Genomic DNA, 72089 nt, shown 5'->3' with positions numbered 1-72089 from the left:
CTATACGACAACTCCATGTTCAGAATGCAGTTCTAAGTAATAAAGACATTCATTCGTGGGGCTGCAATAGATCTGGTACTTAAAAATCATACTCCTCCTTATTTTGGGAGCATTTGCTTAGGTTGACAGTGGCATGGAGATGATGAAGTGAAAAAAGGCAGCATGTTGATACAGAATTGTGTGTCAGCACCACTTATTAATTACCTAAATGGTATGAGAGTTGGCAAGGTAAATGTAGTAAATCTCTGTGTGAAAGTAGCATTTAGAAGGATGCCCTCCACACCAAGTGGGGCATGATGTAACTGGAATCTTTCTCTAAGCCCCCTTTTTTTCCCCTCTAGCATTAGTCATGTCATGCAGATTGTATCTTTTTTGCTGTCACATGACTGTTTTTGTTGCTTCTTTAATTTGTGCTGATCCCCCTTATTAAGGATTTTATTGTCTGCTCTTTCAGGGATCATAATGAGTAAAGGATGGAATGGCAATGATTAGCAACGTGTTTCTGTGTGTGGGCTTACAGATGCCTTAAAAAGCAGCATCGCCGAAGAACTTCCACTTTATAATTAATTTTACCCTTAAATTCCTGCATGATTTATCCTCTGAAAGGCAACATTTAATTATAGTCTTGTGCAGGTACCCAGATACCAAGTAACGCTGACACATTTGGAGCAATTCATTGGAATTTCCTCTTTCAGATCTGAATATGTGGAAAACAAGTATCATGGACACATCTTTGTTTCATCTTACTGTAATGTGCTTTGTTTCACGGTACCTGATTTCTCATCCGGCATCCCTGCATGCGGCTCTCACCATCCCCTCCTCCACATGGAGTTTGCCTCTTGGGATAAGGCTGGCACACACCTTAAGAGCCAGTTTTCCAAGAGGCCTTGCTGCATCAATGGGGTCATTGTAAGGCAGGCTCATTGCATCCCACAGGGCCCGGTGAGAGCGACAAGTCTGTGCAATGCGAGAGGCAGCACTGGTTGGGCAACAGAGCATCATGGGTACATCTCTGCTGCTGGCCTCGATTTCAGCCGGGGTGAACCGGCACGCCCAGGGCAAGGCACCCATGGATTTGTGCCCCTTGGCACCCGACCAGTGAGTAGCCCCCTGAATGCTTTGACGTGTCAGGATTTTTTTCTTTACGAAGTGTAACAAGAACATGAGGAAATGCCTTAAGAACTTGCGCAAAACGCTTGCTTTATTACCTTGCAACGCCTTAATAACCACCTTTAAAGAAATCCTCTCTTTACAAAGTACAGAGGTTCAGCTCAACTCCTTGCTTTAGCCCCTTCCAATGTCTCAAGCATTCATGTCTCCTTTTGGGAGAGCCTTGTCTGTCAGCGTATCCATCACTGATGACACACAGCACTTTCTATGAACAACATGCCCCTTTTGAGTTAAAGAGGAAAAAACACAGCTTAAATGTATATTTTTCTGTGGTGTCTATTTTCCTCATCGAGAAAATGAGGAGATTTGCTGTAGAAGAATACACGTGTTCACAGCAACAAACTGCCACTTTATCTATATGTTTTTACAAAACTAAAACCATACATGGCAAGTGTCTGTAGCACTTACTTTAGCTGCCTTCTGTAGGACTTGCACCTGGTTTTATGCATTGCTGCTGTGGGGATGGATCTGCATTGCTTTCATCTGTTGAAAACAACACCAATTCACAAAATCAACATCTTTTCTTGTTAGAAAGTACTTTTGAAATGGAAGGAAAATCATTCCTAGTCTTGCACTGATGCACTCACCACTGTTACGTGCACGTGCAAAGTAACAAAAAGCAGCAATTTCATAAATTCTTGGGAAAATCATCCAGCACTTTTTAAACAGCATGAGTGCACGTCAGTATGTGTGTAAGCAGACTTACATACAGCAAGCTTTTATGGCACAGCATGAGAGATGGTCAAGAAATAGTCTCAGAAGGTCAGATGTCAGTTGGAATGCACCTCACTCTTGATGGCATTTTCATTTGAACTACACAAGATTAATATTAAGTTCCTGAAGGGATATAAAAGGGACGTAGGTGTGGTGTTGGGGTCACAGTTCAGAGGTGGGCTTTGCAGTGCTGGGGGAATGGTTGGACTAAATGATCTTAGAGGGCCTTTCCAACCTAAATGATTCCATGATTTTATGAAAATCATAAATGGTAAATCATAAATTAGTCTTGGGACTGATGGGAACACAAATGCCCTAAGAAGGGAATGTATTTTTAACTGGAATACGTAGACACGACCGTCTGGAGGAAATGGAGCACAGAAAAAACCTTGAGCCAAATTACTCCATTTAAAGGTCAAATTTGCCATGAATGTGAGGGATGAATTAGGTCAAGTGTTCTTAAACAACCAGTCTCTCCTATAAACTATGAGAGTTCAAATTCTGCACCCAGGGCTGAAAGTGGCCGATGCCTCTTCCTGTAAACACAGCATGAGGTCAAAGTTACTGGACAACACAGATGTTTTGCTATTAAAATAAAGAACAATTACCCAAATTCACTGATTTCTTTGCCAACTTCTTGGGTCAGCATTAACCAGCAATTTAAAAAAGAAAGAAAAAACCCCCAAGCAGCTACTTCTCATCCATCTCAGAAGATAGCACTGAAAAGGGAGACAGGTCTCCCAGTTTGCGCTGCACCCCTCCCTAAAGGGCAGTTTTAAAACTTCGTTCTCCTGGCTTGTATGACTTTTCCATTACTCTCCCCTGGGCAAATCCTGAATGGCTCAACACATCTCACGGGCAGCAAGAACTTCTTAATGCTCAGCTGGGTGATTTCCCTTTCCTAATTACAGCCTGGTGCTCCATGCTGAGTGATTTCTTAGCCTCCGAGGGGTTGAAGCTTCTCTCATTTGTGGAGTCTTTCCATGGCTTCTCCCTTTACTTGGTGCTAGACAAACCTGTGCCCTTGCTGAGAGTGCTATCAAGCCAAGTCCTCCCCATATCACTGCCCCTGTATCTATTAATTATTTCTTCTTGCTTTGGGTGAACTGTTTAGAGTAATTACATAGAACAGAATAATAGAAGGATAAAGCTTGAAGCAAAGGGGATTTCCCCACAGCATGTAGTAGGTTGCAAGCAAGCTGGGAGAACACCAGCCCCATATCCATCAGTCCTGTGTGCTGTTCTGTCCATCAGCACTTCTTTTGAGTTTATAAATTAATCTCTTCCAGAGAATTTCTCATTCTTCAGGGACAAGGATGAACCACTGAGAGACAGAACATATGCAAAGACGAAAATTGCCTTCTCTGACAAGTCACCATGTGCACGCATGGGTGCATCATTTAGGCCCCAGATCAGGAGCCAATAGAACTGAAATATCTACATGGCAGCACGTTCCTGGTGGACAACCCTACAGCCCACCCGCTCGATGGCTCTGCCCAGAGAGTGACATCCACCTCAGGACAATGAAATGACAGCAAACCCACTGCGGTGGGGACCGGCGTGACTCACCAGCTGCTCTCAGGTTTTCTGCACAGCAGTCCCTCCTGGCTGTGGGCTCTCCACCACGACCTTCCATCCCTCTCCTGTACCTCCCCCTCCCATCAGGACAGCTGGTGCCAGCATGGGGAAGACAAGAGGAAGACACTGTCAGTGAGAAGCACAGACCTGCTGAAGCACGGGGCCAGCCTTTAAGGCCTGAGCAATATGTGCTGCACACACACCATCAGCAGAGCCCCTGACTCTTCACTGCTCCATCTGGGAATCTTGGCCATCACAGGCCTTGGCTACATTGGCTTCAATCCCTTTGGCAAGTGTATTTTGGCCCTTGATAAATATTTTGCTCTTATATCTCAAGCATGTAGGAGCAGAGGAAAGGCTGACTAGAGGGCTGTTTCCCTGCCTGTGCTTGGCCTGCTGAATCCAAAGCAGCACTGAGCTGTGACTCACCCTGTGCTCCAGGCCCTGCTCCACCACCGGGACTTCAGCCATCCGCAGACTCCACGTTTTGGCTACGACACAGCAGTGACTGTCACCTGCACACCAGCCATGCACACAGGGAGCTGGGGCACCCTGGGCAGGAGGAATGTGTCATTAGGGATGATGGAGTAAACAGCAATTCACCTGAAACCAGCTTAGCCAGAACATGTTCCAGAAACCAAATCTAGGAAAGAGCCACGGGTCCCCAGTATATTTGTTTGGCCTGGTAACCAGCACTAAGCGTTGGAGCAGATGTGCTTAGTGGAATTCCCCCATCCACTAGCATTATGGGACACTCCCACTACTGTTCTGATAATTACTGTTAATCATTACTATTACTGAAGTGACCAAAAAAAAAAAAAAAAAAAAGGCTGCGAGGATCAGGCCTTTATTGTGCTGGCTGTTGTCATGCAGAGGTGATGAGACAGGCTGCCCTAGGGAGTCTATAAACACAGGTGTCCAATTCTTCGCTGCAGTCTTATTTCAAACTAGGACACTGTGGTCCCCAATGAAGCTCTCCTACAACTCCTGCAAAAATAATCCATGGCACTCCCTCCAGCTCACATCAGCTGGGAGCCAGGCTGGATACCATGCTCTCTGTCTACAGGTAGAAGGGAAAGAAGCTGGTCAAGAATATTTTGGGGTTGCAACACCCAACAACACATTTCCATTCGGTGTTTTCCCTGACTGGGCCCAGCCTGCTATAAAACTCCATATTCTTTGATCTCCCGTGAATTCAGTACCACCAACTCTTGAGAGCCCATGAGTCACATGGTATGTGGAAACCTCTGGGGTTTGGTTTGGGAATGACCAAGACTATGTGAAATCATCTTCTAGTCACCTTCTCCTCCCACCAGTGGTCTGAATATCACCTCAGGTATCCAAGTCTCCCTGGACACCGTTCCCAGGTCACACATGGAAGAAATGGATTAGCCAGCTAAGCCACAGACTGGGTACTGGCTGGAAGCCACAGAGAAGGACTGTAGGCCTCTGTGGGGCTAAGAAGGGCAGGGAGAGCTCCTGCATGGGTGGAAACTGCCTGCCTGCAATGCTGATTTTTCCTCCCATTTATGCAGGTCAGGCTGCTGTCAGCTACCAGGAAAGGAGACAGGCTCCAGTTCTCTGGTCAGAGCTGGCTGTACCCCAACCCATCTCAAGAGTGCAGCCTGGATTCCTCCCACACTAAAAAGCAAAATAAAACGTGTTTAGTGCCTGCATATTTCTCTGCTCTCTCGGTAAGGAGCCGTGGGTACGCCCAAGGGCCAAGGGGAGGCGAAGGCCCAGGCCCCAGGGAACTTGTCCCATCTCTCCATCCGTGGGTACCACCGTGCTGGTGGTTTGAGGTGCAAATAGGAGATGGGACAGGACAGGAATCTGCAACTGGATGTCCTGGAGGGGAGGTGGCAGCAGCCAGTCGGCTGACTGTAACACTTCCACGGAAAACTCCTCTGTTTGGTATCTACATATCCACCCTCTCGTCCTCGTTCCTGCAGCTTAGTGTTATTTAAGAGAGGCAGGAGATTTCCTTTATGACACTGGGAACACATGCGTGTAAATCAAGTGGGACAGGACAAAGGCCAGGGCTGGGTTCAATTAGATCAGCGATGCTATTAAATTAACAACAGCACTAAGCTATGGCTGGCAGTTCTTGATCGATCCTCCTGCAGCCAGGGTCTTTGTCCTTCGTACAGGAAATTAAGGGCTAGGGAACAAGGATGAATTAGCCAAGGCTGCCAAACACAAGTTCGGTCTCTGAACCTCGCTAAACTTCTGAACAACAACAGTTCCTCTATAGGATTTTCAACGGATATCCTTGAGAACTCCTTTTTTGTGAAGCTGCACATCAGATGCTCAGGATGAGACACTTTTGGCCCTTGACTTGCAGCGTGCCTACAGCCGAGGTCACCCCCTCAAGCATCACACACTCACGTTCCAGCTCCACACCCAGATTAAGCTACCCTGCCCAAACCCAGCACACAAGCAGCCTGACATCAGCCAGAAGCCCATTAAGCCAGCACAGGAGACGGCCTGTCTCAGGTGAAACATGCCAGACCTGAGAGCCTGTGCAGAACACAGCTCTGCTCTTCTGTCTCCATCCTGCCTCCTCAACCCTTCCCCCTGGTTTGTTCCAGTAACATTCCCCTTTGAGAACCAGGAGAGAGATTTCCAGGAAGAGCTACAGTATACAAAGCTAATTACCCATCTTTCCAAACCAGCCACTTTAAAGGGCGCACAGGTTAACTAAACTAAACCAGAGGTCTCTCTGCAAGCGTTTTCCCAGTGTCTCACGCACCTTATGCAATGCGCTGTGCATCGCTGTGCGCGTTTAAGTACAGCGGAGCAGCTTTGATTGCCATGTCACACCATCAGAGCTGCCAACTGCACTGCACGTGTTGGAACTGTCTTTTACGCAGATCTGAGTAACACTGGAGCCTTTGGGCAACGGCCTTCGATTGTTTACACGGTTCCCATAAACAGGATATCAGTAATTTGTAAATATCCTGTCAGAAGCCCCTCAGCTGCACTTCACCGGTTTGATACATGCCCATCTGCAGCAAGTCTGTCTCTCTCTCCTACTTCACTGGTAATGTTGCACAACCCGTACTGACCATGCACTGCCTCTCATGGTACATACCAAGACTTCTACTTCATGGCTTGTACAAATTGTTTGTAGAGTTGGCGCATTTGGAGAGCATTTGCCAGGGAACTATAAATGAAAGGAATGATACATTATTGTTGGCATTATTTCCCAGAGGCTTACGCTGTGTAGTTCTCACTCAGGCAGAGAAGGTAAGGGATTTACACTGATATGAATGCTTGTTGCTACATGTTACTGAGAGGCTGGGTCTTTTTTCTCTTTCATATAAACGATCCATTCCAGCCGAATGAAGACAGTGACACACAGAGAAAAATCTAAATTTTCTTGTGAATCTCTTGAGTGTTGCAAAATAGGGTGTTTTGATGGTCAATAATTAGATACCTGTCCATAATCCACAAGTTTTCCACGGTAAATCTAAAGATAGCTTTCAAAAAGAAGTCATAAAGCCAAGCTCTTATGTTTTGGCAGTGCATCTCAGGACAAAACCTCCCAGCAGAGCTAGAGAGATGCTCAAAGTTCCCTCTCAGCTAAAAACTGTATTAAAAGCAAGGCACACCTATCCTGGTTGGCTTGTATTTGACTAACTGGGTAGCCAGCTCTGGGGAATGGAGGAGTTGCCTTCATGCAGAGGGAAGCTCCATCTTGGAAGCAAGCAGAAGAGCAACACTAAGAACTCTTGATGTAGAAGTAGAAGCACCAAGTTGTGTCACTGCTCATTCACATGTGAATAACCCACTACTGGGAGCGTGCTGATGCCAGGTAGTCTGACAGGACATCATTAGCTCCAAACACAAGTGCCTTGAAGAACTGTAACACCAGGCTACAATCATGGTAGCATCAGGTCAGATGTCAGCAAAGCATTCAGCTACTTCCCCCAGACTTTGGTTAAAAGGACAAGACTCATATGCTATGTCACAAGCAAGAAAAAACTGGAACAAGTGTCATTTCAGTCTGATTCCCAGCATAACCTCAGTGGTGTTCCCAAAACCTTCCGAGACAGGACACCATTTTTTTCTCCTCTGCTCCTGTGAGGGGCACAGACTGCTCTGGTGTCATCCCTAGGAAATGTCAGGCCTGTGTTACAGCCCTCTAACCTATCATTAGCACCACCCGAACAGCGACAGCCGCACCTGAAACAGGTGTTCGCTGTAAAGGAAATCATCAGGAACTTGTTTAATTTAAAACAAGGGCAAAAAGGCAGCAGTGTGAAATCCCAACCCTACTTGTTCTAAGGTAGATCACTGCATACTGCGCTATGAACTCAGCTGGGCTCCAGATTGCTTTGCAGATACATTAGGAGGAAGCTGTAACTTACACCCACTACAACTGTACCTACAGCCAAGGAATGAGATAACTAAATGCCCTTGGGGAGATATGAGAGACATTTGAAGCATAAAAATTGCTTACCTTTCCCTTACCAGGTAGGCAGATAAACACAAATGTCTCTGTTCAACAGTGCCTAAAAATCTGATGCAAGCCCTCAAAAGCAAAGAAAATTAAGGCTTAGAGTAAACCATGGTGCAAGGATGTGCATCCCCAGTGACAGAACATTCCTCATCATCTCCAAAATAAGCAGCTCCAGAGAACTCCACGAGTTGGCAGAGATCATGGGCCCAGTGAGTGTGGGGGAGCAGAGGCTGGTGTTTCTGTGCTGGACATGGAGCCTGCGTATTTCACACGGGCATTCCCAGCTTCCCAGGTGCTGCGCTGTGTTCAGACTTTCAGTCACGTGGCTGCTGGGGAACACACAGCTTACCGCATGCTAAGGGAGGGTGGGAGCAATTTGCTTTACTGGTCCTGCCAAAAGCCTCTATTACTATATGTTATGAAAGCTCTGTGAGAGGCAAAACATTCTTAAAACCACTTTATTAAAATTAGTAACACCCGAAACTCCCCCCAGTTGTTTATGGATGGCAGGGCTGAAGGAGGCAAGGAGCAAAAGCAAAAGCAGAGGCAGAGAAGGCTCCACTTTCTCGGCAGCATGACAGGCCAGGGGAATCTCCGGATAATTTCATCTGGCTGCTGAAACATTGCCTGCTTTCCCCAGGGTTCACGCTGGGAGCAAGACTGGTTTTCTATCTACAGATGCTACTTATGCTACAAACTGTTACTTAGGGACTAGGCATTGGTTTACCATACCCCAGCAACTCTGACCTACCTTCAAAGTCTGTAACACTTTCATCCCTGTGGCATCCTCGTAGCTATTTGGGTATTTGTCTGATGGCAGCAGGGAGGCAAGTACAGGGTCTGCAACTTACCGAATGTGTGCAGAGGCAGGGACTCATACCTTTGTCCCTGTGCTCCACTCCTGCCCTTCTCATGGATCACTTCCTCTGTGGATGCTGAGCCAGAGCAGCACTGCTGCCTCCTGATGCCACAGCCCTGATCCATACTGCGGGAGAAGGGAAATTTAAAGGTGACCACGGAGAGAGATTTAAGAGTGGAAAACCATCAGGTCATTATATTCCCAAGCCATGACCAATCCGTCCCTTGGGCCTGGTTCCCTTGGGACATGTCAGACCCTGTGCATGGTGGTCTCTGCCCAACAATCTGTGCTATTTCCCTCTGCTGCTTGCTCACCCTTAGCACAGGCTAAATAAGCTTTTAGCTCCTGCCTGGCACCCAGGTAGCTTGTTGCTTTACAAAGAGACAAGAACCATGTTCAAGCTCAAGCCTCTGAACTAACAGGACACCTGAAGCAGATGAAGCTGCTTTTGTACCATCTCACTCCACGTGATATGTGGAAACCTTTTACTTCGTCTTCTTTGGCAGTGACTTGTATTAAATCATATGGAACTGTAATTTTGTCTTATTTATATTAATTGTAATTACTATCAATTATCATTTTTGCATTCTGCACAAGACCATAGACCCTGGGGTAATTTGCTTGTGGAAAGGACTGTACTAAATCTCTGGTGCAGAATAAGAAGATTGTGCAGGGCCTGATCTGCACCTTTTGCATACAGACCTGCCCCTATGCCAGGGCATAGCGCCCCACTCCAAACCCTGCATGGGCCTCAGGAGAGACACAGTGAGGGGCACAGGGGGTCCAACTCTCCCCACATTGCTGGGGTTTGGGTTTCCCCGAATTCTGCAAAGAATAATGGAATATTTTCTGCAGGGCTTTCTGCACATGTACTGATCTGCGTGAACCCAAGCTCTCAGTCAACAAAGATTATTTTTATGAGAAATAAAGACAAACTTGCTGTTCAACATTACCAAACCACCTGATATCTAGGGCAGAGTCTTGGCTCCTCATCAGCACAAGGTATGGTATGCACATTAAAGTCAGAGATTTTCTATCAGACACATACAGGGCACCTCTGTCAATATTTGACCATGTTTTTCCATGTCACCTGGACACTGATCACAGAAAATGTCATTTGGCATAATAGGAATTTAGCACACAGCTTAAGTGCTGAAGGAAGGATGTGAAAATAATGAAGCAATGCACAGTCTTAAATGTATTCCAATGTTTGAAAGACAAAGGGAATTTGTCTCCCGTCTGTGCCATGTTTTCTTTCAATGCACATACACAGACCTATTTGTATTGAGGGAGAGAAGCAGTGTCACTTCAATTCACTGAAATTATGGACAATGCACAGTCCCCAGGAACCATGTGGCAGCCCAGGATTTCAACAGGCTTTACCCAAATTGTGCCCACACACACACACACACACACACACACTGGGCCAAGTGCCCCTGAGTTTCCTCCTCCCCTGAGGGTTTTTAACCTTCGAGTAGCATTCAAAGCACACTTAAATCTCTGAGTTGCTGTTATCGAGCGACATGTTGGCTTGTATCTCTCACCTTGCTCTTCTTATGTATCATGGTACTTCTCATTCAAGAAACCACCACAAAAAATAGGAATTTTTAAGAATCCCACTGCACTCAAAAGCCATAAATGCCTATATATCCATGGACTGAAGGCAGTGCAAGTAGCCTGAGTCTGTATCCACTGAAGACAACAAATGTTTTACTACAGCCTGCAGTAGGGCTTGGAGTTAGGCCAGAGCTGGTTGGGAAAATCAGAGCCCTACTTTATGATTAATTGTCTTGAAAAGCCTTTAGTGGAGTTATTCCACCAGTACATTTCACAAATCCTTCATGGTTTAAAAAGCAATCAAACTAACCTTTACTTGACATCATCTTAAACACCCCTTTAAAGTCCTTTCAGGCTGCAGTTTGAATGTGGCACCCAAATTACACGAGGGCACCTGCTCCTGGTGGGAAGGGGAGACAGCTGTCTTGGGTAGGCCAGGAAGGATGAGGTTGAAAGGAACCCCTCTGGGCCAGAAGGAAAAGGTCAGGGAGGAATGTGAGGGGACACCCAACTGGGCCAGACCACCCCCAAATCCCTCATTGTCATGCTGAGGTCACGGACATTGCTGTGCAGGCCTTGGAGTGTGTGTGTTGGTGTAAGGTCATGCCCTTTGCCTGCGTCACTCCCCATTCTTCTTGGGAACAATCAGGAAGAAACTCCTAGTGTTTCTTGGCTCCTGAACATGCTTTTCACGCACAGGGGAGCACCTAGCCCATAGAGAACATTTTTTTCCTGCTGTAATCTTGATGGAAAACATCGTTAGTGATGGAGAAAGGAATTCAGGAGATGGCTGAGAAATGCCTGAGGGAGAACTTTCATATCTATTTGCACAAGAGACATCGTGAACATGCCACCAAAGAAGTCAAGAGAAGCATTAACAAGGCAAGGGGAAAGGGCAAGAGAATTTCCTCTCTTTCAGCTCCTTGGGAGTCCTGCCTGTGTTTCAGTGCATCGGTTTGCTCCAGAAAACCTGGATGGCCTGAAAGGGCACTGCTACAGCAGTAGCAGGCACTGCAGGACTCATCCATCCTGAGACACAAGGCAGATTAAGCTACCAAAGTACCACGTCAGAACCACAAAGACTTGTACCCAAAAACTCAGCACCTGAGATGCTGCGTTTCCAAAAATCCCGAACACAGACAAGGCCACTTGGGGGCTCTTCTTGAGTTTCCCTTCCTGAAGAGCATCCCTCCAAGAAACGCCCATGAACATGCAATGCCATAGCCTTGAAAAGGGGAAAAGCACAAAACTCTCAGACAAATCTTGCATGTTCTGGCACGGCCTGTAACTCAAGGTCCCCCTCCCACTCCATGTCACTGACTCATCCCGCCCTGCTTCCCCCGCCCAGAGGTGGCTGCTGGCCTGCCTGGCTGGCAGATCAGGGATGCACTCAAGGGAAGCACTCGGGTCCTCCCCGTGGTGAAGCTGCCACAGTTCCCTGCGAGGCCCAGCTGTTGCCCCACAGCCTTTGATTTCGGCATTGGCATCTATTAAAGCAGCTTCCTGGAACAGTGCTCATGGCCAAATCCGCTGCTGTGCTCTGTTGAACGGCCGGCAGAAGTCAATAAAATGCCGTCCATCGTGGGATTTGCCAGAACAATGGGACACAGACAGACTTAGCCTTACGTAAAGAAATGATGTCAAACAAATTAGTTTTGCCCGAGTTACTCAGACGTTCTTGCAAAGCTGGGCCCTGTCCTCTCGTGTCTCAAGCCTGGCTGTGCTACTTGCCAGAGGGAGCTGTGGACAGGCCTCTCTGCACAACAGCCTTGGACCAGGAGGAGAAAGGAAGGGTTCTTGCATTCCCCGTGCCCCCCAAACAAAAAAAACCCTGAACAATTAAAAAAAAAAAGGCAAAGAACATAGCAGATTTGGAGTGATGGGGCCCATGCTCTCACACTCCGGTAACCAGATTGTAATGCTCCCCTTGGCCTGGGAAGCTGAAGGTGATAGCAGATGAACTGGCACACAACAATAGTGTTTCAAAAACTGGGCTTCCAAGAGCAATTCAGGCCTGCGGTAGTAGATGGGGACACTCAGCTCTGGGCTCACAGACATACCCCACCTAGGAAGCTGCCTCCATCAACCTGGCTCCCATCAGGTAAGGACAATGCTGTCATGCTGCATTTTGGTCAGTCCTGGCCAGGAAACACATCTGGCATTTGAATATCAGGTATTCAAAGTGCAGCAAACTGTGTTTTTGCTTATTAAAGGACAAAATCCCGTTAAAAAGAAATGCCACTAGAGAATCTATACTAGGAGACTTCCTTGCCAATATTCACCAGATAAATTCAACAAGAAGTTTTGATTAAAAATTAGCATTTAAGTGACTCAGACATGGAATCGAAACCTCACCTTTGGATACCTCTGACCTTTTTATGAATTAAAAAACTGAGCCCAGAGCTAAGGCAGGTGACCATTCACAGGCGGCCCCAATTCCACAACAGGGCAAAATCCCCAAACCATCAAATGGAAATTCCCCCAGAATGGCTATGCAGGACATGCCTCAACTACCAAGTTCAGCTCATCCCAAACTGCTCCAGAGAATAAGCGTTTACAGCAGTTTTAACCCTAATTTGTCTGTGAAACTGTGTCTCAGAGACTATTTTTACGTTTATACTTATGAAAAATGAAATTAGAATTTTAATTTGACTCGAGCAATCTCTCATTTAGAGGTTTGCTTGCCCACAGGCCATGGGCTTCATACCAAGTCAAACCTTGCTCTGAAACAAAACCAGCCTGTGCCCCAGCTCCCAACCCCAGCAGCCACACAGAGTGAGCTCTTCCCACCAGTGCAGCCAAAAGGGCCTGGAGTACCAGTGCTCCCAAACCAGCCCAGTGAACAGTTCCCTCTCGTGCACACCTCCTTCAGCTCACCAAGATCTGCTGCTCACAGAACCTGCTCTCGCTCCCACTCAGCTCAGCGAGAGTAGGAGCAGCCCCAAGTCTAGTCACAGTACAAGATTTTATTGCTGTCATGATAATTAATGACTACTTACACTGAGCTTTTAATGAGTACCTGCACTTTTTGTTTGTTTGTTTGTTAACTGGGTCGTAAAGGAGGAGTCCCAAGTGGTTTCCTGGATTTGCAGTACAATAGGGACCTCTACAGGCGTTTCCCTGTTCCGAGCAAGGCTCAGGACGGGTAAGAGTAAGCAACGCTGGAACTCTGTGACACACAGACTGCAGAGCAGCCAGCGCTGGGTTCTGTGCCAGCATTCACTGAAATGAGCAGGGCTGTGAAGACCCTGCCTATGACAAGGCCAGAGCTGACTGAATCCAGCCTTCAGATTATTTATCTGCATCGTGCAAATGGTCTGGTTTCAAACACTGACACTTTGACATGATACTTTTCTGAATAGCTGTAAAAGTTAAAACACAAACAGAAAATCTGCACTTACATCACACGAGAGAACTGAAATGAATATTCAAAAAGAAACTTGCTATTTGTCATCAAACTTGCATTTTTAAAAGTCTGATCCGTCTTTTCCCTCTCTCAACACTTATTGTGCTATTGATCTACCCAAGCACCATGTCTTAAAAGAACTCACAGAAGAATGATCTACTTTTTAAAAAGATTTGAAGTTTGATGCCTGACCTTCATGTGACTTTAATCCTTCCTTGTTTCAGTTCTCCACAGCACATTATTCTCAAAGCCTTGTTTCCTAGGGATGGTCTAAAGGCAATCCATTAAGAACTGTGAGCTTCAGAGGTGACAGGAGATATTCTGAACTTAATTATTAAATCAATTATTTTGCCAAATTAGCCTTTTACTTGTGGGATGCTTTGCCACCTACAGTGTATTTCATAGACCAGAAATGAAAAAAAACATATAAAGGGTGTAAAGAATTACAAATCTATAAAATTTTGCCGAGAGGAATATGATTTTTCGGGTTTGATTTTTTGCTTTGGTTTTTTTTGGGGCACGGGTTGTGGTGGGTTTTTTGGGGGGTTTTGGGTTGGTTTTTTTTTGCATGAAGTTGAGAGTCACTAGCAAATAATCAGTTTCACAGCTAGTTCTTAGTACACAAGGCTGTATTTAGGAAGTCATGTGCTGGCTGCAGCAGCACGAATCAGATTTGTACTTTTACTGTAAGTGGGATGGAGAAGAAACCCTGATGTGTCATTAACCAAATATACTCTGGGTTACTAGGCATAAGAGAAAATCTCCAAGGAAAAATTGTGTCCTACCTGCCTGCCAGCCACCAGTGTGCCTGGGCGGGCAGGCAGGACAGGGACACTGCGCACTTAGAGCATCAATCCAGCTCCTTACACTTCCCTCCCAAACCAAAGGCAGTGCATTTAAAGCCATCTTTTTCCCAGGCTTGCATCTCACTGTTTGAAACAGACCTTGCTGGGGTCAGGGAAACTGCAGGCCACCCACACACCTGAGCAGAAAATGGGAGTTGAATTCAGGGAAGGTGTTCCAGTGGATCCCAGCACAGCTGCACAGTGGCTGCAGATGCCAGTGAAGGAGGTTCAGGGCTGGGTGTCTTAAGGGCAACTCAGTTTGAGAGATGTGCTGGCAGGAAAAGCCACTGTGGTTCCACCAGCCAGGATCACGCACAGGGCAAGTGCTCTGTCCTTCATAAAGGCAGATCCTGGTCTTTGATGTCTCTGCCTTGGCCCTGCTGAGCTGCTGCCACTAACAGCTGAGGCAGGCCTGCCTAGAAGTCACACAAACACAGGGGCTCCTCTTGAAATGACAGGTTTTGGCACATGCAGCTGAAATGGGAAGGAGAAGCTTAATTATGCCACTACAGAAAGAGTCTGAGCCTGATAAATGAGCCAGGAAAGATGATCCTGATCCTCTGACAGGCCAGTTCTGCAGGAAATTCAGCACTGTAAGCAGCAACACACCATTCCAGGCTGGCAGCATCTGTCACTTATCAAGGCAGGGCTCAGCAGGGCTGACTCCACGAAGCGATTAGACTCCCTCAGCCAAACTGCACCGTGAGTCAGTCATACAGCGATGCCTCGCACACAGCTGGGGCCGCCTCTGAGGCTGTGCTTCTGCAGGATGGGCACACAGCACCCAGGTGGCGAGGAACCCGATGCTGGAAGCCTTGACACCACTTGGAAAATGGAAACTACAATAAAGCAAACATCTTCTTTTCCTTCCTTTCCTTCCTTCCTGCCTTCCTTCCCATCTTCATCTTTCCATTTTATTCTCATTCTGCCCTGACACACTGTCTCATTTTGCATGGCACAGGCTCATCTGGTGTTTCACTCTCCAGCTTTTCTTCTACTAGCAGAAAAATATTAGCAAACTCTCACTTCCAAAGCCGCCTTGGGCCAGAAAGCCAACTAGAAAACCATATTTCACCATGTAGTCTCCTGCTAAACTGTGGCCTGTAAGTAAACCTTCCTTTTCGCTTCTGTTTAACCAAACATTGAAAAAATGAAGTCAGTGTATGTTGCTGTAGGTACAAAATGGCTCACTGCAATGAGTAAATACCCCTGAGGAGGCACTTGCATATCCTGGCCACTGGTACACAAAGGGTATAACAAACATCAGTATGAATGCATCTCTCTCCAACAGTTTTCTTTGGGCAGGGTGAAGTCCAGTTGTTCTAACTCCTGCCCTCAGAACTTCTGTGACAAGTGCACATACCCCCTGAGCCAGTTGTGTAGGGTGTGTGCCTGCTCCAAGACATAGCCTCTGCAATGGAGAAGGGCTGGTCCTTGGGAAGTGAACCCAACACTGGCAGTGTGCATGCAGGAAGAGACAACTCATTGGTGAGAGGGAGATTCACTCATGTGATAAAAACTCTAAGGCTTTCCATCCTTTGGATATTCAGCTCTAAAATTTTCTCTGAGACCAATGAGAAAGATCTCTCACCTTGTTTTCCTGATAACATGCACGTTTTCAATTTCCATGTGAGAGGGGTGAACGGTGTTTTTTGTTTGTGAGGATGTGCAGACTGTAATTCACATCTAATTGCCTTCTCACCACATACGTGTGACACACAAGATGTTAGGGCCACTACTGAAAGCTGACCTGAAGACTGTGAAGAGCACAAGTTATCTGTGGCACCTAAGAAAAGGTCAGAAGAATGAAAAGGAGCAAACAGTGCAAAGATTTTAAGATTTGACTGGAGATGAAGAAGACAAGAAGGCTGAGAGCTGGAAAACGCTGGTGTCAATGTGCAGAGGAGAGGACTGGTGTCCATCCATCTCCTCACCAGCAATCCTTTTTGTGTATGCACATGCTGCTTCTCCCTCTGTTACATGGGATTCCAAGCAGTGTGTGACGTGCTGTTTTATTTATTGGTATCACAGAGCCAAGATGGCTCAGCTACTGACCAGGACCCCAACATGAGAAGCCCCCTGAACTTCAGACCATTCAAGTGCCACACGTACCTTTACCCTTTCGAACCCCACCTTTCACACACATTTCAGCATTGTCACCGCAGTCTCACAAATACACAGTTTTTTCAACAAACAACATGCGTCCTTGTTGTGAAAATCAACTCACAACAAAGAAACTGAGCTTTCAGCAGGGCACCTCAATTTAGGAGCCGATATTACCCCACAAGATCTCAAAGTACCAACTGCCTTTCTCTGGTAGGTGGCTGAGCACAGCAGATGAGTCTACAATGTGCAACAGCTGAAATGAAAATCTCTGAGAGCCATCTCCAGTCACATCAGCACTGGCGAACACTCCAGCTGTCAGTGAGAAGTCCCAGTTAGTGCCACCATCTTCAGAACCAATTTTCTTCCTTTTTCCTTGAATCAAGTCTTTGTACCTTCCCAATTCTTTGTAGATAAGATGAAGAGAACCGAGCATCCTATATGGAATCTGTTAGTCCAGGGTGGAACCGAATCCCTAAGATAATTTCTTTCTTATTTGAGTGGTCACACTGTGCCCATAATACGAGAATGGAATAGAGGAAGTCTGTTTCCTGAGAAAAGCTGTACTGAAGTTTCATAACAAAATTCCAACTTCTCTAGCAATTCAAGTCTTGTGCAGAAATCAGAGTGCAGCAAGGCAATACTCTGCCTGGAATTCCATGGAACTGAGGAGCTGCTATAGGATGTTTGGGAACAGAAGAGTTCTTTGTCACGAGCACACTCCATAATCCATTTTGAGAAAGGCGTCTGGTTGCTTTGCTCATGAAAACAATAAGAACATGCCATGCCCAGAGGTGTCATGGTCTAATTTTCCAGGAATTGCCTACTCTCTATATTCCTAAGTTTAAGGAAAGTTTTGAGAACCAGACATTTTCCTTAGTCCAAAGCATTTTTTTGTCCTTTATGGCACCAGAAGCCCATACTTGGCCCAGCACACTGAAGGTAACTGCTGGGTTGGGAGAGGGCTGTTTATCCACACACACAGCCAGCATACACCAAAATCAGAACCCAAATGGTTTCTGGGCAGTGCATGATGTCCAGAATACAGCTCCACTGTGAGGGAGGTGGTGCTTTTCCTCCAGAGGAGGAAAAAGAAGAAAACAAAACCAAACAAAACACACAAAAGACCAAAGCAGAACACTGTACGAGTGCTTGAAATGACTGAAAACAGCTAAAACCAACCAGTCCTCCCCATGGCAAACACCGGGCACAAGAGAGCGCCGAGAGGCCTGCCAGTGGCCTCAGCTGCTTGGACCTGAGCATGAGCCACCCTCACCCAAGAGAGGAAGTCTTTCTTCAACAACACACAGAGCCTGTCAGTCCTGCGGGAGTTCCCTTTGAGCACTCCTTTGCTGTTCCCTCGAGTTCGTCTCCTCAGCGAGGCCGGGGTACCTGTCCGATGGTGCAGGGGGCCTTCCCAGCAGAACATCCCCTCCTTTGCAGGCAAACTGGTGAGTGTCCCAGCGCCAGGGCTTCACAACGCTGTCTCGCCCACGCACACTTTGTAGGGTGATTTCAGTTTCCTGCATCTAAAATGGACATCATCACGTGATTGTTATCAGCCAAATCTGAAAGCGCAGCAGCCTGCACAGAACCAAAATCGAATCCCCTAACTCACTTAGGCAGCCCAAAGGAACCCCATGCTTCAGACGGTTGCACCACAGGCCCCACTGGTAGATCAGAAATCACAGGTATAGAGTGTTAGTTCCTTTAAGATCACACCACAGATGAGTAGCAGGCAAAAACGCAATCCCAGTGCCCTCAAAACTCTGCCCACTGAAATTCAGACCAATGTAATCAGAAGGTTCCAGATTTCCCGTACCTCTTTCTTACATAGCAGTAGATGATGGCAAGTATTCCACTGGTCAGTATTCCTACACCAATTCCCACAGCAATGTAGCGCTCGTAAGAATTATGGGCATATGAATTTAGTGTTAAATGTTCACACCTCTCTCCATTATAACCTGCAAGGCACCTACAAAATAAACACACATCATGCAAAAATTATTCAGAACTTGTTTTGCTTTCTATTTCAAACACGCATTAGTTTTCATCAGTTTTAAACAAATCACAAGAAGTCTAAAGAAGGAGGGGCTAAACCTGGTGCTCACTCAGAACCTCTTCCCTCCACCAAGACTACCAGTTGCCCCAGTTTATCTAGTTTAAAGCTAGCTCAAGTACTACAGTCACAGCAGCAACGCAGTCTAAACATCCCCTCATCGTACAGGGTGTGGACCCAGAGCACCGTGCTCTGCTGATCTTTAGCTGCTGTCATGTCTCCAAAGGCCAAGGCTGCCCAGTATGCATCCTAGAGAATTGTAAGGACACCATGGTCCTGATTGGTGTGTAGCTGTGGAATAAGGGAGTTGTAGCGATATGTTGGAAGATCCTGTCTCCTTCTTAGCACCCACTGTGAACATCTATTGATTCCTCTACTACTTACTCCAGCATCAGCTGTGATTTGAGACAGCACCATGACAGTGACCTGCAAAGCTGTTAATTTCCCCTCTCCCTTCCGTAGTTTTATACTAGCACAGTACTACAGCCTTGTTAGCAGTCCAGAGGCACCACAGCACTAAGGTCTGTGCCAAACTTTAACCCTGCAAGTACCTGACTGGCACTGTGAAGCTGCACATGCAGCACATAAAGAATCAATGCCAGTATTATTTTTGAAGAATTCCTTACTTGCATATGGGCTTCCTCAGTTCACTGTGGAAGGCGCAGAGCCCGTTGATACAATAGCTGTGGTGTTCCTCAAGGCAGCTCTGCATCAGCTTCAAGAGCTTTGGCTGCTCTGTGTAGTCTACTGTGAAACAGAATAAAGTCATGTTATGTTTAGGACAAAACATCGTTTGAACATATTTTCACACCTGGAGCAGAACAGACACTGTGTGCAGCACTCAGTATGTGGATTTACTGTGCGGTGTCTTGTGAGCTGATTCAGTCAGCGCTATACAGAGCAAGCTTCTGACACAGTCCAGCACAGCTCTGAGGAAGCACAAACTGTAAATAAATCACTTGCCCTTGAGGAATGTGTACAAAAATGACTATGGGAGATTCACACAGGGTAACATCAGCACTATCTAATCTGCAATCCAATCAGCAAAACTGTCCCAGGAACAGCAGGGGTTTAGGACACAAGGAGAGCACTGCATCATTCTCAGTATCCTTCCCAGTCGGAATTCAATTTAATCGTTAATTATTGTTTTCTTTTCCTGATCCCAAGACAAACTACTGCATTTCTAGTGCTCCTGCCTGCCAGCTCTGCAGCCATGACTGAGGATGAATGGTGGGACTGCTCCCTCCCCTCCTTTTTCCACTGTTTAATGTTAGCTGAGTGTCCCATGACAGTTGTAAGCTGCCAAGACTGCCTGGATGATCTTGCTGTGTAAAAGCAATGGTCCATGGCTACCAAGCTTCTGAACTTGTGCAAAATTCTATGCATCTGGGTCAGCAAGCACACCTCTTGTGCAGAAAATGCTACCTTATTCCCAGCCATGGCGGCTCAAATGAGAATAAAGAAGTCATGGGAACAGGGGTGCAGCAGGTGAAGAGAAAGCTCCAAAGCTTCACCATCACTGCAAACATCTGTTCCAACTGGTCTCTCTACCCAGTTACAGGAATCACTGGTGGGGTGGGGTGTCCAAGCAATGACTTACTATTTCAGGGGACTGCCTCAGTGACAGCTGAAGGTGATTTCCTAAACGAGTGAATGTCAACACAGCTTTCAGTTATGACCACAAGAAAAATAACATCTTGCAGCAAGGTGACAAGGTCTGCTCAGCAAAGGTGACTCAACAAAGGTACACCAAGCAGAACCCTTCCTTTCTGACTAAGTGCTGAATCAAGGTCCGGAGATAGCAGACTGATGGAACCATTGTCACGGACAGAAGGCTCAAGGCCCCTTGATCCCACCACACACTTTTCAGGAGTAACAGCACACACCCCCTAAATTCCCAATCAAATTCCAGTCTGAGCCATTTAATGGCAGGAATCTCCTCTGTGTGCTCTTCAAAGTGTTTTTGGATTTTTTCTTCCTCCTCTATGCAGGTTTATCAGAGATGACAAGCAATGGCAAACAGCTGCTCCAGCTAGAGCAACTCTCAACTTCAGCTGTGAATGATGTGGTTTGGACACCCAAAAGGCATGATGCTGTAACTGACACTCAGATCAAGCATGACTACTTGGAGAATGGTACCCTCTCAAACCTGACAGAGTAATCTGTAACCTGACAGACTTCCACCTTAACAAGAGACTTAGGGAGAACAAGTGACAATTCAGGTCTGCTTGAAAAATGACATGTTGGCTTACTGCACTTCCTCGGGAAAAGCTACAGAGGTGGGAGAAGCATTTCCTGCTTTATAATGAACTTCTAATGGCTGAGAAAAGGGCATCTTATCCACCCTTCCAAGGAAAAAAAGTTTGCCACAAGTTTTTCTTCACACTGTGGAGCCTAGAAAGGAGAAAGCTGGTGCTGGCTAAACACGAGCTCTAGTATCCAGCTCTGGCTCTTTTCGGGCTGGCTCTGGGAATTCTGCTGACAACCTCTGGAGACATGCTTGTTGTCTAAGAGCACAGCCAGCAAAGGACCAGGCCTTAGAGGGACAGACTTCTGGAAGAAGTTAAGAAAGGGCAGTTTTCATGAAGGCAAGGCACATTTTGGGACAAGAGATGGATGACCCTACTGTCTGCACAGGAGCACTGTACGCTTCTCTCTGATGAGGAAAGCAAGAAGAAAAGCATGTGGTCAGCGCAGCTGCAGGGCTGAGCGTGCCAAGGAGATCCAGGATGCAGGGAACCTGCAAAAGCCCATTCTGGTTAGGTCTAAAGTACCTGCAGAACAGCTACCTAAGCTCTGCAGAGAAGAGTTTCAGAAAATAGACAATGGCACATCCACACTTTTCACAGGACTCTCCTCAAACACTTGGGCACCAACTGTTTTTAATAACCATTTCAGCACAAAGTGCACTAGAAAATCACCAAAAATAACCTTCAATGGGAGCCTTTAGCCAGCATTTTCCACTGCCTAGAGCACCCCTCTTCTGCTAGGCCCTGAGAAGGTGTCTATAGCACAGGTGAAGTTTTTCATTTCTATCTCTTCCACGGGGGGAATAAAGAAAATAAACATGAGGAAGGTACAAATTCACATCCAAGAGGCACAAAATCCCACCTCTACCCCAACTTCTACCAGATGGATTTCTACATCCCGAAATCTCTCCTCACTCACACCAGCACTGCCGAGAGGTGGCAGACTTCCACCTACCCACATCTGCAGGAACCTGGCTTTGTGCAGGTACAGGAACCTCTTCCCTGAGTGCTGCTGTCATTAGAAACCCAGATCAGCCTGGAGCAGCAGCCTGCCTAGAAAGCACTTGAGACAAACCAACACATTCCTTCGTCGCTGTCAGGAGGAACAGCTTGGTCCATTGTGGGTAAGATCAGATATTAAGTCTACACACAAAAATTCCATGTGCTAATTATTTTGACATTGCAAAAATACAAATTATCCCTGAAAGAATGAGTCTTGAAAACAAAAACGGTGATTTCCTAGCCTGCCCCAGAGGATTATGTTAATTCCTATCATACTGTCCGCCTAGATACTAAACAAGCTGTTGAATAAACAGGTCCATGTGCCCTTTCATGTCACGTGAGGAGAGAGAAACATGCCATGTAAGCACTCGACAGCTGCCTGCAACTGAGTCATTCAAACAGATACATCTGGCAAGATCTGACATGAAATCAAGGGTGCAGGTACTTGGAAGCCTGGGCTTGCCAAAACTGACAGACTGGCAACAAAAGGAGTCAGTCAGTAAGACCATGACAGCTCAGTCCTCAAGTATGGTGCGTTAGGGAGGAAAGGCAGTCGGCAGTCGGAAAGGGGAGGCAGGGAAGGGCTCAGTCCCAGGTTCAGGGCCTCCTTTACAGGCTGCACAGAACCAGCTGATGGCAATGAAGAGATCCCATTTTTTCCCCAGTGCAACCAAGACCTCCCCTACTCCTGGCTGCCCATTTTGCTACCAAGGCTCTCCATCAGCCCAAACACCACCAAAAGTTATTTGTCCATGCTGTGCCAGCTCCTAGCTCATCTCCATGACCCTTCATCCTCTCAGCTAATCACTGAGCCTAAAATTCCCTGGCCTCAGCACTGGTGACAAGTAAAGCCTATGTGACGTAGCAGAAGGAAATAGGACCAGATCTTGTAAATAGCAGGCAAAGGGACTGAGCAGAAATTAATGGTTTTGCACAAACTGCACCTCAGTCCCCAAAGGACTTGAATCCCACAAGAAACTGCCAGTTCCTCCAGTGATACTGAACCAGGAATTCACGTTCTTAGAATCCACTATTACTGAACCCTGGCAGTAACACAATCTTACTATGAACTTACAGTGCACAGGAATAGGAGCTACCAGGAAGCTGGAGAGATTTAGTCAGTTTCTCTGGTGTCTTTTTAAGCCTTTCTTTCTCTCTGGAAACACTGTTTTTTAACGTTTCAGTGGCTTTTTAAGAGGTCCACCAAAATATACTTTTAACTCCCTGTGTAAATGTGTGCTTGAATGTTTGTGAATTTGATTCTACCTTTGAGTGGAATTCTCTCAAAGGAAAAGGCTGGTGTCCAGTTGACTACCACAGCTCCAGCTGCCATAAAGGTACACAGACTACTGTAGACACGGCTATGACCCTGTAAATAAGCCTCTTCTTTGTTGAAACATGACCCATCGCTCCTGCTTTCTAGAAACAACACAAACAGGGCACTTAAGGAGCCACAACATATTTCCACTTCATTATCCTCCTGTTTGCTGTACGCGGCTCTGCAAGAATCGTGTCACAGACAGAGTAAACCAGACCACAGTGCTGCGCTGATAAGCCAAAGTACTGCGGTCAAAAATCAACACCTCACTGACTTCACATGCATACGAGTGTGTATACATATTTTATGTGTATATATACATGGAACCCACACATATAGTAGGTGTATGGATGAACGCATATATAACACTGTACCACTATGAGAGATCAGAAATGAAAATAAAACAGCTGGACTTGTTGTGAGAAAAAAATAAAAAGCTTATGGATCTACTAAAAAAAGCTTGGAAGACATCCTGTGATGACTTAGAACTAACAGATGATTTGTATGCATGTTTATATGCCTTTTAAAGTACAGAGACATTAATAAGTATCGCAGTTAGATTCCTCTCCTCCTTTACTGACTTGCCAAAACCTCATTCCCAGATCGCACAGCTCTCCCAAAGCAATGACATCACCAGCACCTCAAGTAACATCAAGAACGCAGCTGGCAGGATAAACACAGCTCTGCTCTCAGATGTTGGCAGGTAAAAGAGCCTGAGTTCACATTTCAATCAGAAAAGACAAAGGAAGAAGGGAGAGAGCCAGCACCCTGAGGAGGGCTGTGAAAGCTCAGACAGCCAAAAGCAAAACTGCAACAAAGAAAAGAACTACTGAGTAACAAGTCACGAGAGGCATCGCTCAAAGTTGTGCCTGTTCATTCTCACTTCTGCACGTTAAGGTGCACACTGAGGACAGACAGAAACCAAACACCAGATAAAAGCAACAGAAATTGCCATCAGAAACCCAGATCATCAGCCTTAAAATGTCTTCTTCAAACTATTACCGAACTTGGGTTAAATGATCCTTCAGCTGGTCATTGCTGAGCCTGCCCCAGCTGGGTGGCAGCTCTTACTCAGAGGCTCCATGAAGAAATCAGCTCATCTCACAAATAAAACTCACAAATCCAACAGTGTCCAAGGGATAGAGCACCACAACAGGTAACATCACAGATTTTTGGTGGAATTTTTGGTTTGTTGGTTGGGTTTTTTTTCCTAATTGACAGATTAACAGAGACAAACAGAACAAAAAAGCAATTACCTTCAGTGTTGTTTTTTGTCCAATTATTCCATAAGTCAGTGCTGAGGGATGGAGCAGTAATAGCTGACTCTTCACTCAGTGCCCCCATTGCTGTGTAATGCAAATAGATGCTTACTGGAACAGAAAAGCTCAGTATATCTATTCAAGGTTCATTTCACCCAGAAAGCACTTCATACAAGATGCACTTCAAACAACCCCCAGAGAAGGCAGCAATATAATAACAATTCATTTAAAACACTCTTGCCTCAAACTTCCTTTTGACACAGCATAATTATGATTGTGGGACCACAAAGGATGGCTTGCAAATTTCCAAAATACAAATCCATCCTGTTTTCTATTCTATTATCTTGCACAATTTATGACACAGATGCATGTAATGTACTACAACCTTACACCTATTTACCAGTTTAAGCACCTTATTTTCAAAGAGTCTAAATTATACCCTATCAGTTAAAATTTCATCCAGGTTTCAAACTGCTGAAGTAGTTCTGCTTCGCAATGTCTCTGCAAGCTTCCCACCCCACCACCTATTTTGGAAGGAGGAAAATACTGTTTAACAAAGCCTTGGACCTCACAACATGGAAAAGCCTCTTCCAAACCTACCTTTCAGCAAAATATAGATTAGCATTCCAAATGCCATGGCAGGCAGCTGCCTTAACACCTTCTCCAGTCTTCTTTCCAGGTGGCTTGCTTGCTCTGCTTATCTGTGCTCCTGTGTTTTCTCTTGCACTTATACGCCAGGAAGCGTCATCTCCTGTTCTCACCAATCAAGAAAAGGTACATCTGGTAACAACCTAACCCCCGGGGCAACCACACATTTATTTAGGAAACTGCTATTATCTCGCAATGGCATCAGGTTTTCTTTTGAAACTCTGGTTTCCTATTACCTGTGGGCATAAAAGTGCAGGCAAAGGTACAGTTTTAGAGCGAGACCCAGAATCTGACAGAGTAGAAGAACAAAAAACCAGCAAAACAAAGGCGAGCAAAACAAAAAATGGTGTGAAATTCACCCTCAGGATGCTACGCTGGAGTTCAGAGAGCAGAGACCTGCTCTGCTAATGCTCCTCCCCCTGGTCCTCCTTGTCCCTCAGTCCCTGCCATCCAGAAGAGGAACTTCGAGAACAACTAGTGCTGAGATTAGGAAGCGATCAGACACAAAGATATTGGATGATGTTCTCCATCAGTGACTCCCAGAGGGAGGCCTTTGATCCTAGGCCCTGCAAGCCTGAGGGTTGTGCTAATCACTCTCCATTCAGCCTGGCTGTGCACAGCCCTGGAAGCAAGTCAGCCCACCAGCCTGCTTAAGGCCTGAGATTCCTGTCTGGAGCTGCGGGGCACAAGTCCAGAGCTGGCCAGGCACAAGCACTGAAGAAACACAGACTGAAAGAGCAGGTAAACTGTTGCCTCCTAGAGCAGTAGATCCCTTCATTTCTACCAGAAAAGCCCATCTCTGCCTCTCCAAGGAGTGACTATGCAAAATGAGAACAGTGATACTTTTCACATCAAGTGTTTACAGGTCTCTAGAACCGACCTGTCAAACACACGTCTTGTACTAAACCACTCTCCACAGCCCCAATTGCCGTCCAGCTTCCTTGGTCATACGCAGCTTGGAACAAGTAGGACTGGTCTCTCTGAAGGGTACTGATGTGCCCAGACTAGAGCAGGTAATTGGAAAAGCCCGGTTCAATAACACACAAAGACAGCAACAACCTGACTGACCAAAGGAGAGCTCCACGCTTCACCTCAGCAACAACTCTCACTTCTTCAACTGTGAGCTCTAAGCAACAAAAACATTTCACAATTTTTATATTTTAAAACCAAAAGTCCTCTAATAAATACCCTAGTAATTCTGGTTGGCTCAAGTTCTCCCTCTCCACTGCGCTTTCCTCAGTGATCTGCTGGATTACACCTAACCACTTCACATGTTAAGGGAAAAACACAAGCTAGTTATGCATTATTTTAATTATGCGTTTTCCTGCTCATGGACTGCATTCCAGGAGGCTTTTCCCTTCCTTTGCTATCCTGAATTACTGCATGCCTGCACACTGATTGAGTGCAGCTTGCACACTCCCCGGACAGACAGGAGTGTTTATGCCTACCTGGATAACCTCTGCTATCAGTCCCAAGCAGGGATGAGGTTCACGAGCCTTGCTTTCAACACCCAGCTGCACAATGAGAATTTAATCTGGCCTGAATCCGAGAAGAGGCTTTGGCATGAGGCAACACAGTAGGTGCGGTAGGCCTGGGACAAGGCTGCAGTGGGCAAGGCTGTGCTCTGTCTGCCACAGGGTATTTGTCCTTGGACAAACCTTGACCAGGTCGGGCACACCGGCGTGCTTTTTGGGTTGGCTAATGGGCCCTTCCCTCTGGATGCTCCTTCTGGATGTTCTTCTGGCAGAGAGCACTCTCACAGATGGCTGTAGTAGCTCCACAGACAGCATGCTGAGGAGCCAAGTCCAGGCCTCACTGGCTGTGCTGTAATGCTAACCCAGCTACCACAGGATAAAGGGAAAAGGCTTGCGATGCACAGTGACCTGCTTGTAGGGCAAGACACATGCAGGCTCGCTCAAGGGACACAAGCACAGTGCCATGAATGGTTATTCTGCCAAAAAACACAGAGATGATCAGAGTTAAATCAAAGAAAACAAACAGCAATGCAAGCAGATGGTCACAGCAATGACTGAACCTGCAGGGTCTCCCATTCACTGCGCTCTGAACACACAATAAACTAAGGGAGAACACAGCCATCCCCCAAACCACACCAACACTCTCCAGCAAGACCAAGGTAACAGTGAACAAGTTTTATTCCATCTTTCAGTCACAGGTTGATCAGTCCAAGTACAGTCTCCATAGGTGCCTTGATCCTCCTACCACTTACATTACCACTTAAATTTGTATTACCACTTACATTTAAAAAGACAAGCGTCTGCACCATTGGTGTTATATATTTAGTAATAGTCTTGTCAAACTTCTGCAAACACTGCACTAAAGCAAACTCTCAGAAAGTCCATCACAAGAACAGTCAGCACGGAAATGATGCTCCACCTTGACTCCTTTATCACAGTAAGTGCATTTTCCCCTTTAAAGGCAATAGAACGTAGCCACAATCCTTTTCCTTCCCCTTTCAAGTTATCTATAGCCCACTAGCAAACACCTAAGGCTCCTAATGAAAATAAATCAGTAATCCCAGCCGAGACAAAAACATGAAGATAGAAGTCCAAACTGTCTCGGGCTGCCTTTAGTGGGAATATCAACACTGCACACACTCAGCTGAACTGGCATCTCAGCAGTAACTCCACTACAACTTTTACATTGCATAGGATTGTTCCAGATCCATCCAGGAACCAGACTTTTGGGAATAGAAACACACTGATCTTATCCTATATGCTCTTCTCTAACCAGCAAAATACAGTGGCCATTGAAGCCAAGGCTTACAACATGAACTAAAAAAAGCCTTCTTCATGCAATTTCAAAAAATAAGAGAACCATTAAATGGGTTAAAGTTCCAACACAAATATTTCATCAGGGATAAAGTTTTGGTTTTCTCCTCCTCTTCACCTCCTGCCCCACTATACATATTGTATGTACATAGTAATTTTAACTACTTTCCACTCAATTCCATTCAATTTAATTCCATTCCATTCAATTTAAGTCAAATTCAGCCTGATGAACTGCTCAGGTTTGAGGAGTTTTTGCAAGATGGGGGTATTATGCATCAAAACAATTTGTCCAGACATGGAAAAAAAAAAAATAATCCCAGCCTCAATTCTAGCTATGTATTCATGCTTACCTCTTGCAGATGTGTAAGGTCAGAATTTCACCAGTGTTCAAGCTTATTTGACTATTTTAAAACATTTACTGAACATTTGCATTCATGCCAACATTATTGCCTGGCCACTGCTGGCTCTAAGTGTTAAAAAAATACCTAAGGACTCTGAACTACATCCAGAGTGCTTAGTGACCTCCGAACCCAAACCACGTATTTAAAAGATATCTAGCATGTCTTAGTTTTTATATTGCTTGAACAGGTCCCAAGTGTTTACAAGATCTTGATAATTGCCCCAATACATAGATACAGTTGTAATTTATGCTTCATTCTTTATTCTCAAACATGTAATTGACCGCCACCACCAACCTGTGGAGGCTGCATCCTCCAAGTCGATTTTGTTCACAGTAAGTCAGTAGGAGGTAACACAAAGTATTTGAACATTTTATAAACCATCAGATTTAACGTACTTGACATGAAAAAATAAATACAATGTAGAAATAAATATATTTGTAGTAAAAAATAAATGTTTTGTGTATCAATAGATAGAATAACTCAGATTCTTCTTCCAAGGTAACCCGTTTGCTCTAGTAAATGAGCTTTTTAGTGACCAGGAGCGTGTTCTTCAGAAGCATTGCAACAGTCATAGGTCCTACCCCTCCCGGCACTGGAGTGATAAAGCCAGCCTTCTTCTTCACTTCTAAGAGAAAAGAGAAAAAGGCATTGACTAAGAATGTTTCCAAATCTTTTTGCCCCTCCACTGCCCACATATACACAAAGGGCTGTGACTGGGCAGGAACGGACAAGCCAAGGCAGAAGCGTTCCTGCAGCCACAGCAGGGATGGAACATGGCCAGGACCAGGGCTGCGAGGTACTTCTCCTAATCTGAATGTATTACCCAGGGCTAGTTCTGGGCCAGGGTTTCACAATCTGCTCCAGCTGATCGACCTGCAGCACACTGCCTTTTCCCCATGGCAGCGCAGGCACTCACACAGCCTGTGCTTGGACAGATGGAAGGTTAATCCCAACAAATTCTTTTGGTAAGGGGCAATTTTTGCCCATGTGACCTGGCTGACCAACTGTCCCAGGAACATCTGGGTGACATGAGGTCAGGATGAACCCAGGAGAGCAGCATGGATGTGCATCACCCCCACCTGCCAGCTGGGACACTGCACCCGCAATATCCAGGAGAGCTATGGAAGCTGGGGATGCCATTCTGTAGGTAAGGAGGCGACCCCCTAACTCTGTGTTCCTGAGGAGCAGCATGCAGAGCAGGAGGCTGCTGGAATTACTGCCATCCATGGCAGCACACCAGCAGCAGCAACATCACCTAGTCAGCCTCTGTCCCCTACATCCTAAAAAGACATCCTGGGATCACAGAAAGAAAATTATAACTGGAGAGGGAGAGAGTACATTTTTCTGTTTGACTTGTTTTTCTGTTTCACAATATAGACAACAAAGACGAGAGTTGTCTTCAAGGAAAAATACAGTTCTAGTGGTAAAATTCCCATTGCAATTTCAGCCATAAAAACTCAGTTCCTCCAGAAAAGATTTCTTACTTTTTAAATCAGTGTTTCTAGAGCACCTAGATTAAACCAGGATGCAAAGGTGCAGGTCTTTCCAAAGTATAACAAAGGAAAATCCTACTGATGAATTAGCTCCAACCATGAGCCTTGTCAGATGATTCAAATTCAGTGTACACCTTGAGTGCATTTAAGTTAACCTGTTTGTATGAGGAATTATTATAATGTAGCAATAAAGCCAGACTTGATATTCTTATCTACTGTGCAAAATGCCATCAACTGGAATTGCAGGTCGTTTGCAAAGGAATTCTGTTCAACTTTGTAGGAACTCACCACAGGACAAACTGCAGCAAGTTATTTGCTAATAATGGTCTGACCAATTGGCATTTTACTAACCTTGTTAATACTGAGAGTTGGGGTTTTTTCAGGTGCCACTGTGAGACATTTGTTAGTTTGGGGTTTTTTTTGGCTTGCTTAGTAATAACTTCTTGGTAAATCACACCCCACTTTCAAAAGCATTGTTTTTTCAAAGGCGCACACACAGGAGACAACTGAGCAAGCATAACTGACACAAACACATTCAATTCCACTGAAGTCACTACAGAGCAGGCTCTGCCTGGCTATGAGAAGAGATTAAGGGATGGAAAACTAGGCACCTGGCTTTGGAACAAACAGGATCACTTGCTACTGCTTTGAGTGTATTCATCTTGAATCTCTTGAACCTATGTGGTGCTTAACTGTCAAGAATAAGGTCTAAAAAATAGGAATATTACAAAAGAATTTGAAAAATTGGATATTGGGGTTTTTGGGAAATAATATTTATTAGATTTGAAGAGTGTGGGGGGGGGGGGGTAAGTGAAATTAATGAAATGCTGTCTGAACCCCACCATGGCAGGGACCTGACGATAGCATTCGCAAAGCTAGTGGTGAATATCTCACTGAACTGAAGAACAGAAGATCAACCCTCATTGAGGAAAGATGGTAATTACTACCAGGAGAGTTTTAATTACTCTGCTGACTGGCACCACCAGATATACTGTTAAAATACATGGAAAGGAAATCAAGCTACAATGCGGTTTTTCTTCACATGTAAAATATAACAAATTAATTAAGATGTCATATGACAGTTACTCTTAATGTTCTCAAACACAAATAATTAGCCTATTTAACAGTCATACTATTTTGAAGTACCTACCATTTTAGATTGGTGCTTACACTTAATACAGTTACTATGAATTCTCAGATTAATGTCATAATGATTGAAACATATCCACATCTGAAGAAAACACAGCCATTAACACAGAAAATACTGTAGTCACTTCAAATTGAAATATGTTTGTTTCCATGGCAATGTTATGTACCTCTTTTTGTGGTGTTACTCAAACTACTCCTACCTTACCTACAAAGAGGACAACCCACAACCAGACCATGCCTTTCCTCAAGAAAGCCTTCCAATGAGTATCAGGTACAACATGCATTGCCTGTGGTGTTAGCAACCCTACTCAGCAGGAAGCACACAGTGCACTATTTTCCCAAGTTACTGGGGAATTCCTCTACCCATATTCAACCATTATGGAAATCCCTGTGGATAGGTGTGGCAGAAGCAAAGTTTTGTGTCAGGTAGCACCTAGATAGCTTATGCACAAAAGCTGATCCAGATTTTTGAACACACAACAGGTGTCTGTGCTGGGGAAACTACCATCTGATAAGTTTCCATTGGTAAGAGTAAATACGGATATGGTGAGTGCAATTTTCCAAGATGAATGCCAGTGACCAAAGTGGGAAGATAGCTTGGCCTCAAAAACACCAATAGATTTTCCTTTCTTCGTCAAGGGAAATAGGCCAAAGCACAGTTCCCAGACAGCACACAAATGTGTGACTGATCTCATGTAGGCAGGTGAGGTGTTGTGCTGTCAGTTCCGTCAGGTCCTGCTTCTGCTTCTCAGGAATAAAGTAACTTTGACCACAGCTTTACTCCTGCTTTCTCCAGATGGGTGCTGGTCTCCCAGGCCTTCTCCTGACAATCTGGAAAATGCAAATCAGATGCCTGTGGGGGAGGAGCTGCTATTTTGCAGCTTCTGTAGAACCTTGAAATCTTCCTTTGATTCTTCAGAAGAAATGAAATGTAGATTGTTTCCTTGAAAAACAGGATCCACTGCTTTGGAAACAGCCCTTCATTCCTAGGTTCCTTTAAAGCTGAGGACATCAGACACCTAATAGGGTTAATCACACAAACCAATGGCAAGTCTCAACCTGAAGGCAGTTCTGGGTCTTGTGCATCTGCATTAAGTGATGCAGAGTAATTCCTGCCTAAGCACTGTTTCCACACGGCTTTACGAGTCCCTGTAAAGCTACACCAGATCCCTGCATCCCTGCAGCACTGCCCAAGTGTGAAATCATGTGCTCAGCAGTCACACTAGATACTCCATGTTCTGCTCCACACATTCTGGGATTCTTCTTGCTATGCACAGTGAGATACCAACCGGCAAGCATCTACCCCATTTCTCAGAGTTCCTTCTTTTTGCTATCCCTGTTTCTCTTACTGCAGCTATTTTTAACTGCAATATAAAGGAAAACCAAGGAATTATGGCCTAGTGCTGTAATTCTAACAGTGCGTATTTCCTCTAAAAGCCGAGCAACAAAGCCATCCTGAGCAGAGAAACCCAACACAAAATGACACACGACAGCTTCTCTGCACTCAGCTAATTAGCACAGACGGGTGAGCGGGATGCTGCCGTAGCCCTGGGATAATCTGCATGGAGGCAGCAGAAAGGCAAGATATCAAAGATTACTTACTGAGGCCCCTGAACAACACCCTCTGCTGTGCAGGAGAACCTCACCTGGGCCATGCAGCAGCTCACTGACACCAGTTAGCCAGCAGCCAGCCTGGCCTTCTGGCTTCTGTCACAGCCTAATGCCAGCCTTCTGATTCATTCCTTGCACTCCTGGAGCACAACAACAGGCAATGGCTCCCCTAATGTCTGCAGGGCAGCAATATGGTGGCATGATTACACAGACTGGGCTCCTCTTCATGGCAAAATGAATGCCACATCTTCAAAATCAACTGAGAAACGAACTCACTAAAGCTATAGCAAAAGAACCTGGAACATCCACTTTCTGTTTTCATGACCACTGTTTGGGAAAGCTGCATAGGGAGCTAATTTGGAAAGGATTCAATTAGTGAGGAGCAGCCTATAGACAGGCAGGTATTGCAATGAACGCGGAGTGGCAGCAAACACCATCAGAAGCAGCTGCTGTCACAGAGCTCAGGTTTCCTGCACACTGCTGCTAAGGTACAAATGAAGGGCCACCACTTCCATTAATTGATTGGATTTGAAGATTATAGTGGTCAATCTCATTCAGAGAAAATGCATCATATAGGCCCATCACCTTGGACCACATCAGGAATCCCTCCCTGCTCATGGTGGCACCCATTTTCCAGAATCTCTTTCACACTGCCAAGTCCAAAAGAACAGTTCTCATGTGTAAAGCCCTCCACTGATACCACAACCACATCACCTAACAAAGATCTTACACAAAGGATTTCTTTTCTACATAGGCATCTAATGAAGACTCAACAGTCCGCACTGCTGTTTGTCAAAAATATGGAAGGAATTGTAAAGAAATACAAGCAACTTCGGGTTCATAGGCATTTCCAGTTCCACTTGCACAGGTGAGCTACTACATTGACGTGTTACTACCCTGCTCTACCAGTCACTCCTGGAAACAATGCTCCACCCAAAACAGCTGTTTCAGCTAAATGTTCTGGGTAAGTTGTTGTTTTATTTTATGTTCCTGGTCCTTGTAGCCCTCCTCCTCCCTTGGCATTATAGCTGTGGCAACAAAAGCCTATAAAACAGTGCCAAGTACACCCACACATGCACTACACTGTTCATGGAAACAGATCTCCCTTTCTGTCACTGAAACTTGCTGCCCAAAAGCAGCTAAAATGGTGCTGGGGATCACATAGGGATGCCACTGCTTCTTCTCCTCCTCCCCGGCACTTTACTCTTCCTCCTGAGTCTCCCAGAAGCCAGAACAGCCCCTCCCTGGACCACAGATTTTGGAAAATTCTTAACATAAACAGGTACCCTCCGTGTGCTGGGGTGGTTTTACATGGAGAGCTGCACATGCAGTTTAAAATACCCCTGCAGTATCAGACTGGGTATGTCAGTGCTTTGCACCTGACCTTCACAGGCACAGTGTTCTCCTGTCTTGTTTTTTTCAGATATCTTGGAATTGCACAGTAAACTGTTCTCGACCGAAAAACTACTGTTTTTTGATGTGGACACAGTTTGGAGCACCAAAATAAAGAGGATATGTGGGGATGTGGGAAATCACAAATACTGTTTAAAGGCATTCCATTATTTTCGCAAATGTGTACACTGAATTTAACAATGGAAGACATGAAAAAGAAGAATTAAAATGCATCCTTTTGTTGTTAAAGAGATAAAAATAACCTTTACTGTCTCACCTACCCTGCAGAGATTAGAAGATGGGATCCAAGTACTGCCAAGATAAGCAACTGAATCAAAACAGCTTCCACCCATCTAATAAACTTGATTTCCACTACAGGAACTTTTCAGCCAGATACCTGGTGAAGGAAGCCATTTCCATCTATTTTTGTAAATGAAATTGAGATTCTGATAGCCCAGTTATACCTCTGCTCTCCCCACAGCCACATTTTTCTCCTAAAGAGATAGATGAAGAGACAATAGACACTGGTGGGCTACGTGATGTTACACAGGTGCCACCTGTCATGCCAGAAATTTATGTGCCTGGCCTCCACCTGCAAAAACCATTTTCACTTAGGCTTAAATATAGATTCAGCCAAGTGAAACAGGGGAAAAGGATAAAATTATTTGCTACACAAACATGCTGGCTTGTTCCATTTCCAAACTGCCAAATCAAATACTTGCCAAGGGTGGTTTACTTGTTAGTGTTCAGAACTGTACACACTGGGATGTTTTTTGTTGTTAAAGAGTTAGTGAAACTTTCACCGATACCAATGAACCAACAACAATTTCCCTTTGGCAATGCACAGTAAAATGCTACTTGCAACTGTAGTGGCATAATCCAAGCTGAAGTTCCTCCCTCTTTTTTGGATCTTCCCTCCCCCCAGGTAAAATCTCTAGAACAACCCACAGCAGACATGACGAGACAGATACAGCGCATTGCTGAAACTCTGAATCACGGCCTTGCCACTGAATCTACACCTTTATTGCAGGCACAAGGTCCCGTGTCTGAAGAGAAACAAACAAGAAGGATGCAGGTTCACGTTTCTCAAAGTTACAGCTTTTGTGCTCCCATACCTGCTAAAGCAAACCAAACATCTGAAAATTCTCTGTACTTTAGTTCAGCTCTGAAAACATAAAATAGAACCTTTTATTTGTGACACCACAGGCAGAATAAGAAAAGAAAAATTTTTCAAGTTGTCTTCCAGAAGATTTTTTTTCCTGGACCTCTGTTGCACACATTCAGTTGCACATTTCCAAATGCATTCCAAGACAGTCGCTCAGCTACACTCATGCAGGTAATTTCACAGGCTTTAACAGACAGGTAACAGGCACGATGAGTAAAAGCAGCAGGGAAATAAGGGAGTGATGTAATTACAAATACAGCTGGCTAAAAACATTCTGAATATAATTAAGCTTTGAGACATTATGCCAGCCAAGATGTTAATAACTGTGAAAAAAACCTGTGGGTGATTTTCATACTTATCAAAATAAGGAACTGTTGAGAACCATTAATAATGTGGGTAAATGCTGTCTAAGCTTCCCACACTCAACTCTGCCAATAAATGCAACAATCCTGCTATTCCAGTCTGGAGCTCCTCCAGAGTAGAGATATTTAATCAGGTTACATTGTGAACTTGCTCTGCAACACATTAAACATAAAAAGATCAATATGTAACAACAATTTTTATCTGCTAGGCTTGCCCGGACCAAGATGTTAAGCAGTTTCAGACGAACCCACATTAAACCTTAGCATAAAGGATATTTCTAAAGCCAAGTTAACATTTTCACAGACAAGTGTAAAGGAAGAGTGCAAAAGGAGGCTTTGAGAAGTTGTGGCTTAATAATAATTGCTACGAACAGCGGGAGAACATATACTTGAGAAAGAGCAGAAATTGTTTTCACGGATTACTTTTGAAACATTTCACAAACTCAAAGGATTAAAGAAACTGGACACAAGCACCTTCTGCACCATACTGCCATAAGAGCTCATCTTTATCTCTTACAGGTTGCTGGTAGCTGTAATTAAAAGTAACACTTCCTCTCCTCTAGCATACCATTTCTTAAGAGCAGATAGGTTTTGTGTTCTTATGTAAGTAAATAAATTATAAAAAATTCCTGAAAATACTGTCTTATTTGAGACACCGCCTAGTCCAAAAATTTACCAGGAGTGAATCCTACAAGCTTCAACATATTTATCCAACAGGTTTGTATAAAGAGTGTTTCACTGACCTTCAAAGTCCACATCCCCAACTAATTTGGTTTTTCCTGTAAGAGGATCATGGATATGGTTGATGCCTACGTCAATCACAGCTGCACCTTCTTTGACCATATCAGTTGTAATCAACTTTGGGATACCTGGAATCATCAACACATATTTAATTACCCTGGCCAGGTAGTCTTAGGTTATAAGTTTTGAATGATATCAAGGGCTGCGCATGCACAGCTATGCATGCACAAAATAGAACAGAATTCTTTCACTTGAATATTTCTTGATACACCCCACACTGGAAACAACTATTCCTCAATTGCATCCAGTTTGTAACTACTACTACTACTACTACAGAAAAGAGAAAAAAACCCAACAAAACCACAAAGAACATCCCACCAAAAGTTGTGCCACGGTTTTGGCACAAGAAAGACACTCAACCAATAAGCAATTTTAACTGTCATGATAATCCCAGCACACAACACTGACCTTCCACAGAGGAAAAAAACACCATTTCTTGCTATTTAGAACAATTTGGGGGACCTCTGCACTTGACCAGAGAGGCCCAGGCCAGGCACTGCACACCTTGTGTGGCCATCTCTGTAGTGTCCTGGGACAGGAGTTTTCTGCTATTATGAAACTCCAGCTAAAACAGCCACAACAAGCCACCTCAGCTTCTTCATATGCACTGTTATTTCTTCAGCACATTTAAATATGAAGCATCTTGATATTCGTCATGAATATGTGCTTCAGTCAGGACCCAGAGAATCGAAAAGGTCACTATAAAGTCTAGATAATGAAATGTATCCATGGCTGCATGACTCCTGTCAGGAATTTCTTCCCTATCGTGCAACTTCCAACTTTCAGTAACAGGAATTTCCAACCTAAAAATTACAATTCACCTTGCTTCTTGAGCAATTCCATCAGTTCTTTGTTCTGAGAAGAATGTTAGAGTATCTCCAAAAAGAGAGTCTGAACTCCCCTCTCCCCATCAAAGCAGTTTTCTCTCAGGTGAGGAGAAGGCAAAAAGGAAAAGAAACCAAATCCATATGGTTTGCAACTGCAGTTTTATTGGAGGGAAGCGCTGGCATAAAAGGCTCTGGCCCCATGTGCAGTGCTGGAGCACAGCCACTTAGTCATTGGGATACAGGCAATACAAGAACACTCTCTGCTCTCCATTTCTCACTCCCCCATAAGACACCCGCTTGAAACTCTACTTCTCATGTTGAGCAAGCCAAGATCTCAAACTCTTTCCTAGCTCATTTGATAACATCTGACTGCATCTCTTTCATCCCCCTCTGATGTAATCCATGGCAACCTGGCTGGTAATTGGATAATGCCTCAGCCTTATGGGGGTAAATGATCTGTGTGTGATAGGGCTGGAAGCGTATTAACGGAAGCTGCACAGTTACACCCTTTGTAAAATGGTTTGATAATAAGCCAAATACTTAACAGCAACAAATGAACTAACCTCCAAACCAAACGAGCATATCTATTTACTTAAGCCTACTTTGCATACCCAGTAGGAAGGGATAAACATTAGAGCAGCTTTTCCTAAAACACACTGACTGAAGAATATGGGAAAACCTTTCACTGGTAATTTTTGTAGAAAATGATGAATCACATTTTAAACAAAGGAAAAACAAGGCCCTACCAAATCCGATTTTAGGTGCAAGGAAACAGCCAATTTCTAAGAAAGCTAACCAGACACCACCTGAATAAAGGGTCTGATTAACCAGCACTTCCTAGACAAGACGACCACAGATCATGTCCCGAGGGACAACGCAAGTAGTCCAAGCAGAAGTTCATCTGGTATTTGGCACAGTCATTATTTTTTGTCTTTACCCCCTCTCCAAACCTTGCAGGCAGATGAGTCTTTCTCTTGGCAGACTGGAAAGTCCAGAGAGCAGGAGCTGCAGGCTGACTGGCTCAAGAGTCCTGCTGCTTCCATCTCTGCCTTGCCTGTCCTGTAGTGGCTCTAGAAGCATCACTGGTAAAGCTGCACTTACACTTCTGCCATGGGGCTGGGCCAATGGCAAAAAGAACAGACTCCATGGGAAGTCTGTATAGGCAGGGATAGCAGGCCAGGATGGGAAATGCTGTGGTGGGATACAAAGTGCCAGGTGTGTGTAACAGGAAACACAACACTTCAGCTAGAAATCCAACAGCTGTGTGGTATTGAAAGGGATTTTAGGGAGGGGTAGGCTGGACAAGAGCAGCATAGTTGGAACTTAAGATGCAAGGAGTTGGGAACGAATGAGAAGGAAGGAATAAACTGCATGGATAGTTACAGTCCAAGTAAGCAGGAAAACTAGTGCCCCAAACCTGGGGGCAAATGAGAGACAGCACACAGAGATGGATCTTCTCACACGCAGGAGTAACAGAGAAGAGAAGCACCTGATTTGAAGTATTACCAAAACCATGAATGGAAGTGAACAGAAAAGCACTCAGAGGTGGTGCTTTTCCACATCAGAACAGACTCACTGCAACAAGTCACCAGTCAGGAGCCAGGATGCAGATGGCTCTTGTAAAGTACTACACAGCAAAAGGAATATTGGTCTTCCATGCAGTGACACACAAAACAGCTCTTTTCCATTTGCACATCTTCTGCAGTGGCCTGTAACAGCAGCTGTTCCAACCTGGCAAGGGTACAAGTTACCTTTTTTGCAACACCCACTGAACAAGTCACCCATTTCCGGGGAGTGTGCACAGTTCTCATGTAACAAAAGGAAGCTTGGAGTGATTCCACCTATCTAAAGCACGACCTTCCCCAGAGCACCCACTGGGGCAGGACTGTGTGCTGTTTGCACAATCCAGCCCTAGGTTTTCTCATCATTCCAAGTATATCTCAAGTTGTGTAATGAGTGTTGTATCACACTCCTGTTACAAATGACACAAGCAAAAAAATGTGAAAGGTAAATATGGCTGAATTGCTACTGGACCGTTTAACTCCAAGCATAAAAAACTTACAAACCATGCTCAGCACAAAAATCAGAAGCGATGATTAAATTGGAAGCAGTGAACTTGGATGAAAAGTTACTGGTTCATTTCCAGTTAGCACACCATTGTTATCTTTTATTCACAGTGGTGAATTCTGCTCAGGTCCACAGTTGAACAATTAGATGTGGGACAAATAAGTTGTTTCTTGGTCCTGGCCTGCCATAGGAAAGAGGCAGTGAAGTTAAACCCTGAAGGAAAGGGCATTTCAACTCAACAGGAAGTGACAAGCTTTAGACTGGTACCTATCTGTCTTCATCTGGAAAATACGTAAGGAATTGGGTCTTGAGGATGAGGAAGAGTGGGAAAGGGAGCAGAAAAGAGGACAGACACAATCCTCTTGTAGTCCTCCAAAATGGTACAAGAGAATGATATCCCTGAGCTGCAGTGGGACCCAGGATTTTACGAAGGTTATAGTAAGTTGGGTTGTTCGATTTTTTAAAATTAATTTGTATTTCTACTTGTAATACCTGTAAACAAATAACAGAGGTTGCCTAGAAGCAGAGTTCTGCTTCTTTCTTTGGGACCGATTAGTCGAACAAAGTATTTCACTTTACATTGCTTTAAGAGTACAGACACTGATCTTTCAGTCCCCTTCCTCTAGGCAATTACCATTCTCTCTCTCTTGACATGATAATTGTAAAAGAAAAAAAAATGCCAGCCATTAGTAACATGGGTTACCAAAACCTCCAGTTAATTTGGCAAGGTTGGCCTTAATTCTAACAGCAGGGGAATGATACCATGGTTTTATGAATGCAGCCTCCAGCTGATTTAAAGTAACCCTCCTGTCAAAATTTAAATGACTCACAATTTTTGCATGGCACAGAGAATGTTTTAATTTACATAATTATACCTGTATAAACTATGCACTGACTGGTTCCCAATCTTGAGTTCACTCTGAAGTCTCCCTAAGGGAAAGGTGTCGCATGTGACGAGAAACAGTTTATGAGTCTGCAAATGTGAAGGGCAAGAACAAAGAGCCAAATCACTTGCCCTTCCTACAATGAGAAATCCTACCCACTGCAACACCCTCAGCAAGCACAAGCACGGGTTATTCAGTGAAACGTGAAACAGCCAGTGCCATGGACACAGACTGCAAAGTCCTCTTTTTAGGTTTGAAATGCTGCAATTGGAGTATCAACAACAACAGGCATTACCTGCAGCAACTATTACTATATCAGCAAGCTGCGTATGGATCTTGAGCTGCTCTTTTGGGGTGTATCTGTGAGTAATCGTCACTGTAGCATCACCTGAAACGGAAGAGAATATCAATTAATTGTCAGATGTACAATGCTATAAAAAGTACAGCATTTACTTTCAGGTGCAAATTACTTACTTTGGTACATTAACAACAGTACGTATGATCAGATTTGTCTTGGGATGTGACGTTTAAATCAGCATAGGCAGAACACTCACAACTCTTGCTGCTCACACATATGACAAAACCATTTGTTCTTACAAATTCTCCCTGGATGAATTCATTTATATACTGTGGACTGAATTAGCCCTTCCACGGCTTTGTTACATTCAGTGGAACTCCAGAAAGCAAACCCAGCATGGAATTCAGTGTCTGCTTTATCACGCCCAGTTTGTAGAGGGTGCCACAAGACTCAGCTGTTTGCCACAGACCAAAGCTTCAATACAAGATCACCAGCAGAAGCACAAGAAACACACATCCTTCTGGGCAAACTCAAAACACCTGGGGCTGCTCCTGCAGACACCCACATTTCTTGGCAAGAGCTACGAATAAACCCTCCCAGCAAGACATGAATAACCCTTGTGCTGTTTGATGGAGATACTGAGGAGAGACCATGACATGAATGGTCATGGGGAGAGGATCTGAAGTCTCCTACTGCATCCAACAGCAGGCCTGGTGCTCCCTGAAGGACTGCCCAAGCAAGCAGCAAAGATAACAGCTCTCAAAGAAGACCCTTCCCAACCCTCTCTGCAATTATTTGTACTGCACAGTGTTCAGGTGTTATATACCCCCATCTCTGCCTTCCACTCATCACAGACACCTAGGCCACGTTATTTGCCATTAAACTAAAACCTTTTGCCTTCTCAGACATCACCATCACATCTGCTTCCTTTGGAATGTGTCTGACTGATCTAATCTGTGCCTCTCATCTCACTAACTCTCTCAGTCATCTCATCTTCAATTTTCCTGTGCTCTGACTTCTCTGCTTTTTCCCCTCACCTTTTACCCCTCTTCCTCTACAGTGCACATGATCTCCCCAAAGACAAGCAGATCAAGACATTTGCAGATAATGAAAACAGAAAAAGTACAGGCTTAAAAAAAATAGAGGAGTTTTCTGACACCTGCTTTAAGTAAAAGAAGTATGTCTTGCCCAAAATCACAACCATTACTCAGCAGAAAGGTTGAGAAAAACCAGTGGATAAAATCCAAAGTTATAAAGTTATCTCCGAGTAATAAAAGAGGTGCTAATTTGCCACTCAGATTTTAGTGAGGAATGTGTCTGTAGTCAGCTCCTGAAACCAAGTAATTGCTTTCACTATCAAAAAGGAAAGGAGAAAAAAAGGGGAAAAGAAAAAAAAAAAAGCCCCTACCTTGAGAATAGCAGTCCAGAAGCTTACAGACACCTCAGAAAGGGGAGGTTTTCCATTTATTTGTGATCATGCCCAAACAGAAAATAAACAACTATTTTTACACTGCTACTTCTGCTGAAAGAAGAGGAATATATTTAACAATTAAGATTCCACATCGTACTCCCAAATCAATTCCCTAGCTTATAAAACAGAGATAGTCTCTTGACCTGCACAGAACATTATTTATTATGGAAGGGGTTCACACAGATTTTCCATCTGATCAGATATTGCCACCTGCAGGACATGAGTGTATCTACATTAAAAAATCACAAATTAAGACAGTCCCCAACTTTTAATTTCTGTTCATAATCTATTTAAAAAACCAACCAAAACCTTCAACAAAAAAAGAAATAAAAAACAGTACCACAGACACACACCCCTTGCATAATTTCTCAATATTTAATCAAGTATTTAATCAAATCAGCCCAATTGCTGAAAAAACTCTTTCTTAACTGATAACCTGAGAAAGTTCATTGTCAGCATTTCATTGTAGGTCTTCTCTGGTCCCTATCCTCCTAAGTTAAAAAAAAAAAAAGCTGAAACCATGGCCTGGCCTGCCTTCCTTTCCACATGCCATCCAGGCCGGTCTCTTGCTGTTCACAGCACAAGCAGAAATTAAACCCAAGTGCAGAAGATGAACCAGATCTTCAAGGAGAGCCCCATCTGTGAGCCAGGGAGGAAAACTCCACCAGATCATCCCAAATACATTAGTATTTATCATCATGTACACAGCGTATGCATATACAGTTAATGCCAGCTCATTATCAGAGAAGTACCCATGTTCCTTTGTTTTCTCATTGCCAGTTGCTTTATACTGGGTACCAACACTTAGCAGACTGGAAAACTAGAAAACTACCTAAGAAATAAATCCATTTCTTCAGATTAGGCAAAGATAACTTTGATGAGTTAACTCCTTCTGTACCTAGACTCCAGTGTCAGTAAGGGACTATCTGAACGTTCTTCTGACCCTACATCAAATATGTGACATACTTAGAACCACTGGCAATGCCAGCAAACAGGGAAGTCATCTGCCATGTCAGGAACCAGAACACTGGCAGACCATGAAGCACCACAAAAAACTCATGGACTGGGCCCCCAAAACAAGCTGCACTACCAGACAGTCAAAGAAAATCCAGGACACAAGACAACAAAACTGAGCCGTGGATCCAATCAACTCAAAAGCTGGAAGCTGCAAACAGTATTCAGTTACTGCTAAAAACCGTTCAAGCAGCTGCTGTGGGTTTTGCAACAATCTGCTGAAAGCATCACAGGTCACTAGGTCTCCTCATTTCCAGCTGGGAAATGTGTAAGTAGTTTGTAACATGACTTTGTGTTGTACCAAGCCTACTTCAAACATCAGCTGCACTGCCAGTAATAAATGTCACCCAGTATTTGCAGCAAATGGCAAAAATGCTACTAATTTTTGTGGGAATGAGGATGAGACCAGAACTATGCATCAATGGTAATTACAATTCAAACACTGAGAGAAGTTCCAAATAGCAACTTTCCCACAGAGGCTGAATGGAAAAACCAACTCTATGATTAGTATAAAGCTTTTAGTGTTTTATTATATTAATAACAGATTTCACTGGCTCCAATTAAATAGGCCTGGGATTAAATGTCCATGTTTACCTCATCTGTGCACACCACCATGGCAGTTTCTAACATCAAAATGAAGTTGCAAAAGGGTAGCATTCTATCTACATTATATTTGCTTTCATTTCTGCAGCGCAATTATATCAGCACATGTAGGCTTCTGTAATTAGAATTACTTAAAAATATTTCCATCACACCACCCCATTTCCAGGGGGATATAAACTGCGCTGCAGAAATATCCCCCAGGCTAACATGTAATGACAGAGCTCACACTGAAAAGTTCCTTGGTTGGTCATTTGGGTGTTTTCATAAGCAACACCTCACTGACATAGCAGAACTCAAGGGTCATGTCATACCTTTTTTTTTTTATTCATACATAAATGTATACATGTGTATTTGTATATATATGTGGATGTGTGTGCTCATGTGTGTATGACAAATTAAATCAATATGGAACAAGCATGAGGATAAGGCATATAGACAGCTACACTGTATAAACATCACGGGAGCCTCTGCAGCTCTTCAAGGCCTCACTGTCAGTATTACCTTCAAAGATCAGTGCTGACTGTGTTGAAATAGTAGCTGTTTCAAATGGAGGAGGAAATGATGGCTTAATACCAGGAAAAGTCAAGTCCAGAAACTGCTCTCCTGAGAATAAGTCAGGGAATAGCAAATTTATTTTCTTGCTCTGGTGGCAAGTATTGACAAGAGTGGAAAGCTTTCTCTTTAATCTGAGTCCTCTAGTCAGCTTTATTTTCAGGACTTCACAAATGGAAACACTGGGACAACATTCCTGGACTTACCTCCAGGCCTTTCATGCTCTCCATCAGTATGTAAAAGCATTGAAATAGGCATTCCAACATTCTTAGATCTTCCAGCTACAAGAACATTTTTCCCAAATGTTTGTATTCCTTGTGGGGAAAAAAAAGAATAAAAAATTATATTCTACTATTTTGATGCATCTAAACCCTTCTTCCCAGTCCCCAAGACAGAATCATTTGTTGTTGTGGACTGCTGACATCAATATGACGTGAAAACCCACAAGGCTGAATTTGAGGGATGAACCCACAAAACAACTTTCAGCTTTCACCTTGGAGAAAGAAAATTGACAACTCATTTGGGTTATCTGAATCACCCTTAGCAAGGACTTAATTTCCCTATTCCAGCCACAAAGGTAAGCACTTAGGTCTACCTAAGAGCATGTACATTCTAAATAAAAAATGACAACTATACAACCCATATGCATTTTTCCCCTTCTAATACTGAATTAAGTGCCCCCATTTTTTGTTCTTGTTTCCTCCCCCTTCTCCACAAGAACTTACGCATTCAAATCTTCTATTTGACAAATAATCAACAACAGCACAGAAAATTCCCTGCAAAACTATAAAATTCACAAAGTTACTCAAGTGTTCCACCAAGTACTATTGTCTACACTTAATTAATGGCACAAGATCCCCATCTATGTGGCAACTCCTTATAATTCAGATTAATACTCTAAATGTTTGTTCGTCAGTCAGCCCAATGCATTTCGATAACCTAGACCTTTTAGCTCACACCTGAGTTAATCCTTTTTTCGTCTCCCAGGATAAAAAGAGTTTCGGAACAGCTGGAGTCTCTTACCTGTCCGTTTTATGATTTCCCAGACAGCAGCAGCGGTGGCAGGGATTATGGAAGGCTGATCAAGACACAGACGTCCAATATTCATGATATGGAATCCATCCACATCCTTCTCAGGGGCGATGGCGTTACAGACTGTCCGTTCATCTATGTGATCTAGGAGACACACAGCTCTCAACTACAGCCACTTCATGTGTCAGGTGCCATCAACACCACCAGAGTCATTACAAAGACAAACACACGGCCCGGATCTAGCCAGGGTAATTAATTACTGTTCTTGATTGAACAAACTACACTCCCCCTAAAGGGAGCAGTTACAATTTCACGTTTTCCAGCAGTTTACTGAAAATTAGGTTACGGCATTTGTCACAGTGTTAATACAACAGATTCTGTCAAAATATGAGAGCCCAGTACTCAGCTGAGAATGAGGACAGTAACTGTAAGAAGAATGTTTAAGCAAGTCACTTCAGAGTCTCTTCTGCATTCTGGAAGTCTTAAATATGAAGTGGCTCAAGAACCCCAACAAACCACAGGAGAACAGTTTATATGTATTATTCTGATTTCTAAGCCCGCAAAGGATACATGACCTAAGTTTTAAACAAATACATGGAAATCTCAAGCTGAAATAACTTTGCAGGTCTAGCTTTCCTTTTCCAATAATACCGTTGGTTTTAGTCAACTGTTAATCAGTAGGACCAAAACACATCCTACTTCATTAGAAAACTGAGAATACACAAAACTGTTTGATATCGGTGATCTCAAAACACTAAATATGCCTTAAATGGCATTGGCCTGCACATAATTTAGTATTCATAGTGAATATTTTTCATATGCACTAATGATATGGGATTAAGCTTACACTGCTTAAACATTAGCAGTGATTAAGAAAAAATGTGTATTTGCCAGACCTCTCTCTGCACAGTTACAAATCCAGGCATAAACCCGGAACACATAACAACACTCCACAGGAACAGCTCCACATCCCATACTGACCCACGGCCTGCTGAGACACCCAAAATGGCTGGGACCAACCCACAGCCTGCCCCAAAATGGCTGTGACTGACCCACAGACTGCTGAGAGCCCCGAAATGCCATCAACTGACCCCATGGCCTGCTGAGAGCCACAAACTGGCCATCACTGACCCACGGCCTGCTGAGAGCCACGAAATGGTGGCAAATGACCCACAGCCTGCCTCAAAATGGCGGTGACTGACCCATGTCCTTACCCAAAATGACAGTGACTGACCCACGGCCTGTGGTACCCCAGACCTGTTGAAAGTTTTTCTCCGGGAGAAAGTCAAGCTGACCCCCAGAGAGGCTGAACGGGGAGAAAGCCACTGACTGTCTGTGGGTTAATGACCAGTTTCTTATTGAACCTCCTGAGAATTTGGTTGTCTCTGGCATGCACCAATAAGAGTGAATCAAACTTCCTTCCCCTAAACCTGACAAGTGGGCTGGGGCTTTACAATTTTCATCTCAGAGTGACTGCTTTTTGCATCTTTTGCATCATCCATTCTAGCCACAACCTGAACAGAATCCTGCAACTGTGTGGCAAGATATCCCAGCGTCCAAGTCAGAGAGCACTACAGGAGGTGTCAAAAAAAACAAATAAAGGAAGATGAGTGTCAATAAGGAAATTCAGATGTTGGCAGTAAAAATATTTTAGAGACATAAACAGGATGCTTTAATTTAGTAGGTTTTTGTGCTATTGCATAAAAAGGAGCTGGATAATTAAAAGATATGCACGTTATAGAACTTAAACCATGGTAATCTCCTGTTAAAAGATTTCTGATTAAAAATCCCCTAGAGTTAAACCAGGCTGCTATGATTTACAATTTAATTCTCCATTCTTTTACGAGAGGAAATTTCCTTCTGAATCCTAATGAGAAAAGACTGTGGAAATTAAGGTATTAAGTACATTGATGAAAGAGTCTCTTAGAACTGAAACTTGCCTCACAGAGACTGAAAGCAACCTTGTTTTTATGTCAACTTGGGGATTAAAAAAAAAACAAGAAAGAAATTTGGAGTAACCTATTAAATGGCTTTTGCAAAAGAGAACTTGTTACCCTTAGGCAAGTCAGTTGTTCATCGAACACAAACTTGGCAGCCATGCTTTTCCTTGCACCTGGGATGAGCAGAACTGCTCTGAAAAATATCTCCTCCTCACTGTCTGTCTTTAGCTTCCCAGAAACACACAGATAAGAGAAACAATTATGTAAAAGGAAAAAAAAATCATGCTTTACATGGATATTTTCCACACTCAAAAGTGATTTGCAGAATTTCAGAACAGAGTTTACAGTACTCGGAAGAAATGCAGCTGCACAGCTGGGGACAAGTGAGCTGTGGGCCTGAGAAGAGGATGTGGACACCTTCCTTCTCCTTCAGAGACGCTTTCAAAACACTGTCCTGGACAAGCCACCCCCAGACCAACAAACCAATCAACCCAACTCAAACTGTGGAGACAGTCACTGTTAACGAGCAGAGTCTGTTTGCCTCAAGAAATGCATTTTCCTGGTTTGCTTCCACATGCCTTCTTTATTTTCAGAGGAACAAAACAATTCCTTAATTATCTTATTGTCAGTCTCATAAAACACCAACTGATTCCCGTACAAATTTCCTTGCTGTCATTCCAAGCCACTCTCCAGGCCAAGTTCCTCTCTGCACTCCCCCTCTCCCGTGTTAGCTAAACTTGCAGGACTACACTGGGCATCACTTGCCAAGCAGCACCAGCTTGCACACACAGAAACTCCTATTTACACAACAAACAACATCTGCCTCTGGTGCTGGCACATGAAAAATAAAGGCTGGTTTTCAAAAGGGAAGACTGACGAAAATAAAAACATAGCACAAAAGGGATTTGAAAAAATACTGTATGGATTTTCATCTTCTGTCTCAAATAAATTAACATTACATGGCCATCTCCCAGGCAATTCAAACTAAGATACAGGAAAGTCTCCAGAAAACCATCACAAGTAATGCACTCAAAAAGTGCACAGAAAAGAAGTTCCCCTCAGACAAAGATGACAATCCTCAAAGTTAAGTTGCCCTGGCTTACAAAAGTGCAACACAACAAAGCTATTTCTGATTCCATTTTTAACCCCGTGTTGATCAAAAGCCACACCTTGTGTGGTTTACTGCAAAAAAACCCAAACCCCACATGACAACCTCAATTCTGGAATAAGCAGCCTCCACTGATAAAGTTTTCATAACTTCTTGGCTTTGTCTCTTTCCATTACAGGGCAAACAAAAAACAAATTTGGAAAATGAGCTAACTTAGCCTTCGGTCCTTTAGTTTATTAAGTTCCTTTGAGGAAAAAAAAAAAAAATCAGTTATCTGAGTTATATTTGACATCTGTTATGGAAAGAATTTCCTGAACATCTCCAGCTCATGACAAATTGCACATTTAACTTTACTATACAGACACTGCAATATTGACAAACTTCTGCCACGGATTAAATTATTCTAAGGCTTTTCCTAAGGCAAGCAACAGCCAAGCCTGATAGGCTGGATGGAGGCTAATAAGTCTTCACGTAGTTATCGTGACAGATGTGTCACAGCTCTTGACAGGAATCTTCAACCAATTATTTTAGGGCTTCAGCATTTCAGTGTAGAAGCATCAGATGTTTCAATTGACACAGCTAGAGCTATCTTCAGGCTTTTTTGCCTTTCTCATGCTGACCAGGTTTAAATTCACTACATTTCAAGACTAAAGGAAGTTCTGAACTGTGCACTGATGAAAGCAGACAGCTCAAGAGCAGACTGTGCTGACCTGATATCGTCCTCAAAAACAACAAACGCATTTCTGCAAGTGGTACCCAACCATTTCCCTGAGCACCCACACCAGTAAGACAAGTGACACAGGAGACCTCCCGTTTCTGGGGAACGCAGCACTGGACTGCGAGTCCACTGTACAAGCCTGCTTCCTTTGCTCCAGGCTTCAGACAGGATGATTTCCATCCCTAGGCTGTCAGTGCTCCATCTTTTGCAGTTCTCATTGCTGCAATGAAACTTTTGTTAATTACAGTACCTGCTGCTGCTAATCTCTGTTATTGGTAGAGCTGTTTGTTCAAAGGAAACAGACCACATTCCATCAGCTCCTGCCTTGATGGCCAAGATGTGGCTCCTTACTTGCGTTATACTTCCACCTTGTGACAAACTTATTTCAGTGCATGGCCCATTTCAGGCAGCTTTCATTTTAGCACCAAGGGCAAACCCTCCTCATCACGAACACTGCTGTTCATTACAAATACAACCAAAACATTTTTTCCTCCATAACTCTCAGCACCTGCCCCAGTTTTGCTGTTTTATAGATACAAAAGAGTTTCAGTTTCATTTTTTTTCTTTGCAAGTTTTATCACTGCAAAAATACCACTTTGCCAGCTACTCCCCAGTGATACCTCAGTGAGATTTTATAACAAATTACGAGAAGGGAAATAAAAAACCCAAGAACTTAGTCAAGGCTTTTAGGACCTTCACACAAAACTCACCTGGAACATTAGGGCCAGAACAGAAAACATAAATAAAAGTTTAAGGCAAAACCTGGAATCTCTATGAGAAAGTCTATAGCATCATCTCCTACATAGCATAATTTTGCATGATACAGGGGATGAAAGTATGTAACTCAAGGCAAACCAGTGCAACATGCTAAAAAAATACAGGTAATTCAACTGGATAAATTATGTGAAATGCCCTGAAACACCATTCTGACGGATCATTAAAACAGGCAAGATTAACATACAAAATTATTCTCGGGGTTTCTTTTTAAAATGAACTGCAGGTTCAACAAAACAATTGACATCTCAAGTAAACCTTCATTATGCATGTCCTCTTTCAAGAGCTTATGTCCCTAAGGTACATGTGCAGTCCAGAACTATTAAACTCTTTCCTCTTACATGGACTGTATATGAGGAGTGGGACAAAGCTGTCACCTACCTGGGAGAGGTAGCTGAACTAATAAACCACTAACTCTTGAATCCTTGTTGAGTTTTGCCGTCATATCCAAGAGCTCTTCCTGTGAAATGTCTTTAGGCCTCAGTATGATCTCACTAGAGATGCCTGATAAAAACAAGCAACAGAAGACATGTCAGAATAAGGAAATTGAGCGATGTGCAGCTTAGTCATTTAGTCCAAAAAATCTGTCTGATGCTTAACAAGTGTTTCCTAGCAACATTTTAAGACACAAAATGAAACTTATGGCTCCCATTCAAATCACATTAAAACTACCTTCTTCATATATCCATGCAACTTCTTTTCTTTAGGTCCATCAGAAAATACATGGAAGAAATTAGTGCAAAATTTATTTAAGACAGTAAGGGGATTCCTCCTGCTTTATTTTTCTCTTTTTAAACAAGAGCATCATGCACGTCCCAAAGGATGACTTATATGACATACCCACAGCTGCAGCTGCTTTTATCTTGTTCCTGACATAGATGTGACTGGCTGAATTGTCTCCTACTAATATGACAGTGAGGTGAGGCCTCTGGTTCCCAGCGGATATCCACGATTCTACATCCCTTCGAACTTCTTTCAAAACCTGGTGAGCAAGCTTTGTCCCTGAGATAACGGTTGCTTCGTCACTATAAAGACAAAAAGATACACATTATTTAGGTCTAAAATTTCGCCAAGAAGACACATTTAAGTGTGTGATCTACCATTTTAAACACTGCCAAATGTTTTGATTCATTTGCTAGCATTTAAAATGTTATTTGAAAAACATTAACACACTACAAATCTACATGGGAAGTGTTTCCCCACTCTCTTACTGAAGAGCAGGGATGTGCCATCAGTGCACACGGAAAAGGAGCTCACCAGCCACAACTCACCTTCCCAACACACATAGCCAGCCACGTAAGCTTACATGAACTCCTGCATTTTGGAATAAAACATGAGAACATTCTTATGCCCTTAGGTTTTACTGGCTTAAGGAACATTTACCCACTTCCTTCCCCAAACTTCCTTAAAAATGGATTTGACATGGGATTATTTACACTACTCTTTTGTCCAAGCCTCAGTGGTATGAATAGTTCTCATATTTCATAGCTGCTGGGAAGGAAGATGGTAAATACCATTTCTCACATCTGTAAAATACAAAAATAGTAAATACTGAAATATGTTGATGCTTCTTAGGTTTAGAATCTAAATAGTTTAAGTCCTTTGATGGAAATATCATACAAGAACTGCATGAACAAATACAGCATCGCCCGTACAGAAAGCTTATGCTGCAGCAGGCTATTCAAGACACTGAAACTAAGATGTGAATTATTATTATTTTAAATTTTATATACATTAAAATCTTGACCAGGTGTTGGTCAATGACAGGTTTGATGACAGATTTGTGACAGATTTCATGATCAAGTTAAATGACAGACTTAATATGTGTTACTACACCACCCTGTCCCACTGTTATCCCACCCACCCATGGATGCTCTTACTCGGAACACAGAGTGGATTTACAACAAAAAATTCACGTCCTGAATTCTTCTTGTTTATGAATTCAGTGACTCGCAGGACATGACAGAAACAAAGATCTGAGCTGCTACTTTAGATCAATTTGTGCACTAAAAGCCTGAGATCATATCGAGCATCACAACAGGACCTTACATGTCCCATATATACCACATGAACACCTCTGGAAATTTTTAGTGCAGGAACATGTATGTTTTGCAGAACTGGAAAGAACAGTTACTAGCAGCACAGAACAGAAGTAGGATATGCACTGATCAAGAAATACCGCTATTTCTCCCAAAACTGGCAGAATAAATTCTTGATACACAGAACAACCAAGGTGTCAGATGCTTATTTCATCCTGTTCAGCTCACTTATCTTTTCTTTCTTGAAATCACAAAGACAGTGCTGTCAGCATAGGCACTGCTGATCCACTGAATCTGTTCAGTCAACTTTCAGCCAGGAATTAAGGCAATTACGTATAAATGAAAAGGTTGACAAGCAGGAGCTCAGAGAGACCCTCCCATGCACACCCAGGCAAGAACTCAGAGCTGCAGTGCTGCAAAACCAACACCAGAATCTCTGTGCAGGCAGTGCAATAAATTAAACACAGGGGATGACTGCTGTCGGCACACTGATCCCCACTGCACCAAAGCATGCCCTCTTTGCCACCAAATGATGAATATATACAGTAATTCTGTATAAATCCACTGACAAGCTCTTTAAGTTACCAAGAGCAAGCAAATGTGTACTCACAGACTCCCCTCTGGGAGTGGACAGGAAGGTCACATCGCAAGGGCTACTTCAGTTTCAGGGGCACTGCTTAAATCCCCGATGGATCACCAAGGCCAGGGCCGCCGCCCACTCGCCGCCCGCCCTCCCGCTGCTTCTTCCCCATTTTCCCGGGAAGAACCGCGGAACGCAGCGGGGATCCGAGGGCATCCACACCGAAGGGAGATCGCGGGGGACCCGAGCCCGCTGATCCCTCAGGCGTTTCGCGCCCTTTGGACCCGCCGCGCCATGAGGGGTACGAGGATGAGGAGGAGGATGAGAAGGAGGAAGGAGGAGAATGAAGAGGAAAAAGACCCGATCGGCTCCGCGTACCTGGCCGCGCTACGAGGGGAGCTGCTGGTGCTGCGAGTGAGGGCTCGCCACCGCCTCAGGGGGGCCCAGCCCGGGCGCAGCAGCGCGGCAGGGGAGAAGGAGGCAGAAGAGAACAAGGCTGTAGCGGCCGCCGCCATTTCGGTCGGTCCCCACGGACGCAAGCGCCGCCGCAACCAAGCGACGAAGGGAGGAGGCGGGGCCACTGCCGGCAGCGGGATCGTGGCGGGGCGGGCGGAGCTCAGGGACGAGCGGAGATGATGGAAGGGCCGTGCTGGGGGCAGGAGATGCTGAGCGACGCGCGGCGCTCTGGGCAGGGCGGTGCTAAGGGCCGGAGATGGTGAGGACGGGCGGACCTGAGGGACGGGAGATGCTGAGGCACGGGCGGAGCCGCCGGTCGACGTGACAGGGACGTCGAGCCTCACAGAGCAGCTGGAGCCACGCAGACGATACCCCCAAACCCGGGCTTCGGCTGCAGCCTTTGGCTCCCGTGAGCTGCTGTTGCCCTCGCAATTGGGAGTGGGCAGACGCAGAGCTCCACAGACAAGAATCGATGTCCCTCATAGTTTTTCCCTGCACCCTCGTGTGTTCTGAGGAGAAAGTCTAATGGAATTACTTGCAACTTGCATAATGGTGCCTTCTGTCACGTTCAATGGTAGATTTTATAGTAAAAAATTCGTCTGTGCAGAGTGGAAGAAGAAAACAAGCCGAGATCTGAAATAGCATATAAAAAACATGCCAAAACAATAACAGCACCCTCACAGCCTCCTGACAGTGGGCAAATTCCCTTATAAAGTTGGGAAAAGCTTTGGAAAGATGTGTCAGCTTAGTGAGGCTCCATGTTCTGCTATGGTCCTGGCAAAGTTTTTGTTGAGTTAGGTGTTTCCAAAAGGAATGTGGCTCAGGTGCTTCCACAGACAGTGTGCGTGCCGGGTTTTAATGGCTTGTCCTTTCTAAAATAATATTCTTATCAAATTATACCGTAACATAAAAACACCCCATTGTCCGCCCGTCCCTCAGCACCGCCCTTCCCTCAGCATCTCCCGTCCTCAGCATCTCCCGTCCCCCGCGCACCCGGTCCTGCTACTTGTCCCGGCTCTTCCCCTCGTCGCTTGGTTGCGCCGCCGCTTCCACCTGTGGACACCGACCGATATGGCTGCGGCCACCACAGGGGTCTCCTCCCTCCTTCTGCTCCCTGCTCTGCTGTTCCCGGGCTGGGCGCCCAGGACCGGCTGCAGGCGAACCCTCACTCTCCCGACGCCCCGCGCCGGCTGCAGCGCCAGCAGCGCCCCTCGCAGAGCCGCCAGGTACGCGGCGCCGAGCGGGGAGTTTTCCTCCTCGCTCCTTCCTCATCATCCTTCTCATCCTCCTCGTTCTCCTCACGCTGTGGCGGGAAGCGCGCGGCGGGCAAAAAGGGCGCGAAACGCCTGAGGGGACGGTGGGCTCGGCTCCCCCGCCATCGCCCTTCGGGGAGGACCCACACCCCCGGGATGGCGGGCATGGCTTTCCCCAGGTTGTTCAGCCCTTTACAGCCACTCGCTTCCACCCTAAATGCCATTCCACTGTTCGCTCTCAACGAAATCCCCGCGCAGCCCACAGAATGCAAACCTGGGCAGCAGCCATCGGTCCCTGCCTGACAGAAAAAACATGCAAGTCAGCAAGGGAAAGGCAGAGCATTTCAAACCTCTGCTGGGCACAAACTTTCTGCTGTTTAAAAGAACGAACCCAAACAGATCTGAAGAGTCGGGAACTCTGCAGCAGTGGGGCATTACTGCTGCAGTGTGTCTAATTCCCCACAAAGAATGTGGTGACATTGTGAAGATATAGAGGGGAATACCAACTGTAATACATACATGACTCTTTTGGGGTCTATATAATTTTCAAGATGCTTTGGGAAAATACACACACTTTCAATAAAGAAAATGCCATGATCTTAGAGAGGCTTCTATAGACAACATCAGCAATAGAACATCTTTGCTGATCTTTTAACATGAAAAGTACTTTGAAAATTGTGACCTGACATTTTATAATTTCTGGGGTTTCTTTACTCATATGACTGACCCGGAGTGAAGTTACTTTCTGGGATTGTCTAAAAATGAGTGTTATCCCAAATATTCAAGTCAACTAGTCAGTAGATCTATCAAAACCAAAGCCAGCTGAAGAACGGTTTGGAAAGTGACAAGAGGATGGACATAACAGGTATGGGGATTGCTGGGAAATTCAGTGTGGATTTGCTTTGTTTTAAATTCGTAAAAACATCTTTTGTTGAATTCAGTAGCAGTGCTAATTGTATCTGCATACCCAAGTGAAATTAACACCAAATGCTGGGTTTGTTTTGATGATTTGTTATCATAAAAAAAGGAATTTTAATTTGTGATGGTCTTTTTTTCTTTTTTTCTTTTTTTTTTTCCTCCTGTAATAGAATAAGATTTAATGTAAGATCCACAGGAAGATTCCCTTATCAGACAGAATTTGTAATGTGTGGTTAGACTACACGCTAGAATTCTTGGCAACATTTGTAATTCTTAATGATTCTTTTAGAATAACCCAAAAGACAAGGTAAACCCAATTAAGATACGTCAATCAAGCTTAAGAGAAGCTTCCTGAGGCTGAAAATCCATTTTCTCTGCTGTTGTGCTCCTGGCAGGGAGCTCAAGCACCAACTAGACACCTCATTGTCACTCCTGCAGAGTCGTGGCAAAGCAAATACTCCTCACTATTACAAATTGAGCTGATCTGAGCTGCACTGGGAAATGGCAAAGTCTCAGCAGAATCTGCTTAAATTTAGAGCACATTTTATATTCCTTGCAATTCACATGGACTGCCTGGTTCGTTTGACTAACGATGAAAACCAGTGAAAAAGTCAGAATAGCACACACTTACGCAAATATATTACAGAATTTGGAGACTGTCACTATATAGAAAGAGTTGTTACTATTTCTAGTAGGAATAGTTATTGTCTACCGCTTGTTTTGTAGTACATAAACTGCTATTTCAGCGAAATCAGATCTAAATTATTTCCTTGTTTCTCCGTGAAAACATGCATTTAAATGATCCAGTAATATTTGTGAAAGGCATTATAAATGTTTATCACTATTTTTACGGATATTTATTTTATTTCATTTCTAAAATTAATACCAGAACCTTTGTTTCACATTCGATCCTCCACCAAATACTGACAAAATGTTTCTCGCCGTCCCCTCAGGCGTTTCGCGCCCTTTTTGCCCGCCGCGCGCTTCCCGCCACAGCGTGAGGAGAACGAGGAGGATGAGAAGGATGATGAGGAAGGAGCGAGGAGGAAAACTCCCCGCTCGGCGCCGCGTACCTGGCGGCTCTGCGAGGGGCGCTGCTGGCGCTGCAGCCGGCGCGGGGCGTCGGGAGAGTGAGGGTTCGCCTGCAGCCGGTCCGGGGCGCCCAGCCCGGGAACAGCAGAGCAGGGAGCAGAAGGAGGGAGGAGACCCCTGTGGTGGCCGCAGCCATATCGGTCGGTGTCCACAGGTGGAAGCGGCGGCGCAACCAAGCGACGAGGGGAAGAGCCGGGACAAGTAGCAGGACCGGGTGCGCGGGGGACGGGAGATGCTGAGGACGGGAGATGCTGAGGGAAGGGCGGTGCTGAGGGCGGGAGAAGCTCATCCTTAAGGTAGATCTCCACAGTCGGTAGGGGAGCTTTATTTAAGAAAACCTGTGTGCTATTTCTTTTCTGTGCCAAGCCGTTTCTGCAGAGGGCATAAGAACCTGCTTTTTATTTATCCTGACTTTGGAAACCCCTTTAAGGACAGCGCCGTCACTTGCAAAGTGTTCAGCTACTTTAATCAAATAGTAGCAGCAAAACCTCCCCAAACTCTATAACAATTGTTGCTATCTTGGAGGGTGATAGCTTCTGAGTGTACTCTTTCTGTGTGGAAGAGGATGGTGAGCTCAGATCCATGGAGCAAGGTGCTTGGCTGGGTTTTTGCAGAAATAGGTGTTCCTCTATTTTAATGTTAAATGGAATACATTTTTCAAGAACTTTTCCTATCTTCTTAGAGAGGTCTTTACAAACGACTGACATGTTGTTTAGATGGTGTCTGTCATCAGTTTTGAGTACCCTTGCAGAGTAATCGTGTTTACTTTCTCCATGAAAGCATTTTGCTTCCATGGTCTGTAGCTATGGAGAACAAAGCAATTTCCTAGTCATTCCTCCAAGTATTTTATAAATGTATATATAATTTTCAGTTCATCAAGGTCATTACAATATAGCACAAAATATGACATTTATTCAAAGCTGGAGCTTTACATGGAAACCAAGCTCTCTTTCTGGTTTCATGAAAAAACTGGAAACAGTTACAAGCGTTAAATGTAGTTTTAAGTTGCAATGATAGGCTTACTGTGGCTGTGTACATTTGACTCATCTACAGGCAGTTACCTGAATCTCTTCGGGTACAGTGAAGATTAACTTTCTTCACACTTAATATCTTGAGAATTTCAAAGAACAAATGATAACAATTCCTGAGTCCCATGAGGACTTCAAAAACCTGAGAGGCTTTTGATGTGTCCTGTTTTACTAGCATTTTTTGTTGGGCAATGTACTTTCCTGCTGGAAACAGGGTGGGAGGCAAAAATCCAGAGTTGCACAAGATATTTCCATTGCTGTTTTAGTAAATTAACTTGCATCTGAAGGAAAACATATGACATAGAACAGAAGGGAAGAACTGTAGAAGTTTTAATAAGCCATGGTTTTCAAAAATAGCATATAAAAGAGGCATCTATTCCTGCATGTAAGTTAAACTTTTCAGCTTTTGAAGGAATCTGGTTATTGTCAGTCTTTTAGTCACAGTCTTTGGTGTGTACTAGGCAGGGAAAGTGAAAAATCTGCCTTGAGATTTTGCAAATATCTCCTGCTCTGATAAAGTGAAGCTGGACGTAGCTCTCTCTGGAAAATCCGTGCTGTTCCTGAGACATGGTGCAACAGGGCAATGTGGTCATTTCAGACAGACACCATTCCCAGGGGGAAAGCCATTATGTGTGCAGACACAATGGAGTTTGTTGAGAGGTGGCCAGTGCAGGCAGGACTTTTCTAAAGGTTCTGGAGAGGGAGCAACAGTTTCAGGTCACCTCTAAATGTCAGGAAAAAATGGTGACAAGGAAAGGGAAGAACATTTCATGCTCTCTAACTATGGGTGTGTAAAGGAGACAGGTTTCCATATACCTTCATTTGTCTGTCCTGTGTTCTGGGGATGAGCCAGCTTTCTTCAGGTGCCGCAGGAGAACACTCATGACTCACCCATGTCAGCAAAGCCAGGACGTGCTTGTGCCTTCAGATAAGGTTTTGTTGGATTTCATGTGCAAACAGCAATTGATTTGTGTGTCACTGAACAAGTACCATGTACCTAGTGATGGAAGAGATTGTTTGCACTAGAAATGCGCACTGAAGAATCCACACATGGGGATTCTTGGCTTTCAGAAGTGTCAGGGATCCTTGTTACACCTGGGACGTGAACAATTTTTTTCCTGGAAACGAATTTACTATTGCAAACTTTTACTGTTTCTTACCACAGCAAACACTGTTACTCTTTCCCACCCACGAAAATGTGTCTGATTTTAAAGACAGCCCACTTCAAATTAAACCAGAGTAGAAATTCCTGCAGATTGCAGGGGTGTTCAATACATCCATCCTGGGGTTAATCTCCCTTCACATCAGCAGCTCCGACCAGAGGGTTTAAGTAATGTGCCTCTGAATATAGAAATGCATTTGCTTGGTACAAAGTGCCCCTGACACTTCAGAGAGAACTGATCTGCAGGTGTATCCAGGAATCCCTGGGCACACAGAGGTCACTGCTTCCCTGCATCCCACTAGCCCAACTGACACAGTTATACAGGTCCGTTTGACACGGAAGTCACAAAAAAACCCAGTATATTTTCCAACAGGAAAACTCTTTTATTGCATCATTTATTTCATTACATTATCACGAGAAATCTACCTCTTTCCATGCAATTTTCCAAAGCAGAATAATGAAAATTAGTTATTCTTGATGAGCTATGACAGTATGTCATACAAGTAGACATAAAATATCTAAGTCACTTCAGAACATTTACTGTTCCTTTAGATCTTGTGCATAAATACCAAATACTTTAATGTAAACTCATTTAAAAACAAACCAACTAACCAACCCCAACATCATCTGGTTAAAAACCATACCAGTCACGGCATGAACCCCCATAATTTCATAGAAATTATTAAACTCTACTGAGTATTGAATAGGGGCAAGGCTTCAGGGGCAACATTTGTGATTTCTTTGGACGGTATCTTGTGCAAAAGGATCCAAGGCATTCTGTATTACAGGCTGGTGAGTTGGAGTAGGAAAAAGAGATTCAGCAAAACATTCTTGCTTGAACCAGGTTTTATACCCATGTAATCCTGAACGGGCACTGAAATGTTAAGTGCCAGGCAGGACTCTTGTTATTCCCAACAGAAGGATAACCCCTGATCATTGGCATGATCCATTCAAACCTCTCCTGTCACACTCTCTGCAGATATTTGCAAAAATAGCTCCACAATGGCCCCATCTTGTTTTCAGACATTAATGCTGTTTTATAAGAACTCATTGGCAAATAGTACTTGGTAGGAAGGAGCTTGCACAAAGGTGGAGCAAACTGTAAGAATGTTGCTGAGAGGTGTCCAGCAAAGAGTATGCTGTCTGACCAAATGGATTCAATCACTTTATCTCAGTCAATAAATCCATACATAGTATTAGGCAATAACAAATATGAGGAAAGGAAGTGAAACACAGAACATCTTATCTACAAACTCATCAAAACTAGAGAGTTGAGCTGTTTTCTTCTCACAGCATCTGTCTCCTGGTATCTTGTGGCAAACAGGTCACTTCATTCCAAGGTGTTCCTTCCCTCAGAGCTTGTTGGGTGAACTGCAATAGGCAGAATTCAAATTGTAAAGCCAGCCAGGAAGTTTTTCTGTAAGTTTTCTTGCATACCCCAGATAACAAATCCCACAGGAGGCGCAGAAAAGATGCCTGATGGTGATGGTGGACTGTACTGTGGCTAGATTTGCAATTAATCAGGCATTTGCTGTGGATACTCTCCCTGACAACCTGCTGGGTTGTCTCCTCCCCAGCAAAGAAGCCACTTTCTGGACGCATTTTTGGCGTAACTAACCAGATTTCCCTACAAGAATCAATAGCAGAATATGGCTCATTATTCTTGGTTTTAAGCCACTCCAAAAGCTGGATTTAGCCCCAAGCGCTGGCAGCAGCTGGCCCTGCAGGTACCTGCGGAGTATCCTGGTGACCAGCAGCTTGACCCAGGGTGCGGTGGGGTTCAGGCAGACCATCTGTCCCTGCTTCGTCGTGGCTCTGCGGGCGAGACAGGGAGGGGATGAGGCCGTGGCCGGGGTGGCGGGCAGGGATCGGGGCCTGGGCCGGGCACTTACATGACCTCGGGCACGGCGCAGTGGGGCCCCTCCACGAGGAACTCCAGGCGGGCCAGGCGCCGCGGCGGGATCACCTCGGACACGGTCCGCACGCAGCGGCAGCGCAGCTCCCCGGCTGGCGGCGCGCCTGGCAGGCGGGAGGAGCCTTCTGAGCCTCGGCTCCGGAGTCCCCCGACACCCCCCGGCCCCCGCCGAGCCCCGGGCCCCCGCGCACCCCTGCCGAGGCCCGGCCGCGGATGGATGGGCAACCCCGGCTCGACCGCTTACCCTGGCATAGAGCGGCGGCGGCCAGGAGGACGAGGAGGCGAAGGTGCGGATTCATGGCTGGTACTGGCGGCGGAGAGAGTGCGAGAGCCGGCGAGGCGGCCCCCTTTCTCTCCCGTGCTTTTATTCCCTGCCGGGAGCTGCCGGGGAATTTCCCGGAGTGGAGCCGGGGGACAGTGCCCCGTTGGCCCCTTTCCACCGGCGGGTGTGGCACTGAAGCTGCAGGGCAGAGAGAGAAGAGCGGCTGCTCCCGGCACAGCGGCTCCTTCAGGTCTGGGAGGGAGGGAAGCGTGGCACTGCACCGTCCCGAGAATCGCCCAGGGTCTGCTGGACCCCATTCTCTGAAAGGAGCTGAGGGTTTTTTGTGGGGGTTCTCCCTTAGCTTGCAGGGTGCAGGGTGCTGAGCCAAAGCAGAATTTGGGCTCTGGAGCTTGCCTTGCTGCCTAACCCTGTGCAACCACGCACTCTTATTCAGTGGGCACTGCTCCCCTGAGCAGCCCTTTCTTCGCCTAGCTTTTGAAAACCACAAATCTTCTTTTCCTGCAACTAGGAGACCCTCAGGTTTCCTTACCTACACTCCACTACTGAAAACCTTCCGGTTCCACTCCTCTGCACACATAGGTCACTCTTTTTTTTCATTCCTGTCAAGGCATTTTGCGAAGTTCAGTTATAAAGAACCAAAATAGCAGTTTTCTGTGAGCTTTTAATGAAAATGAGATGCAGGTTTTCTGAGTTTTATTTACTCATAGGTTTAGTTCAGTTATGGGCAACACACTTTCTTTTGTAATGCGTTTTAGAAAGAAATATGATTTTGCACTTTGTCTTGTTTTTTGGGGGTTCTTTTTGTAGCCGATCTGTTTTCTTCCACAGATGTTTGTGAACATGAGTGGGGTTCAGCAAATGGAATTGTTCCAGGGTCAGGCTGCCGTGTGTCTTGCCCCATCTGCCTGAATGCCTTAGATTAGCTGTAGTGTCTGAAAATAAAACCAAGTCAGGACCCAAAACAGATAAGATAAAGCACGTAAAGCGGTCCTAGCAAGGGATTAAGTAGATAGCAAGCTGGTGAGACACTAAGACTGTCATTCTTGGACTCTGTCATCTACAGCTCAGCTGGTTCATACAGCTGCTGGTTTAGTGCCTCAGGAGATCAGCCCTGTGGGAAGATTGTATTTCACAAGCAAATGGTGATTGCCCCACGTTATCAGGAAATATCTAATGACTAATTTGGACCCCTTTCCAGATGCAGCGTGGTAATGACATCCTTGGAAGCGGTTGGCTTTTAGTTTGGTCTTAAGAGTAAGACGATCACCTTAGGGGCAGACACTAATTAGAAACCTTCCCTGGGATCCCTTGAGATCATGGAGGTGGAATCACTGTTCCCTCCAGGTTATAGCCACACAAGCCTTGGGCCGCGAGTTCCCCATGTGGTTGTCACAAGGAAGTGCCACGTTCTTTGCACGAAAGGAGGATTTGCCTAGCTGTAGCAAACTGAGGCAACGAGCAGGTAGGATGATGCACAGATAATCTGCTTCAGGTCATTGCAACGATCATTGGGAGATGCAGCTCTGAATGGATGTGGGGAGCAGATCACTTATTGTCACTCATGCACAGTCAGGTTATATGTTGTTCTTGGACAGTACACATGAGTAAGGACAGTTGACGCGACGGCGCTTGGCTTTATGCCTGCGTGACTGCTCACAAGAACTGGCCCACCAGACTCATTCCACAGTGGTTACCGCTTAGGAAATTCCAGAAGTCTCCTGGGGTCTGGAGTGTGAGACTGTTTTTAGACATGGAGCAGCAATGTGTGAAAGTCTGCGGCCAGCTCTCCCTCAGAGCCATGTGCCAAGAAGAGCAGCAGTCAGAGAGGTTGTGGACATGCTGTGATGCAGCAGATGGTACAGAGCCTGGTCCTCTGAGTCAGTACTTGCACAAACAGGCCTGGAACAAGGGAAATGGGTGTCTCTGGGACTATTTCAACATGCAAGACCAACTGCCTGAGCAAGGCTTTGTACCTGCAGACTTCAGATTGCTTCTAGCTGCTTTCTGTGGGAATGTGAGTAGGGTCTCTGCCATCCAGATGACAGCAGCAGCAAAGCTGAGCTGTGAAGGAACTCTCTTGAATTATACCCTTTGCCCTGTCTCCCTTCACCACCTTTGGCACAATTCCTTTAGCAAGTACGGAAAAGACAGGGAACAGACAGCATCACTTCAGAAAGCTGAGTTCTTGCCTGCCTGCTGCCCTATCTCTTTCATTATAGATAAGTTTGCCATGCACTGAGTGCAGCTGGTACTGATAGCATCATGGAATGGTTTGGGTTGGAAGGGGACCTTGAAGATCATCTTGAATTAAGTTTAAATTAGATATTGTGAGTGGTGGTGTTAGTGTAGCTGGTACAGAACTCACCCCAATGTTTGTATTTGCCTCACTGAAGGTCCCATTCAAGCCACCCACCTTGCCTGTGCTCTTTAGCAGAAGCTACTGTGTGAAGACACTCCAGGATTCTGTGATTTTGTGAAACCCCTCACATGTCCTTAGCATGGGTCTCGGGGTTACTGGGGCACAGAAAGCAGTCCCAGCTCAGGCAGGCCCCGAGTAGCTACTTAAAGACAATAAACTACACAGCTCAATCGCCTTCACGTTATCCAGTCCTTAATTCATTACGTGCAGGAAGTGATTCGGCTGCTTTGTTGCAGACTTTGGCTGTGTGCCTTTCCACAGCAGGTATTTATTTGGCTTGGCATCTATAGTGGGAGCCAGTCACTGGCAACAGGCACAGGAAAGCTAAAAGACAATTAAACAAGAGATGTCTCACTTCAACAAGTGAGGACTTCTAACTGCGGGCGAATTACTTTGGAGGATGCGTCCCAGGTAAAAGTGTAAGGTCAACTTTTATCGTGGACTAGAAACCATTTAACATGGCCAGTCTCTGAAGGAGCAGTCGTGTTTCCCCAGGGTTTTCATTACGAGTGATTTATATTCTGATCTGTAACATGTCGAGTCACTGCTACCTAGTACTATCTAAAGTCAGAGGGTATATACTGCTGATATCCTCTCATCTTCATTATGTTACCTTTTTTACCTATACCAGTGTGTTTCACAGTATTTCCTGGCTATGATGGGGTGCTATTCCCTAACACCTATGATTCCTCCTGTGGATCCAGCTCTGTCATGAAGTACAAACATTTGCTGGAGGCAGTAACCAAATTTCAAGCTACAGTTTTGTGCAAAGTATGTTTTATATCTATCAGATGTTTTGTTTCCTTCAATTTCCCTGTGTGTTTCTCAAGTGTTGAACTTCTTCCAGTCCACATGCCCTTGAAAATAATACCGGAAGACAAAAGAGATAGAAGTGTCCTGTTCAACTTGTGTCATGGAGAATCCCAACACTGTCTTGCCAGCTGCATCACGGCACATGTCACACATTGTTGTGTGCTTATTTCTGTAATACCTTTTGAGATGTGAAGATTCACATTTAAAATCATGATCTATATGTTCAGTATTTTCCTGCCTGCCTTCCTGCATCTTCACCTAACTTTAACATTCAGGAGCCTTTAGGTCTTTCTGTTTCCCTTCCACAGAGTTAGAGGTTCTTTACCTGTGCCCACTGCTGAGAATCAGAGCGTGAACACACACACTGGTGATAGCTAAAAGGAATATGTTTGTATTACTGAAGCATTACCTTGGCAAAAAGAATGGGTTGGCTCTGAAATCAGTGTGTTCGGCAATAATTTCTCCATTTTTCAGTTTCAAGTGCCAGCTTACCTTTTCTGATGTCACTGAGGGGACTGCAGGGACTATAGTTTCACTGTCACCTAACTTAGTGGGACTCTTGGACATACAACAATTCCCAAAAATTGACTGGCTGGTGGTGAACTCACTAGTTCTAGTATTTTACACCTAACATATAAGGGCAGGAGGGGCTTTATTTTGAGTTTGGGACCCAATTGTTCAAGCAATTTGTTCTTACCTCTGCTGAGGGGGAAGAATCTCCAAGCTTTTTCGTGGCAGGCATGATCCTGGACAAAGATTACAACAGTGTGATGCCTTCCACCCCCACATAGTTGTTCCATTGGCAAGCCTTTGTGGTCATCACAGCTTCTGAAAGGCAGAAAGAGATCCTCTTGGCCTTCACAGCAGCAGAAAATGCTCTTCATCTTATGAACTGCCTGCAGGCTTTTGCCCTTGGATCTCTGTAATCTTCAGGAGCATCCCTTTATTCAGCAGACGGAGCGGATCACTTGCTGTGGGCTCTTATGTCCTGCAGACAGGTTTTGTGCTTGCTGGGGTACCTCTTGGTTGTGTGGTTTGCACATGAATTCAGGTATAACTGTACAGAATTCTGGCTCTAACATCTGGCAGCAGGACTTAAGCCTTAGGAGTGCCTCACACAGACACGATACGGCATATCCTCTAACAGCTAAGTGTTGTTCCCGTGGTATTATCCAAGCATGGGAGAAGTGAAATAGAATCACTGATATACTACCAGTGGTGGATAGAAATACCTGGGTCTCCCCAGGGAGCATGACCAAGAGATTGATTTTAAAAACATGGGTTTTTTTTCAGTTTGAAAACGTAAACCCATATTTTCAGTTCAAGCTGAACAGCTCATGTGCAGTAAAATAGAGGTCCCCTATCAGGACATTGTTAACTATGGTGAAGTCTTTACTTCCCACAAGGACCCCTCAAAGAAGCTGTGCAAACAAAGTCCTCCCATCCTTATATGTTTAGCCTGATAACAAAGATTCCACTCAACTTGGAAATGAGCTGTTTGGAAATAAATACATAGAAATTTCTTCCATCTGCAAATAGTTGGAAGTAAAGAGAATATGAGTCTGTTAAAAAATGAACTATTCACCCAATAAAAAAACAGTCCAAGGCCCCAAAATCAACATTCCCCCAGTGTGGCTTAAGGCAATTCCAATTTTCCGATTCAGTGGAGCTGAATAATTTTTGGGGGTGTGTTTTGGGTAGCTGTGGTCTTTTGGCTAAAGTGATGACATCAGTTGGGAAAACAGTGACACGAGACATCTGACCACAAGAAGATGAGAACACTGATTGGAATCATCACAAAATCTTTGAAGTCTTCTCTCATGATACCCAGATTTTAATCCTGTCTGTTACATTCTTTGGTTGTGTTGCAATGAAGAAAAAATATGAAGTCATACGTGACTTACACCCTAGGAGACACTGACCCTGCCATGTCAGGGAACACTTTCTTACAGCCCTTTGAGTGCCATGTGCAGGTTCAGTCTTCAGCATATTTGGACTCTGTAGTAAAATGAAATGCTTTGTTCCTGGCAACAAAAAATGGCTGCTATTTTTTGAAAGGAAGGAAAAATAATAATGATGAATTTGCTTAATTGTTAATGAATTATCCAAAATAGCCTACAAAGCAGCAAGAGGGACAGGTATCCTTTCAGCTTGTTATAGGGAGGTGTTTAGAGAAGGAAGTGCTTGGAGGAAACACACTGGTAACATTTTTGGTAAATGTGATCACCACTGAGGTTACTGTCAATGGTTATCTTTCCCATTATCTTGTATTTATTTCCTTTTTTCCTTCTTTTTTTTTAATTTCTGGAGAGCATGACTTCAAATCACACAAGGTACAGGACTATGCCAACACATTGTGCTAAAAGTTATGGCAGCAAACATGAGAAAAGCATATTTTATTTCTTAAAAATTAAAAAACTAAAATTGCTAGTGAATGCTGATGTCGGGAGTAAACTGAGGTGGGAGGAGAGTAAGCAAGCTAGAGGCATTCTCTAGGCAATAGGCTACTGAAGAAAAGCAACGTTTGATTTAATTGAAAATCATCGTTTTTACCTTCGGCTTTCTTCTAAACAGTAAAAATCCCCATAGAATCAAATTAGTCGGGACACTGACTGAAAAGAATAATTTCACTTCACTCCAAACACTGTTTTGCTGTGAGCTAAGATTGGTTTAATTTAGATGAAGTTTTCCATTAGCATTTGAATAGATACCTGAATTTCACAAAATCATTGCTTTCTAAAGAAGTTTTACACCTTGTCCAAATCCTCATTTTTCTAAGGGAGTATTGTTCCATCAGCAGATTTTACATTTGGATGGCCCTGGCTTGTATTCCTGGTACACACACCATTTCAAACAAACTATACAGGGTACTTTTCACTCATTTTCTTCTTAGTCTTTTTTTAAATAGTCATTTTGGTATCAGAAGACATTGCATGCTCTCCTTCATCCTTTTCTTCAAGCAGGAATAGCATTGTGAGAATTTTTCAACACGGAAATGACTCCGTAGCATTTGGCCTGGCAATAGGTCGGGTGTGTGCAGGTAGATTGACAGCTCTTTCCCATGTTTCTTCCTCAGTCAAGTCTCCTGATGACTTTGGTGAAAGATTTGTGTATGCAAAAAACACTTGGGTTTTCCTTGGTGTAAACAAGGAGTGGGTGAAGCTTCGGTGTTGAATATGGACCAGCTACAACAAAGGCTGTTTTCTTTGGCTCTTTTTATTGAAATTGTGTTCATGGTGAGCAGTGCTTACGTAAATTGCTTCTCTTTCACAGAATGATGGGCTTTGCTGTCAGAGGTGAAGTACCAAACAGAGAAGAAAGCAGAAAATGAGGAACTGATAGAGTTTTGACTACAGGGATGCAGTAAGTCAGCAAACGTACTTTTATTGGCTCCAATACTGTCTGCTGCTGGCAATGTCTGGCTCAGCAAGGAACCAGCTGGGTGGCTGTGCACTCCTTTATTGGTTATTGGTAAGTCAAACACAAAGTTTTCAAAGAGCCAGGTTTTTTGACAAGTCACTTGCTGTTCGCTGTTTGTATTGCGTTACTAAGTGCCTTTCACACAAAGGTCTGACACCCTCATGGACTCCAAAAAGCTCCTACTTTTTGTCAAAAGCGACGGATGGCAGGTGGTGTTTCAAGTTCTGCCCTTTGGTCCTTTTTCGGGCTTAGTATATCTTACTTCTCCTTTACTTTTTACTTTTGCAAAAGCCTGGCCAAAGGGGAGAACAGAAGTCACTCATCTGTTGCAGATGATTAATTATCTGCCGCTATAGCAGGTGGCTGTGCTCTCCTGAGTGGCTGTGAATAGCTACCGGCCCTCAGTTAGAAACCTTGCCTTTTAACTGCACTGTAATTGTTTCATCTGTGCCTGTGCTTTGCCCCCACACAGTGGCTAATTCTCACACATTCTTATTCCTTCAAGAAATTCTGCATCAAGTAAAAAAAGCCCATGGAATCCATGCTCTCATTTACATGTCCTGTCTCACTGTTCATGAAATTTGCCACTGATGCTTTAGACACACTTCACACAGAAATGGTATTTCAAGCTTTTGCAATTCTATTGACATTTTGGCTTTAGCACAAGAGTCGAATTCTGATTCTGCTGCCTGCTTGCCAACTTGTCAAAAGTGTGGCCTTGAAAACAGAAGAGGAAAAGAAGTTTCGCCAGTATTTTTGAAGTGTCCTAATTTCTGTGCAAATATATGTCTTTAATAAAAGAATCAGGCTACGAGGGTGATTTTTTTTCTGTTCATTTGCTTCTCTTATGAGCTATGAAGCTTTATTCCTTCTGGAAAAATATTTCAAGGAAAAAGCTATAAATCATGAATCTTCGGAGTGCAGTGTGAATGTTACTTCAGTGCTTTAAAATTTTTTTTTTTTGAATTCTGGTGGTTTTTATTTAGCTGAGACAGAAAAGCTGCTTAACTCTCCTTCTCAAGAACTAAAGGCTCATCTGGAGGTAAGTTGATTAACTGGGTCCAAATGTGCTCTCAAAACAAACACTTGCCTAATGACCACTTATTTCCACAGATTTTTATAAGGTGTCTATATATGAAAAAGTTTTCTGCAAAAGATAAAAAGATTAGATTTTCCCCAGTTTACCTGTCTTCTAGTAAGAAATAGGAGAAATTGACAGACTGATACTGGAGTTGCCAATGTGCGCTTTGGGTGGTGCAGTCTTACTTCACACTTCTGCTAGAGCCCTTGGCTGAGTCTGTGGAGATGGGATCTGAGAAACCTAGTGCAAGCCTTTTCTTTCAAAAACATGCTGATCCCCTTCCTTGTGAATTTGAACTTTGATGGAATAAGGTAATTGGACCTGTCAGAGGTTGATGCTTGTTAAAATAAATTATATTTGTTAATGAGGCAAAGTTATTCAGCATAGCTGTGTTGAAACATGTCTGCAGAAGGTTGCAGAGATGTCACACTGTTTCATGAAAGGGCAGAGGAAACAGTATCAGTGAGCCTGGTTATACCTGTAACCTTCCAGATAGTTCCACAGAATCTCCCTCTCCAGAATTCCACAGGAATTGTGAGGTAGTCTTTGCACTGACTGACACCAGTGGTTGTTATTAGAAGCAATTTAACTGCAGGTAATATAAAAGTCAATTTTCATGACAGTTTCCAACAACAGAGATCTCAGGCTTATTTTTATAGGTGGCAAAATTCTTGTTTCACTTGCGCACACAGAATCAAAATGCCTATTCGCTGACCCCACAGTTTCCATGGAAGTTCACATAATTTTCAAAGGATCCCTTTTCTGTAGAGTTGCTCATGATACCTTGTTATTAACGAGAATAAATGCTTGAAAAAAATCTGCAATATAAAGTCAGTCCTACGTGTAATTTTCCTGGGGAAAATGGGATTTTCCCATGTTATGTGATAGGAACGTAAGAAATGCAATCATTTTAGAATAGGAAGCAGTCCATAAACAAAAGCAAGTAAAGCATGGATCATGCATTTTTCACCTAACACAAAACCAGGATGTTTATATTAGCCAATATCATGTGCATGTTAACCAATATTCAGCACAGACAGAGAAGTTGAGGCCGAGAAACTCATGTTTGCATTCTCTGTTCTTCTAAGGAAGAGTTAGAAGTACTTTTTCAGGGACTTTCCAGTATTTCTTTCAATGACTTCCTCTATAGTTAGCAGTTAGAGAAAAATATACTTTCATTATTACAAGGACAGTAACCCTGGAAACTCGAGGAGACAAAGTGTAGTTCTCCATATGAGAGCAGAACTCCAGCAACCAGGCAAGAGAAGTGGAGTTTGAAGATAAGGAATGACAGGAGGTCATTGCTGGGTCAGTTGGTAGTTGCCACTTCTCCTGCCCCGCAAAGGAACCTGTTGGTGAAAGAAGGAAATAAAAGTGGTTTGAAAGGAAGGTGAAGTAAGGGGGCAAGAGAATAGTGGAGGACAGAAAGGACATGTTGCATTTCATTATGTGGAGGGTAGTGAAATGAAAGGAAGGTGATGAATGCACATGGCAGCTGTAAAGGGGAGTGGTCTTCTGACAGTCTTGTAGAAGGACAGTTTAGATGCTAAATGAAGTGGTCAAGGGGAGCAGAAACTTTCATGAGATTGGGAAAAAGGAGGAGATGGACAAGAGCACGTAGCTAGCTGCAGTGAAATCCCAGGGTCCATCCTTTGACTGTGGTGCAGATGTCCTGACCCTTAATCACCCCCTGGCCAGCTGCCTGCTGTGCTACACAGATGTGCACGTGTACAGACACACACAGACACTGACTGCACAGTCTGCATGCTTGCAAAGGGTGCAGTTTTCCCCCATGGCTTCTGCATGGCCAGATAGCTGGAAGGCCACAGGGCACACTGTTTAGAGTTGAAGTGGCAGAACTCCTCAAACTGATGCCAAAATAACAATGGTGAAGGAGAGGCACCATCAATCTTACTGACAAGGGTCTTCAAGGAGAAGCAAGCCAGAGACAGCTGTCTTATTTTATTATCACGCAGTTACCCAGCAAAAATCCTTCAGCTGTTTTATTACTATCTAGATTGTAGATAAAAGTGTGCATCCCTCAGATAAACAGTTATACTCTAGTTAAAAGCAATGGGCTTTAAACTTATGCCCTTTCTCTCTTATTCCCTGTTTCCTTTTGGAAGATTTTTGAGAGCGGCAGGCATCATCTGTTCAGCACACTGCATTTCAGGCATCAGAACAGGAAGCAGTTGTTACACCAGGACAAGTGCTTGCTATTTGAGTACCCAAAGTAAAGGTCACAAATTCCCATTTTGATGATTAAATGCTGGCTTTTTTTCTAGTAAAGATTTACAACGGTGGGGCTGGTGTGGACACTAGCAGTGTTTAAGCATGGGGGCAAAACTTTTATCTGCAAGGTAGTTACAGAAGGGGCCTTGTCCTACAGCCCACCATTCCCCATGGGTTTGGAACAGCCTGATGAGAGGAGAGTGAGCCATTTACCCCACCCTAAGAGTCTATTACTGTAGTCAGGAGTGCCAGGTTACCGTAACAGGGGGAGTTATGGCAGCATGGGCTTAAAAATTTTCATTTCAGTTCCAGAAATCAGGCTGGCAAAAATCAACCAGAGTTTCCAAATAAAGCAAATGAAAAGTTAAAAGATCAAACAGATAACAAGTGGATTTTTTATATAAAACTTTTAATAATAAATTGATAGGAACAGCTACACTCTCACAATCGAACTCTGTGTATGTAAAACGCAGTTTTTTCCATTAGCTGATGGAGTAGCTAATTAGATATACAATCAAGCACAGAATAATGAGATTGTGAATATTTCTTCAGAAATGAATAGCAGGAATGAAAAATCCAGTAGAAATTAAATAAATTATAGTTGTTTTCTCTCTTACATAGAAACTACTCAACAAATAAATACATTTATAAATACCATGGAAATCACAATACATAAATACCAAATACAGTCTTACACATTTTGTAGGTTAGGTTTTTCAAATTAGGCATTACAGCTCACAGTCTGGCCACAGGCTGACCATGGTTCAGGAAGCTGTTGTTGACACAACATACTGGTGCACTCCAGGGGAGCAGGAGGATTCATCAGTTTGCTGGTGAAGTAGCAAAATTATCAGGCTTAGTGTAAATAAAGTGTCCTGTGGGTGCATTGCACCTCACTGCATGTGTTTGGCTAAAGTGGCTGCCAAGGGTTCTCAATCTCCTCCAGCAAGCCACTTTTCCTTCAGTGTCATGGCCAGTGTGTCCCATGGACAACACTGACCATTGTGAAAGACTTCCTTAAATACACACAGTTAAATAAATAGATAAATAAATAAAACCATCCATAAATAACATCATAATGCCGATGCAGGACGTGGAAGACGGTCCACTGCTTGAATGATGTTTTTCCCAATATTTCCCTTGACAGAGGAGCAGAAGCAGCTCCCAGATTTTCTTCTGTCCTGGTGTTTCTTAGAGAGGCGAGTCAGAATTTTGTTGAGCCCTGTTAAGAAGTGAGGGAAGAGGATAATTTAAAGGATGATTCAAGACAGTTATCACTGCTTAGCATTGCACAAACAGTTTAGGATGAGGGGTCTCTTTCCAATTCTTTGTGCTATCTTGAAGCACAGGGAGAATAAAGATGTTTTGAAATCAACTACTGAAATCCCAGTGTGTGCATGTCTGGTGTCCAGCTGGGAAACATCTGGAGCATGAGCTTCTGCAGTTACCCACAGCAAGATCCTCATTAACTCAAAAATAGCAACTAAGTAAGGGGAAGACTACTTTTTTAAAGGCTTATTTTTCAAAGGGATACAAACACTGCTGTGTTTCTCTCCCTGCAGATGGAGTTGCTGGTACTCAGAGGTTTAGTACTGACGTATCAGCTTGAGTGAGAACCCTGCAGCACAGTCAGAAAAACTGATTGTAAAATTAAGCAGGAAGCTTCCCTGTTCTTTGAATCTGACTAAGAAAGAATGGGAGCTATCACTATGGAA

General features: G+C 44.2%; 4 protein-coding genes across 5 annotated transcripts in view; all 4 read right to left on the bottom strand.

The window, feature by feature from the left end:
* Window positions 1-18171: 18171 nt before the first annotated feature.
* On the bottom strand, window positions 18172-25221 carry EPGN (epithelial mitogen; the record flags this gene model as incomplete). Its single annotated transcript, XM_082282521.1, has 5 exons — window positions 18172-18226; window positions 18520-18672; window positions 19383-19503; window positions 24582-24671; window positions 25185-25221. The coding sequence occupies 5 exons, from the start codon at window positions 25219-25221 to the stop codon at window positions 18172-18174; spliced, it is 456 nt and encodes a 151-aa protein (XP_082138647.1).
* A 2220-nt stretch (window positions 25222-27441) lies between these two features.
* On the bottom strand, window positions 27442-52817 carry MTHFD2L (methylenetetrahydrofolate dehydrogenase (NADP+ dependent) 2 like; the record flags this gene model as incomplete). 2 transcript variants are annotated; one of them, XM_082282686.1, is made up of 8 exons in its annotated part: window positions 27442-29047; window positions 36338-36463; window positions 40469-40561; window positions 44318-44425; window positions 45135-45287; window positions 50065-50187; window positions 50524-50708; window positions 52681-52817. In XM_082282686.1, the coding sequence occupies 8 exons, from the start codon at window positions 52815-52817 to the stop codon at window positions 28935-28937; spliced, it is 1038 nt and encodes a 345-aa protein (XP_082138812.1). In that variant the 3' UTR covers window positions 27442-28934. The 2 variants fall into 2 exon arrangements, with proteins under 2 accessions (XP_082138812.1, XP_082138811.1); XM_082282685.1 differs by lacking the exon at window positions 36338-36463.
* Window positions 52818-59563: 6746 nt separating this feature from the next.
* LOC309572801 (growth-regulated alpha protein-like) lies at window positions 59564-60425 on the bottom strand (the record flags this gene model as incomplete). The annotated part of the gene is made up of 4 exons (XM_082281266.1): window positions 59564-59582; window positions 59943-60026; window positions 60104-60230; window positions 60371-60425. The coding sequence occupies 4 exons, from the start codon at window positions 60423-60425 to the stop codon at window positions 59564-59566; spliced, it is 285 nt and encodes a 94-aa protein (XP_082137392.1).
* An 11140-nt stretch (window positions 60426-71565) lies between these two features.
* LOC309573581 (interleukin-8) overlaps window positions 71566-72089 on the bottom strand; it is a gene marked incomplete at both ends in the record, with an annotated part of 2419 nt that continues 1895 nt past the window's right edge. The window contains one exon of the mRNA XM_082282649.1: window positions 71566-71596. Within this exon, the coding sequence (XP_082138775.1) occupies window positions 71566-71596 (31 nt within the window). The remainder of the gene's footprint in view (window positions 71597-72089) is intronic.

Source organism: Coloeus monedula (genome assembly GCF_965178545.1).
Source record: "Coloeus monedula genome assembly, chromosome: 5".
Taxonomy (NCBI): domain Eukaryota; kingdom Metazoa; phylum Chordata; class Aves; order Passeriformes; family Corvidae; genus Coloeus; species Coloeus monedula.
This window is presented reverse-complemented; position numbering and strand designations above follow the sequence as displayed.